The 70,051-nt window shown below is 52.3% G+C and overlaps 1 protein-coding gene and 1 long non-coding RNA gene across 2 annotated transcripts; one reads left to right on the plus strand and one right to left on the minus strand.

Annotated features, from left to right (window-relative positions):
• Window positions 1–9,060: 9,060 nt before the first annotated feature.
• Window positions 9,061–53,003, plus strand: TBC1D10A (TBC1 domain family member 10A). The gene is made up of 9 exons (XM_038373539.2): window positions 9,061–9,279; window positions 24,038–24,137; window positions 36,159–36,266; window positions 40,640–40,746; window positions 42,287–42,401; window positions 44,512–44,577; window positions 46,513–46,702; window positions 49,552–49,706; window positions 50,958–53,003. Exons 1-9 carry the CDS (start codon window positions 9,095–9,097, stop codon window positions 51,333–51,335), a joined length of 1,404 nt encoding a protein of 467 aa, XP_038229467.1. The 5' UTR covers window positions 9,061–9,094; the 3' UTR covers window positions 51,336–53,003.
• On the minus strand, window positions 43,073–54,775 carry LOC122456824. Its single transcript, XR_006275910.1, has 3 exons — window positions 54,761–54,775; window positions 44,859–44,862; window positions 43,073–43,207 (listed from the first exon to the last, which is right to left on the minus strand). It is a non-coding gene; the product is annotated as an uncharacterized LOC122456824 (long non-coding RNA).
• Window positions 54,776–70,051: the final 15,276 nt, after the last annotated feature.

The raw sequence follows: 70,051 nt of genomic DNA on the forward strand, positions 1-70,051 counted from the left end.
GAGCCAAGGCCAGATCAGGCCACGACTGAATTATTTGTTTTGAAAAAGTCTGTATCCCAGAGAAACATGCACTATTTACTTAAGCTAATGATTGTTTGTTTGCCTGCTGACCTGTGGCAGCTTCACAGATTTAGTAACCAGTTATCTCGTGCCTGTGTTTGTGGAGTAGTTCTGTGCTTCGTAGGCTTGAGTGCTTGGCAGGGAGAGCTTGTTGATCCTCATCACCCTGGTGAGGGGGAGGGCTGGCCAAGTGATGACCAGTTCCATCCAGTTATAATCCTGTGAGCTCAGAGGAATGAGAGGTGCTCCTGCCTTCTGAAAGGCCTTTTATAAGAGGAGAGCTCAAAACTGTCCCCTGGGATGTGCTACACCCCAACTTTTAAACAGTATTGGAGGAACCCCTTCAGTGTGCCAGACCCCCAAGGAGCCCCCTGCACCTCCAGGGCAGGCCACGTGGCCTTAGCACCTCTAAGACAGCCTCTGGAATCCAGTCCTCCTCCTTCACAGAGTAAGCTCTGCCCAGGGAGTCTCACTGAGCCAGGTTCCTGGTGAGAGACCTGTAGACTCTTCAGGAACTAATGCACCTCAGCTAGTGTTTGCAGAGACACCAAACAACCTTTTCAAAACAGAGCTGGCTTTATTAGTCCAGTGGCCACAGTACGGGAAGCCCTCAGGTTAGCACAGAGGAATGAAGGTGAAATGTTGTCCATTCTGGCCAGGCCAACACAATTCACCATCCAAGCTGCAGTGAACTCAATTTCAGGTTCTCTCTCTGACTCCCTAGTCAAACCTAGATGAGACGAGCCAGACCACACCACCACACTTTTCCCCCTTCTGGTCGTGTCTCTGTCCTTTGTCCTTGAGCTGGAGTCTCTGTGAGGTGGGGAAACCTTCCCATGATGGGTGGTTTGCTAGAGGTGAATGTTCTGATGATTGGGGCTTTCTATTGTCTCTCTTAGATTCTGAAGTGATAGGAGTTGCCTTCAGTAGGTCACAGCTACTTCCTTAACTGGCCCAGACACCAAGATGACACTTCCACCTCAGGTCCTGTGCTGTCCCTAAGTGTAGGCTTAACCTTTCTTCCTTCACTGGGTAACAATGCAAAGTACAGAGGGAAACTGAGGCTCGGGTAGGATTCATAAAAAAAAATCATGCTTGGTCACATCTCCACCTTTACATTTTCAGCGTGGTCTGATCTTAGTCTCGATCTTCCCAGGGGCTGGAGCTAGGTTTACTGAAATGTAATTTTGTTCTGGTTACTTGGTTTAAATGCTGTTTGGTGGGGTGGTATGGATGGGTCAAGCCAAGCGTAAACCAGGTTTGGAAGCTGGGTGTAAGCCTATGGTCCTATCAAACTAGGGGGGAAACTGAGGCTAAATATCAGCAAAAGCTTCCTGACACCGATAGCTGCAAGGATATGAATTTCCCATTGGGGAAGGGATGGAAGCCAGAGACATGTGAGATCAGACCAAGCACTAGAAAATGGGCTAGAAGGACCAATCCTGCAATGGCAGATGGAGCAATTCTCAACCTTTAGCCTATGGAGCACTGGAGGCAGTACCTGACTTGCTGGTGGTCTGTGTGGAATAGGCATGTTACAAGGGGCAGGCTCCTTGTTTGTTGTCCCTCCTAGGGTTGCCCTCCTAGGCACTTCATTGCAAAGACAAACCTGGATCCTGGTTTAAAAAAAACGAAGAGGCAAAACCAGACTAGCTACCTCCACTAGTTGCTGCTAAATAGGAGAAGGAAACAGGAGCTGCCCTCGGGGACTGGAAGCAAGTGCATAAAACAATAAAATACCTTCCTTACATTCCTTTTCTAGGTAAGTAATGGTTGCAGTTCCCCAGAGATGGTGTCACCTGTGTGACCATGCTGCCTGGAGGGCCACACTGAGAGTGCTCATTCAGGGCCGCAAGGAATAGGGTAGACAATCCCCAAAACTGGGGGTTTATTCTATGATTAGATTCACCAAGCCAGTAACAATACAGCTTCTGTAATGCCTCACTGGTTACCAAGAAGCCAAACTACGCTCCCCTTTAAGCAATCTAGCCTTTGGCTACCATCCAGTCAGCAAAATCTAATATAGTGAGAGATTACTGAAAACGAAAGGTTTCAGAGTAGCAGCTGTGCTAGTCTGTATTCACAAAAAGAAAAGGAGGACTTGTGGCACCTTAGAGACTAACAAATTTATTTGAGCATAAGCTTTCAAGTGAGCTGTAGCTCACGAAAGCTTATGCTCAAATAAATTTGTTAGTCTCTAAGGTGCCACAAGTCCTCCTTTTCTTATTACTGAAAACCTTATTCACTGTATTTAAAATTCTACCAGTCCCAAAAGACTGAACGCATTGCTCACCAGATCAGTGAATATTTCAGATATTACCCAAACACGTGCTTATGGCTAATTCTTATTAACTAAATCTAAGATTTATTAATAAAAAGAAAAAGAAGAGGATTGCTGTGGTTAAAAGATCAATATACCTACAGATTGAGTAAAGTTCTTACCTCAATTTCATCGTAGAGAGGGTGAGGCTGCTGATTTGTAAAAGCCTTTCTGGAATTAATTTAAAAGGTTATAGTCCAATAAGCAGTCCAGGTGCAGAGTTTGTTCAGATTCTTCCATGAGAATTCCAGGGTGAACCCAGAGTAAACCTGGACACCTCAGTCTTGTGGCTTTGACTTTCTCTGTCAAAGTCTAAGCAGATCTGAGATTAAAAGGATCAGGCCTGAAGCTTCTTCTATAGTTGAAGCTAGGGGGGTGCTGACAGGTAATCTCACCTCAGGTGACTTTGATGGAAGTGAACAAAACAGTTTGTTCTATTCAGTGAGTCCTTCCTCAGACAATACAGTAACTCCTCGCTTAATGTTGTAGTTATGTTCCTGAAAAATGCGACTTTAAGTGAAACGATGTGAAGCGAATCCAATTTCCCCATAAGAATTAATGTAAATGGGGGGGGGGGGGGTTAGGTTCCAGGGAAATTTTTTTCACCAGACAAAAAACTATTTTATATATATACACAGTATAAGTTTTAAACAAACAATTTAATACTGTACACAGCAATGATGATTGTGAAGCTTGGTTGAGGTGGTGAAGTCAGAGGGTGGAAGAGGGTGGGATATTTCCCAGGGAATGCCTTACTGCTAAATGATGAACTAGCACTTAAGTGAGCCCTCAAGGGTTAACACCGTTGTTAATGTAGCCTCACACTCTACAAGGCAGCACGAATGGTGGGAGGGGAGACAGCCTGGCAGAGAGAGACAGAGACACACCCCGTGTCAGGTTTCAGAGTAGCAGCCGTGTTAGTCTGTATTCGCAAAAAGAAAAGGAGTACTTGTGGCACCTTAGAGACTAACAAATTTATTAGAGCATAAGCTTTCGTGAGCTACAGCTCACTTCATCGGATGCCTGTGTGTGTGTGTGAGAGAGAGAGAGAGAGAGAGATGTGCATTGCCCCTTTAAATACGTGGACCCCACTCTAAGTGCACTGCCTTTTAAAGTAGATCAGGAAGTTGAAAAAGCGGCTGCAGCCAGCAAGCTCCCTCCATCCTGTCCCCACCCTGCTCTAGATGCAGAACGGCTAAGCGGGGGGGGGGGGGGTAGGAGCAGGGGGAGGGGGACACCCTGACATTAGACCCCCGCACAGAAGGCAGGAGACTCTGGGAGCAGCTCCAGGGCAGAGGGCAGGAGCCGCACAGGGCAGTGGGGGGAGGGACAGCTGAACTGCTGGCAATTGATAGCCTGCTGGGAGCTGCTGCAAGGGAACTTAGGGGAGCTGATGGGGGCCCCCCCCAGCTCGCTCCAACAGGCTGCTCTTCCTGCAAGCAGTGGACAAAGCAGGCGGCTGCTAAACAACGTTATGGGGAGCATTGCGCAACTTTAAACGAGCATGTTCCCTAATTGATCAGCAATGGAACAACGTTAACCAGGACGACTTTAAGTGAGGAGTTACTGTACAGGAAGCCATTCAAATTATAAAAACAGCTCACAGGTAGTTTGCTATGTAGAATTTCAAGATTGGAGGAAAGATTAGGACAATAATATCATTACAGCACAAGTCCTATCTAAATGATAATATCCCCTTTTGATCTCTGAAGCAATAGAATACAGTAATGAAGCATTGTGAGACGAACAGAATTTTAGCATCTGCAAACTAATTACCTCACAGTGTTAACTTCTATCAAGATATAGGCAAAAACAGACAAATACAATAGCATGGTCAGGCTTGACAAAGCCCTGGCTGGGATGATTTAGTTGGGGATTGGTCCAGCTTTGAGCAGGGGGTTGGACTAGATGACCTCCTGAGGTCCCTTCCAACCCTGATATTCTATGATTCTATGAGCTACCCTTTGGTTCTCTAACAATACAGGCAAACATATTAAAGATTCTAGTCTACTTAACAGGGCTTTGATAGCTATCTGCAAGGAATGGCCTTGTTTATCATTTCAGGACCTCCTGTTAAATTGTTATGGGTCACACACAAGTTGACGAGTCTATCAGTGTCACACCAGGAATGAGAGGGGAGGTGGGTCATGAATGGGAGCAGAGGCGGTGGGGGGGGTGGTCTGTGCTATCACAAATAGGTGGGAAAGTTGGTGCAGGCAATTGCAAATGGGATGGGAGATGGGTCTAGGTGACAACAAATGGGCAGGGAGTGGAACACAGCAGTCACAAATGCAGGGGAGGATGTCTGGGGAGGAGAAGGTTGGTCTGCATGGTGGTGATAATGATGGTGAATGGGAATTGGAAAGGGAGATGGGGTCAACAAGACACTGTCTCTGGTAGGGCTATGTCTGTGTTACACAGCCTACACAGGAAAGGCCCTCCAGTGTAGACGCAGCCTACACCAACAGAAGGAGATTTTCTGTCAGCGTAGGAATGCCGCATCCTGAATGATGGCAGCTGTGCCAATAAAAGCCTTCTTCTGTCAACACAATGGCATCTACACTGGGGTTCGCAAAAAGAAAAGGAGTACTTGTGGCACCTTAGAGACTAAAAAATTTATTTGAGCATAAGCTTTTGTGAGCTACAGCTCACTTCATCGGTTGCATTCAGCCACAAGTCCTCCTTTTCTTTTTGCGAATACAGACTAACACGGCTGCTACTCTGAAACCTACACTGGGGTTGTTTTGGGATAGCTATGTCAGTCAGGAGTATGGTTCTTTCACACCATTGACCGTAGCTAGGTTGATATAACTTTCCAGGGTAGATAAGCCTTAGATGTGGTCTGTGGTTTGAGAGCCGTTTGGATCAGCCCAGGCAAACCCGGTAAGTCTCTTCTAGTTGTGAGTTCAGTGACTATATTGTTAGGTTGGAGGGAGGCCATAGAAACCATTTCACTCCATTGGTTCCTAGCCACAGGTTCTCAGCCCAGTACTGACACGTCAATCTTTTATGGCTGCTGTTCTAGTCTCCTCCACTCTAATTCAATAGTAACCTGTGGGGATGGGCCCCAATGTGATACTGCCTCTCCCCATCCAAATGTACTGGCTCCTAACCCACAGTGCACTTAAGAATGTTCCAGATCTTAAACTATGTCTACACTACTGCGGTAAGTCGACCGATGCTATACAACTCCAGCTACGTGTATAATGTAGCTGGGGTTGACATACCTTAGGTTGAGTTACCGCGGGGCCTACACCGCGGGGGTCGATGGGAGAAACTCTGCGATTTAAAAAATAATAACTTTGGGGTATTTTCATTTGTCTTCTGGTGTCATAACCTTTAGATCCACATCTCCATATTTTTCTCTGCAACCATGGGAGCTAGAAATTTACCCTTTTATTAAATGACAGCTGAAATTCTCATGTAATCACATGAATCCTGGAATTGAGGCTTTAAGAAAACTTTCAGATATCACAAGACTTGCAGTAAAATCACATGGGTTGGCAACTCTGATTTCCTTATGGTTTACAGTCATTTTGCTGTCAGGTTCTGGTGCATTAACACAAAGCCGCAAAATGTTTGGCTTGCCTATACTCTGGGGGGGAATTTTTACTTGTTAATAGATGAAAAAGCCAATTTCCATTGGAATGTGAAGGGGGGGGGGGGGAACAGATGGAAACATTTCCAACTGGCTTCAGTTTTGTAAAAGCTTATTTTTAAGCAAAATTTGGGGCCAGATTTGAACTGCCATTGTGCTTTTAAAGCATCACAACTTTCAGAAACACACTTGTTAATATCAACCCTGTTTTGGGTCTGGCTGGGGACATGGAGTGTTTAGGATGGTGAGAAAGATTGAAGCTTGCTTCACACAGCTGCTTTGAACTTGACCTTCCACAGTGGGTTAGGGGAAAGAACCACATAAAGACTAATCTAACTTTGGGCTATAGAAATCCACATGCTCCCAATCACTGGAGTTGTAGTTTTGATTAAAGGACTGTTGTATGTATTAATTACAGCCAATGATTACAGACTGTCATTGCCCAAGGTTGGGGGGAGGGATGGGAAGGGATCCATGGTGGTGTTTTACTTATAGAGATTCCAAGACCAGAAGGGACCATTCTGGTCGTTTCTGACCTCCTGTATCGCACTGGTCAGAGACTTTCACTCTCTGATTCCTGCATTTAGTCTCGGAAATGGAAAGTTCCTTGAATTTGTAAGTTCCCTGTCCAGATCTGGCCCCAGACACTGATTCTCCACTGCCTGGCACCTTGTGAATCATTCACAGCAGTGTTTCGCAGCCAGCCCCAGCCGTGCCCCCTGAGCTGGCCACGTAACACCTACACCAGGGCATTGGGGAGCCTCTGCAGCCCCACACAGCTACCTCCCTGGCTGGCTCCCAGCCAGCCACTGTCGCTGGCCCCACTGAGAGGAGGGGAGCGGCCTGACTCAAATTCTGGGAGCAGTAAGAGGACACTTCTGCCCCAGCCATCGCATCCCCTGCTAGGTACTTGATTTATGGGTGGGAGGAGAGGGCACTAGCAGCTGGCTGCAGCTCTGATCTGTGCTTACAGGGCTCCACCTGCACCAGTCCCAGAGCAAGGAGGGTGTACATGGGAGCTCCAATATCAGGCAATCTGCCTCCCCTGGCCTGGGTGTGGGGGAATGAGAGCACCCAACGCTGTCCTCCCCCTTGCCTGACTTGGGAGCTGTGAGAAAGAGGGGAGCTGTGTAATAGGCCTGGGCCTATGGGAATGGAAAGATGGACACCCCCAGTGGATACTAATTAGCAGTTGGGTGGTCTCAGAAGATTAAAAGTTCATAGACATTGAACTGACTTCTCATATGCAGGGGTAGTCCCTGGAGACCAGGGTGTGGCAGCGTAGAGGAGGGACTTGCTCTGCTGCATGACTCTGGGGGCTCCAGGGCTGGTACCAAAAAACTCAACTTCATAGACTGACCTGAATTCATCTAAGCCATTAGTTTGCAGCCTTTTCCTTGGAGGCACTCAGGCTGGCATCCAATGAGATCACATGGTACATAGCCACTCCCTGCTCATTTGTGTGTATCTTTTTAATCAGCCCTAGAAGAACTGCTCTAGAGGAGGATACTCTGAACACAAACAAGGACTTTATTCTCTATCCAGGACTGTAAAACTTTAAAGGACCCGCTGAACTTTGATCCTAGCCAGGAGTGAATCTTTGTCCGGCAGTTCTCACAAGAGGCCTGGCCTCCAGGCAGCAAGGAATCCGTCGGGGAGGACCAGGATTCCAGAGGCTTCTTGGGGTGGGCAAGTTGAGCTTTCCTTACTTGGGACGAGGAGGTATTGAGGACTCAGGGACAAGACGTGAGTCCACTGGGGATAAGGTGAAAGGAAGAGTCTCTCCAGAATGCCATAAGATTTTGGATCTGGGCCTTGTTTCCCCTTAACACGTCCCTGCTTCCATCCCTTTCCTTCCCTGCCCTACTTTGACTATGTAGTTGTTGGAACTTCTGCTATTTTGGGGGAGAAATAGGAATTCCTCTGGCCCCACCCCCTGATTTCCCTTGTACTACCTTCACTCCTCAGTGTTCAGACAGCAGTAAATCCTGCCAGTTTAGGAGGCTGGGCTGTGAATGGCATTTCTGAACTGATTAAAGGGGTTGCCACAAGATGAGGTATTGTCTCTCAACCCCTCAAAGGCTAAAACTGCAGATAGGGAAATCTCAAGTTCCCCTTCGCAGACTGATGTTTTATGTTCCAACTGGAGTGCTGAATTAGCCTCAAATCTTCACCTGCCAAGGTGGCTGCTCAGGCTGCTTAGAGATAACAACATCATGTCAGGTTTCAGAGGAGCAGCCGTTTTACTCTGTATCCGCAAAAAGAAGAGGAGGACTTGTGGCACCTTAGAGATGAACAGGGCCTTTCCTCCGAGTATTTCACAGCATGTTCCAAACCCAAATACTCATTTAGCCTCACAAGAGTCTGGCCAGGTGAACAGGTATGAGCACTAGTTTACTTGTAGGAACACATGGCACAGTTAGTGGTGAAGGGCAGCATCCGGATATCCTGACTCCTAGTCATTTCCCCATCACCATTCATGGCAGAGTGCAAGTCAGATCCTGGAATTCAGGGCTCAGCTACTAAGCGGAGGGTGGGGCTGATTTCCAGGGCTTTCCTTTTCAGAACGGATCTGCTTGTAAAATGCTACTTCTGAGACGTCAGGAGCGACGCCACGGGTCTGACCCAAGGAATCACCTTCTCCCCCTTGCCGCCTCCAGCTCTCTCCCCCGCTGTCCCATCCCCCGCTCTCGAACCGCCGCCACGTCCCACCCCAGAGGTGGCTGCATGTCAGCGGGCGATGAGGGCAGGTTTTCGGCAGCCGCTCCAGCCCACGTGCCTGCTCTCGCCCCACCCCTCGCTGCGAGCCGCTCCAGCCCTGCGAGGCCGCGGCTTGACGGAGAGGGGAGGGAGCTTTGTTGATTGACACCCCAGCCAGTGAGTGATTGGTACGGGTCCCTCCGAGAGCCGCCAATCAGAGTCCGGCGGAGGCGAGCCTTGCTCGCCTACTGGCTGGTAGCGGCTGAGGAGGCGGGTGCAGAGCGCTCAGGCGAACCCGCCCCCCACGTGCCAGCGGGGTGGGGCTGCGGCTCCTCCCCTCCCCTCCCCGTCAACCGCCGGGGCTGGCGGCGGCGGCGGCCTCTCGCGGGCCGCGCAGGGCCGGAGCCGGCGGCGGGATGGCGAAGAGCCGCGGGGCGAACGGGCGGGGCGCGCCCGGGAGCCTGGCCGGGGCCCCGGGTGCGGCGGGCGCCGGGGACGAGCTGAGCTCGCTGGGCTCCGACTCCGAGACCAACGGCGGCGGCGGGGAACGGCGCGTGGACAAGTTCGGCTTCATCGTGGGCAGCCAGAGCGCCGAGGGGCCGTGAGTGCCGGGACCCCTCCCTGCCCCCCGGGGCCGGGACCGCCGGGACCCCTCCCTGCCCCCCCCGGGACCGCCGGGACCCCTCCCTGCCCCCCGGGGCCGGGACCCCCTCCCTGCCCCCCCCGGGACCCCCTCCCCCTCCCTCCCGGGGCCGGGACCCCTCCCTGCCCCCCCCCGGGACCCCCTCCCCCTCCCTCCCGGGGCCGGGACCCCCCTGCCCCCCCCCGGGACCCCCTCCCCCTCCCTCCCGGGGCCGGGACCCCTCCCTGCCCCCCCCCCGGGACCCCCTCCCCCTCCCTCCCGGGGCCGGGACCCCTCCCTGTCCCCCCCCCGGGGCCCCCTCCCCCTCCCTCCCGGGGCCGGGACCCCTCCGGATGTCATTTGCGGGAGGTTTCAGAGCAGGAGCCGGGTTAGCCTGTACCCGCAAAAAACCAGGCGGACTCGTGGCACCTTGGAGACCAACACATTTAGTTGGGCATAAGCTTTTGTGGGCTACAGGCCACTCCCTCGGATGCGTCCCCCCAAACTGGAAGCATTGGTGGGCGAGGAGCAGCCGCGGAAGAGCCCCACCTCCGGTTCTGGCGTGCCCCCCCCCCACGCTGCCTAATGCTGCGGAGCCGTGAGTGCTGGCCCGGGGAGAGACCCCGTTCTGCCCCACCTCGGGGACCCCTACACCCTGCTCAGCCTCTGCCCTGCGGGAGACTCCTGTGGGGAACCCCTTCCTGGACCCCAATAGGACCTGCACGCGGCCCTCAGCATTGTCCTGGGGTGGCTCTGGATGAGCCTTGCTGCTTCCACACAGGGACCTCTTCCTTTCTTGATCACCCCAAGCCTGCCCACACCCCCAGGAAACTGCAGTGCATACTGCCTGCGTGGCCCTGTGGCCAGTGTCCCTCCTGAGCCTGTTCCCCTTTGGTCAGTAGGGAGAAGCCCCCTCCTGGCGGGGTCTGGCGCTGGCCTGGGTTTGGGAAACTGAGGTTCCCTCTGTTCCTGCTCGTGATGGACAAGGGGGAGGGTGTTGCCCACTCTTGGCAGAGGCTGATGCTGTTGTGAGGGTGTAACTGTGAGGGCTTCTTAGGAAGGGGGTGACCCATTTGGGGGTGGGGAGCTCATGTCTGACTGGAGGCCATGTAACCCTGGGAAGTCTGAGGGGGGTAAGTAGCCAGGAGGAAGTTGGGGGGATGGGGACATGTAACTGAAGAGTGGGAGGGTGGCTTATGACTGGCAGGGTCTGACCTCGGAAGGGCCTGGGTGCAAGGCTGGCACAGGCTCCAGGGGAAGGGGCAGAAGGGGCTTGGCACCAAGGTTTGTGGGAAGCTTTCTCTGGGTGATGAAAGCACATACAAATGTCTGCAAAGAAAAGAGTCTGGAGCACATAACAGGAGATAAGCGAGAGCCAGGGGAATAAACAACCACTTCTGGTATTTGGGGAGGAGTGGAGGAGAGTGAACCCCACCCGTCAGCTTCCTTGCCAACAGAGTGGAGTTGGGAGCTCCTGCGCTCTGGGTAGCGGAGAGGGTTTGGGCTGTCTTGTTTCTCAAAGATTGTCCTGGCTTTATTGGAGATGGGGAGGGCTCTCAGGAGCTTGTCTCAAATCAGAGCACAATCCCAGGACCAACTGGGTGCAAACCTGCTAACTTTCTTGCCTTGCTTCATCATATCCTGGTCCAGAGGGAGAGTGGGACACAAAAGGTGTGTGGGGCAGACAGCCCTTGGTTGCCATGATCGCAGCTTCACAGCCAGCAAGCGGTTCTTGGCAGCCCTGGCTTATAAAATAGGGAAGTAAAACATCAGTGAAGAGTGCATTGGAGGAAGCATTGATCCTATTAACTCTGCAGTGTGCATCTGCAGAGCTTTTCTAGGTTCCCTGCTACAGTGTCTGTACTTTGAGCATGTGTCTTCAATCTATGGCATCATGTCCCCGAGCAGGAAGGGGACAGCCCTTCTGCACAGTTCGAGCCCAGCAGCTCTTGGATAATTATTTGCTTCTAAGCACATTGTTTCCAGAAAAGGGACTGATGAACTGAAGGGAGTTTGGGAAGCACTAAAAAAAAGATCAGGGGGCTGAATGAGCTTGGCTGATTGCCCAAAGGAAGGGGTGGAAGCCCCAGCTGTTGGGATGTTTTAAAACTGTACGGGACAAAGCACTAACTTATGGAGAAATGTGCTGTAGGGATGAATCCGGCACTGATCTTGTGGTGGTGTAATAGGTGCTTTCCATCTCCAATCCGGGTGCTGGGATTGAAAGAGGCTGATTGTGGGTACCTGATTGAGCTCTGTACTGGAGAGTTTGAGTGGTCAGAGCATGGCCCTGCAGTTCTACTATGCAGCCCCCCTTAGACCTCTAATAGAGAGCTTGAATCAAACCTGACAGTCATGCACTAAGGCAAGCAGTCTCCATGAGCTGTGCCTTGTATCGGTGCAGCCCCTCATTCAGGGGAAATTCAGTGCAATTCCCAGTCTATGGGAGCCTCCCAGGACCTGCCTTGGGAGAGAGCATGCCTAACACACAGATGCCATGAAACCAGCCTGCTGTGACCCGCATGTTGTGTACTTAGAAGTTGTATGTTAGGGGCACTACCTTTAGGGGGTCTGGAGTTGGCTTGTACTTGGCCTTTCAGGGCAGCTCCTTCAGTCAAAAGATCCTGCTCACAATGGATGCAAGTCACTTCCTCTGTCTTGGAGCTGGCACTCCTGCATGGATAGTTGCACTGTGAGGGTCAGTTCCTACCCACAACATCTTGGCAGTGGTTTCCTGAGAATCACTCGACTAGCGTTTCCTTGGCTATATTCCTTACTACTTGGGTCTGGGTAACTAGCTGCTTTACTTGCCTTAAAAGGACTGAGTGGATCGCTCCATCTTGCTGAAGGAGCCCACATGTTACCCTGCTGTTTTCCAGGAGGGGACAATCTCTCATTTCTGACATAGCAGAAATAACTAATAATACTTTCCCCTTTTGTAGCACCTTTCACCTACTCTGCAAACACGACTGGTGCCTTGACACTCCTATAGGGCTGGTCGAATCACATGCATCACATGAGCAGTGTTTTGCTGGCTTTTGTGACACTTTGTGTTTTTCTTAAATCCCCTGCTTCTGGGGTCAGGTGATCACCTGAGAATCTCAGCTTTTGTTTTTTTTAAAAGTCTCTAGGCCGGGGTTTCCAACTCAATTTATCTTAGGGCCAGTGCCAGTCCTCAAATCCTCCCAGCAAGCCAGTAATGTCACTCAAGCTGCCCAGAACCTACCCCCTCCCCCCCAACTCCATCTTCCACCTTCCTAAGGCTCTGGGAGGGAGTTTGGGTGGGGGAGGTAGTCTGGGGTAGGGGATTGGGGTGCAGGCTCTGGGAGGGAGTTTGGGTGCAGAAGGGGTGAGAAATTGGGCTCTGGGATGGAGTTTGGGTGGGGGAGGGAGTCTGGGGTGCAGGCTTTGGGAGGGAGTTTGGGTGCTGGGTGCAGGCCCTGGAAGGGGAGGGGGGGCAGGTGCGGGGTCTGGGAGGGAGTTTAGGAGCAGGAGGGTGTGTGGGAAGGGGGTGCAGGCTCTGGAAGGATGCAGTGCTTACCTGGGGCTCCAAGACTGGGGGGAGCGGGGGGGGGTCTCCGTGTGCTGCTGCTCCCAGGCACTGCCCCTGCAGCTTCCCATTGGCAACAGGGGCATTTGAGGCTGGGGCAGTGCACAGAAACACAGCCCTGCGCTGGGCTGCAGGGAGGGGCTAGCAACCAGTGGAGCGAGCAGTGGGGGCGGCAGGTGGGGCCAAGGGAAAGACCCGGCCCCAAAACTGCTGGAGCCCCATGGGCCACACTGGGGAGTTTTGTGAGCCGCAGATGGCCCACGGGCCGCGAGTTTGAGACCCCTACTCTAGGCCTTGTGGTTGCGGGGAAACTTCAAAAGCAGAAGAGACACAAACCCCACAAACGAGCTATTTTTAAAATCTCCTGACTTTTGAGTGCTTAAGGCTGGCAGTGCTGCATGAGGGTTGTGGAGAGCTAGGGCACAGACATTAAGTGTCTTGCCTGAAGTCACACAAGCGAGTCAGTAGGAGTTGGGAATTAGAATCCAGGTCCCTGAATGCTTTCTCTGATGCAGTGGGGTCGTGTCACTAACGTCCTTCAACAAAGACTGAAAGATATTGCGTCCGGCATTGTGTAGGGGTGTGTGGATGCAGTTGGGCTAGCTGGGAGAGTACACAGCTGTGCACTGACTTCTAGGAATCAATAGCTCAGTCACCTGTTAGCTCACTCACTACCAGTGCCATCCAGTGGATTGATGTTTAACATTTATGGTCAACATTTAAAGCATCCAGGAGGCTCTACCTTTCCTAAAGGCTAGCTGCTGTTGCTTGCTGGCATAAAGGTGTAACACGGTGGCCCCTGTGGTGTGATGGAGTGAGCTTTAGGGTGATGGTAACCACATCTCAACTAAAAGAAAAGGTGTACTTGTGGCACCTTAGAGACTAACAAATTTATTAGAGCATAAGCTTTCGTGAGCTACAGCTCACTTCATTGGATGCATTTGGTGGGGAAAAAAAAAAGTTTTTTTTTCCCCACCAAATGCATCCAATGAAGTGAGCTGTAGCTCACGAAAGCTTATGCTCTAATAAATTTGTTAGTCTCTAAGGTGCCACAAGTACTCCTTTTCTTTTTGCGAATACAGACTAACACGGCTGCTACTCTGAAACCTGTCACATCTCAACTGAATTTTTAGATCTAGCAATGTTGTGCTTGTCTTTGCACCTAATAATGCTTTGCCCAGTTCCGTCAGTCTGTGGAATTCCAAGCCTCTTTATAAACACTGATGGACTAAGCCACACGATGCCCCTGTGCGGTTGTATTCCTTCTGACAACTGTGCAAACGGATAGTTTAACATGCCCAAGATTACAGAACCAGGCATACACCTTAGGCATCTGACCCCAGACCTGTGCTTTAACCATTAGATCCCATCCTTCCTTGCAAGTGCTTTAAGGGATATGTGAGACTTAGTGAAGCTTCAGTGGTAGCTCTGTTGTGGCTGGTATCATTGTGCGGACAGTGCTCCTAAGTTGCAGTGTAAAGAAGGGCCGAGCCTTGAAAAGATGGAGAGGGAGAAGCTGGGAGATCTTCACAGGCTGTGAAGGAGAAGGCGTTCTTGGGGGTGGGACTCTGCAGGAACAGAGGAGGTGGCCCCTACATGTGAAGATGAAGCGAGCTTGGGGAGAGTCTTAACAGTAAAGTATTGGCCCTGTGGGAGGAAGCTGAGAACAGAGGAGGCTTCTGTTAAATTTGTAAATTTCAAGACCTGAGTGTTCCCCTTCCATCCAGTGATGGCAACTTCTGGTTACCTTGAGGCCTGTTTTGAATTCCGAGCACTAGATGGCTGTGCATTTTTGGCCATAGTGTAATCGGGGAAACTGTCTATCATCTGGTTCCTGTGGATGCTGGCTTCCTATGAGGGGAACGGAACAACCTCAGGCTCTTACAACAGCTACAAATATCTGAAGTGATCCAGAAGGGCTGCAGGAATGGGGAAGCGGACGTCAGGACTCCCACTTGCAGAAGAAAGATTCCGTGAGCCGGCTCCCTGTCTGAACCACCCTCCTCCCCACCCCCAACTCGTGCAGTTGATCTACCACTAGGAAGTCTGGCTGCTTAACTCTGACTCTGCTTTCTTCAGGAGCTGCTCAAACTTTGCCCGGCTGAGGGGCAGCATTGACAGCTTGCTGGGAGCCCAAAGGCTGCACTGAGTTTGTATAGAACAGGCTGGATTCTCTCCCGTTTAGCAGAGATGCACACCGTATGCCAGCATGCACTGTGACCTCCGCTCATGGCGGAGTGTTGCAGGCTGTGGGCCGCACCTCTTGTAGAGATGGAATGGCCCTGACTGGGCTGCAGAACTGTAAGGAATGTGCTCTGCCTCCCCCACTCTAATTGGAATCCGGTTTTGCAGCGTGGTTGCTTCCAGAGTCATTTTTATGGCGACACCCAGAGAAAGTGAGCCAGGCTGAATCTGTTACCTGTGACCTCATTTGGGGCAGGAGTGGAAATTACAGCAAGTTCCTCTAGCTGGCCACGTAGCTACCTGTGATCGGCACCCTTGTAATTTGTGGGCATGAGATAAGCTGCTAGCAGCCCATTTGTTTTGTTCTGCTGCGCCATTGCTGTGGATGGGGTTGATGGTGGGTCAGCGAGAGGGCCGGTCTAGTTTGGCACAGTCAGCAGCTCAGGTGTCTCGTAAGGTGGTTTCATCCCTTTGTGTGAGTGTATCCTTAGAACTCTGAACATGAGTGTAAAGTTCTCTAAAATGCCAGGCAGTGCAGTCTAGTAGGTAGAGCTGGGACCCTCAGGTTCTCGTCCATGTTCTGCCATAGATTCACTATGGCTTCTGAAAATCACTGCTGTATGCCTGTTTCCCCATCTGTAAAGTGGAGGTATAGGTGTCCTCTTGAGCAGTAAAGGCATGCCTAATACCCACACATCGGCCTCAATGTAGTAATGGGGGGGGGGAAAAGGTGTCTCATGGCTTTTTTTTTAATAGAAGCCCATTCGATCCTTTTCCTCTTGTAAAGGGAATCCTGGTGCAATGCTGCTGCGATTGTGTGCCTGTAGGAGGATGTTAACTCATTGTTTAAAACAGTCCTTGAGCCTGGCCTCTGGCCATCAGTGTGCTCAGCACTGTACCAGCTGCACCAAAGATCTTTTGGTCTGAGACCGTGATCGAGGCTGCTGAGTTGTATGAACCCGCATCAGAATCAGCCAGCCGTCAAGGAGTGCCTTTGCAGATGGCTGTGACATACCTGGAAGGTGCATGGGCAGTTCCAATAGCTCTGCTAGCTGGAGCTAAGGGAATTGGAAGTGCCTTGTGCTGGATCAGGCAGTGTGAGGCATCACCTCTTCGGGGAGATACTACAGCCAGGATTTTGAGTTCCCTTACCCTCACCAGGACCCATAGGAACTGGCATGCCTAACGCAGGGGGGCAGGAGATTTGTCACTGGCTCTGGGCTATACAATTCCCCCTCCAGGCGACCTGATCAGCGACACTCCTGCTGAGAACAGTCATAGGGCTCTTGTGACTCTCGTGCATCCCCTGCTAATGACTGATGGCATTCTCGCATGCAGTTCCTGTTTCCATACAGGGAGCTTTCTCTGCTTGTGGCATGTGGTTGAATTCCAATAACTGTTTTCTGTTTCTGTTAATCCGCTTCAGCTAATGCTCTGTTTTCCTGGTCCTTCGCCCTCCCTTTGTCGCAGCCTTGGCCCTGAGTTTCTGACTTGCTAGTCCTGACTTGCTGGGATTGTGGGTGTGAAAGGACTGATGCAGTCCAAAGCTATTTGTGTTAGTATCCGGGGCTAGGATGCAGTAATCCAAATAGTTGGGAACAACTTACAGGGTCTTTGCTTTTTGGGGTGGGGGATATTTGGGCTTCATCACGTCCTCCCCTTCAGATCCCCGCCTGCAGCCTTTAGGACCTCTGGAAATGCTTCCCTCCTATCCTTAGTGCTGCTCCTTCAGTCAGTGTCATTTGTGGGGGGGTCAGGGGCTCACTCCTCAGGGAAGGAGCTGCTGCCTCTGCGACATGCTGTGGGAGCAGCAAAACGGGACCCTGGGCTGGTGCATGGCAGCATTTTATGGACAGCGCATAGGTGCTGGGGTGAGAGGGGATTGCCCTGTCTTGCAAAGGGAAGCTTGGCTCTGGGTAGTGTAATCCCTCTTGGAGGCGGGGGGAATCCTTGTGCGGGTGCTGGCACAGAGTCAGGGCAAAGGCTGATTCTTAAATCCATCCAACCAACCAGCTGCCAGGTTACACTGACCTGTCCCTTCTCATGTGCCCATCTCCATGGAGTCAGGGCTGTGCAAGGACCCTTAATTCTTTCCAGGAACAAAGCTCCCCTCCCCCACAAATTAATGCTTTTTAAGAGAATTCTAATCGAGGTGGCTCACTTCCTCCTGTGTGGCTCCCATGTTGCGGGGGGGCTGCCATTATGCCTGGTAAGGAGCACTCGCAGGCCAGTTAGCCTGGCTCAGAGGCTAGTGGTTTAGCTGGAGGGGCTCTTCTGTAGGGGGGTTCCAAAGCTGCTGTCCTGTAATCTAGGCTTCCCTCTGCTGCATCCATGCACAGGGTAGCTTCTAGAGCAGAGGGGTGGCGACTTCGCTGGAGGGTGATGGCTCTCGATAGTCCCTGAACGTCAGCTGGTATCAGAATGGGCTGTGTGGGGAACTTTGGATCCCCTAGGCTGGTGACTTGGGCAGCATGTGCTATATCGTCCTGATCCAGCACAATATTGATGCACATGTGGAACTTTAAACCTGTGGCCCTGTCCCATCGGGGTGGTTCCGCATGGTTCAAGTGCCATGTGCCGATGTTGAGGAGTCAGGCAGTGCGGTTGGCCGTGGAAAAGCAGATGCAAAGACAGGAACCCCTGAGTGCACACAGCTGTGCCAGCTGCCTTTGGGGGACACCTGAGCCTTCCAAGGGGCCCAGCCTACAGAGCGTTCAGCAGCAGCTGCCGACCCTGCCCGCTGTCCTGACCTTGTATGGTGGGTTCCTCATCATGTTAGATGGATCTGGACCCTGCACCCCCTTATTTGAGCTTGTTCCAGCTCAACAGACAGGGCCTAACCTCCTGAGCACACTCCTCACCCCTGGACTTCATTGGGTGCTGGGGGCCAGCTGATCTGGATAGCTGGGTTGAATCCCCAAACTGGGCCAGGTGGACTCTAATGGCAGCTGGGAGCAAAGGTCACCTGCCATCTCTGGGGTTGACCCTTCATCTCCCATAGATGCCCCACTCGGATCAGAGATGCCATCTGCTGCTGTTTCAGGGGCCCATCAGCAGGGCCCTGGGCTGGGTCGTGGTCACAGCGCCCCCCTCAGGATGGATGGCTGAAGTCACAGAGCTCATGGAATGAAGCTCTATGCTCATTAGCTGAGCAGAGCTCCCAGCTGTGTGCAGCATGAGCTGAAACAGCCAAGCTCCCCCGTTGCTGTGCCCCAATGTGGACTGAACAGCCCTTTGTGTACCTCTGAGACAGGTTAGCCAGTCACCTGGCGCCAAGGGGGAGCGACCCAGGAGCTGCTGCACAATGCCTCTTTGTTCTGCCAGGCTTGAGGTGGGTTCAGGGTTGCAAAGCGATACAGGGGCCCTGCTGTGCCTGCCCCAGAAGCAGTGCTGATCTGCTGGGTTAGGGAGCTGTCTCTCCCTGCTTTGGGCCATATGTCTTCTGGTGGTGTCATATTGGGTATGCAGTCAGCATCAGCAAAGAGCAGTGAGGTGCAGGGGTGTTCTGAAGTGCCAGTCTGATTGCAAAGAGTCAAGGGTCTAGCCTTTGCTCTGCCCTGGTCCTCATGCCTGTCTTGCAGAGCTTTTCCAGAGTAGATTTAGTGTTGGTGAAAGGTGCTACGCTGAATGCTGTTTATCCCTCTGCGCTGTCCCCCATAACGGGAATGTTGTCTCATTGCTTGTATTCCGATAGTACCTAGGGCGCCCCCCAAGATCAGGACCATGTGCTTGGCGTTGTACACACCCAATGCAAGACACAGCCCCTGCCCCAGAGAGCTTGTGGAGCCAAAGGGAACAGTGGAGAAGGGGGCCAGTATGTTTTTCTAGCTTGTAGTTGGGGAAGCAATGCGGAGCAATGACTTGTCCCAGCTCATGCAAAGCAAAGAATTGAACCCAGTCTCCGGAATCCCCGTCTGGGCCCTAGGCTGTCCTTCCACCCGCTCCTTCCTAGTCTCTGCTGAGCCTGCCAACTCCTGATTGTGGGAGGGAAGCCTTGTGATTCCTCTCACTAGGAACTGGACTGAGATGCAGCAAAAGTCAATTCATGCAGGCTGCCAAACAACCATCAGATGGCAATGATTTCCAGCCTGTGCTCTCTTGGGCCCAGTGGGCTAGAGCACAGGCTCTGTTTCCAGTGACCAATCCCCGGCACCTCCCGTTCCTTGACTCCTCGCTCCTGCAGAAAGCCTGGCGTGTGCTCAGCGTGGCGCTGGCATGCTCTTCACAGGCCTGTTGCATAGTGATACTGGGCACTTGGAGGAGCGTGCCATAATACAGCGTTCCAAACATTGGACCGAAGGTGAGGCAGCTAATGCCATTAACTACCTGGCAGAAGGGAGCAGTAACTGGGCTTGAGGGGGGGAGAGAGAATAAGGGAACATCCTGTGCAGCTGTGTGTGTGGGGGGGGTGTTGGGGGGGAACTTGTTTTGTTCAAGGGAAGCAGAGTTTTGGAACAAGTTTGCATAATTATTTTAAAACCATGACTTTGGCCTGGAGTGACCTTCCCTGCTATTGTCTGACACTGCAGCATGGGAGGCTGCAGAGGGGAGCTGCTTGGACTGTGGGTTTCAGGAGAGGGGATGGGTGCTCTGTCCCCCTGCTGACCTAGTAAAATATCTCCTGCTCCTCTGAAGGGAGCCCCGGACTCATGCTCCTAGCCAGCTGGAGTCACAGCAGCTGACCCCTCTCTAAGAACTGTAGACTTTGGGTATGTCACACTGCAATTAAATGCCAGCGTCTGGCTTGTGATAACTGACTCAGGCTTGCGGGGCGGGCTGGGGAGCTGTTTAATTGCAGTTCTGGGACCCTTCCACTTCACAGGGTCCTGGAGTCTGGCCTCAGCCTGAACATCTGCACTGCGATTAAACAGTCCCTTAGCCAGAGTCAGCTGGCATGGGCCAGTTGCTGGTTTTGCACTGCCCTGGTGGCCTGGAGAGCTGAATCCTGCAAGTGTGGGGCACACCGCCCATGAGGAGCCAGCCTTGCTGGCCTCAGGGGCTGTAGACTAACAAGTGCTGCTTGCCAGGGTAACTGCCTCTGGGCTGTGCCAGCGAATGAAGTCCATTGCCCAAGGCAGCTGCAGTGTGAATTGGTATCGGCTCACTAGAGTGCTAGGGGCTGAAGTGTCCTCCTGTCCCTGCAGTGCTGGCTTCTCTGCTGTGGCCGTGTTACTTTCCTGCCATGGGAAAGGAGGTGATGTGCCCCTGGGGTGGAGGTGTGGGGAGGAGGTGATGTGCCCCTGCATGCACAGTGTGATGGCTGGTAACAGCGGCTGGCTTGCTGGGTCACCCTGCATGGATAGCTGTGACCGCAGGGTGGTGGGTAGTTAACTATGCATTCTGTACTAAGAAACCACCCCATCTCCCTGGGACAGATGTGCTGACATGGTCCCCACATGCCCTACTTCCCCCGTTACCTCTTCTGCATGGGACCCTTCCAGCCCCCAGCTCACTCGAGCATTGGAGTCTCCTTTTTGGGGACAGCCTTGCCCAGCCTCCCTTCCAGGAGCTGGCCAGTCAGCCTGCGTCTCCCCTTTGGGGGCATTCCTGCTTCCTGACCCTGGTACCCAGTAATGCCTCCACTGACTCCCATGGCGCTGCCTGCTGGACACATGTGCCCTTGTCCTATGCCCCGGGGTGTGGTGGGGAGGCTCGGAGGCCCCGAGCAGGCCTTGGGTAGGGATGGCTAGCTCAGCTAGTGCAGGCTTTGTCTCTCCCCATGCGGTGGGAGCTACTGATCTTGCTGAGCGCAGGTGGTGAAGAGCCCAAAGGGTCCAGCCAAGCCCTCCTGCTCCCCAGTCATTCCCAAAGCTGCTGGCTATGCGCTCTGGGCACGTGAAATCAGAGGAGGGCAGTGGGACAGCTGGCAACTGCCTCTTCAGCTTGTCATGTGACTGGACCAAACTGAAACCCCCACTCCTGCAGTCGCTGCGGCACTGAGCCCCTCTGCTGGGAGGACAGGCCCTTTGGAAGCTGGCGAGTCCTGGGTCAGTCAGATTGGGAACTTGCATTTGGGAGCAGGGCCTGGCCATCACCCCATGGGCTGCACCAAACTTCCTGCTGTGCTCTGTGCTATGCCTGGTGCAGCTGCACTGTGGGAGCTGTGTTGGTGTAGGGCTGCCCCTGCCCTCTCACCCAGCTCAGGGCATGCCTGAAACCCTGCTGCCCTGCAGTCGGATAGATGCCTGTGGAGGCCTGGGTTCAAATGCTGCTCTGTCATGGACATCCTGTGTAATCTCAAGCTAGTCCCTTAGAGTCCCAGTGTGTAACTGGAGGTAATTCTACCTCCTGTGGGAGGAATAGGTGGCTGGTTGTGAGGCCCTCACTCAGACTATGGTGAGGAGGGCTGTGTAACAGAGGTGGGTGGGCGCCCAGGCTAATGGGGGAGAGCTGGAGTCAAATCGCTCTAGTATAGGCAAAGCCAGTAAATGCAGAGCCAGGGCCTGTGCGGCACGAGGCAGAGGCGCAGCCTGGTCATGATGATTCTGCACTGAAAGCAGAAGTGAGGGTTTGACTGCGGCGAGTGTGGTTCTTGCAGAAGGTTAATGGGGGACATGCTTATTCCACACGTCCTGTGACTATAGCTGCTCGCTCTGCGCAGTGACCAAACTGCCTCCCTTCTGCCTGAGCTTATGTAGTACAAGGGCAAAATCAGACCTGAGCTAAACTGACCATGCTGGTTTGAGGTTTCCAGTCTCTGGTTTGTAGCTCAGCGCTATTGGGGTGACGCAGGCACTAGCATTTCAAGTGTCAGTACCATGCTGTCGCTTGTAGGAAGCCATGTACAGTAATACTTGGTGATGGGGGAAGGCTGTGTTACAGACTGTCACTTTCTTGATGTGCATTAAAAATCTCCCCCAGGGTATCTGAATTGAATCGAGTTTCTCATGACATGCTGCTTGTTCCCAGCCCAGCACCTGCTGGGCTCCATCTTTTCTGGGTTGGCGGAGGTGCGCACAGCTGTTAAAGGATGGTGCACGAGTGGCAAGGAGCCCGTGTGAAAGGCCTGACTCCCTTCCATTGCAGGTGCCATCCAAGTTGCATGTGGATTACTCCTGTGGGCACAGCACAGGCTATTCCTGGATGCAGGATCTAACTCAATTTCTTGCCCCTTTGCGCAGTGGGTTGGTGCCAATTCTTTAGCTTCCCTAGTTCAGGGCTTGTGCCATGCTGTGTTGTGCTGGCTGGCTGATCTCCTTTGGACAGGGGCTGGTCTCGGAGGAAGAGGGCTGTGGCTTTGCTTTACACCCAGTAAAAGTCTTAATACCGGTGGAGATAGTAATACTGCTGCCAAGTTCATGAGCTCTCAAATCCATCCTGTCCTGAGCGCGTCCCTCTGAGCCAGGGCTGATCTGCCATTGGATCCCCAGGCCTGAGCCCAGGTGTTGCTGTTGCTCTGTAGGACGGTCTGGGGCTGGTGGGAGGTAGATCTCTGCTAGACCTGGACCCTGACTTTGAATCATCCCCTTGGCAGTACTTGACGCTGTTAAAAGGGGGTTGAAGCGATGTCTGGTAGCTGGCTTTGACTCCAGCCCAGGCTCTCCAAATCCATCCCCCAAATGCAGGGAGCAGAGGCAGTGCAGAAAATGACTGGTAGGAATTGCAGAGGAGCTGGAAGGCCTCCTGGGCTGCCGAGGTCAGGATCGGGCTAGTGGATACCCGTGAGTAATGCCCAGCTCTGGTAGACATGTTAGCATGTGCTAACTTGGATCCAGCTAGTGCACTAAAACCAGCAATGTGACTACAGCGGTATGGGTGATGGCTCAGGCTAACCACCCAATTCCAGTCCCTAATGGATGGCTAGCCTGGGCCACCATGGCCACACAGCTGGTTTTAGAACACGGGCACAATCAAAACTAGTGCATATTCCTCTACCTGAGCTGGGAATTGCATCTCCCTATTGCAGCGTAGGTGCACCCTAAGAAACTGGTGCTGTCAGTCGTCACTGACAGCCAGTCCAGAGTCTGCTAGTGGAGCACCCTGCCATGTCTTGATCTTCAGAGCTCTGAAGAATGCTCCTGTCCAGCAGAGCAGGGCAAGGGCTGCTGCTTGTTTCTGTGTGCAGAGTGGCCCACATGCTCCAGGGTTCTGGAGTAGCTTATTGGCGCCTGTATCCTGTTATTTCTCCTGCTTATGGCTCAGGAACCAGATACTGACTTACATTGCTGCTGTTAAAGGTTTAGTATTTGGGGCCTAATCAGGCCTGGGCCCCCATTGTGTTAGCTTCTGTACAAACCTATCCAGACGCAGTGCCTGCCTTGCTTAGCTTACAATCTGACTAGTGGCAGCTGTCCCCTCCCCTTCAGGCCATTGCTGTCCAGTGTCTGACAGGAAGAGACGTGGGGAGCTGGCTGGGTGTGGGTCAGGAAGGGTGAAAGGAGAGGAATGGGCAGGCGAGGCTGGTGTCATTGCTGGTGCAGTGGAGGTGGGGGTTGGCAAGATGCAAGGCTAGGTAGAGAAGGGGTACTGGGGAGGGTTCTCGAAGATGGGACCAAGGCGCTGGCATCTCCGGTGGTGAAAGGGTGGGAGCCAGTGGAGGTGGCAGAGCAGCAGGCCGGGAAGAGGAATCTGCATGCAGACTAGAAGAACAAGGTGGAGCACCAGGGGCTAGGACAGAGCAGCCTGGATTGTAGGAATGCAGCAAGGTATGATGCTGCCTGGATGTTCAAGGAGAAGCGTTGGGGGAGTCGAAGCTGAGGCCCAGGTTAGAGGTCTGTGTCACGAGCATGGGGAGTGTGAAGGTTGTATGCAAGGGGGATTCTTAAGCAAGCACTTGTCCAGACCCCATTGTCCTAGAGAGTCTGGGTCGGTTAGAGCAGTTCCCTGGGTGCTCCAGGGAGCAGCACAGGGGGATGGGGCACATGGAGCAGGCGCTCTTGGAGGTGAAATCCTTGAAAGGGCTGCAGACTCCCAATTCCACTTGCTGTGACTGGAGCAATACTAAATCCTGACTTGGCGGCTTTGCCCTGTGTGACATTTTCTCTTCTCTCCCCTGTCCCCAAGGCTGGAGGAGGTGCCGCTGGAGGTGCTGAGGCAGAGGGAGTCCAAATGGCTGGATATGCTCAATAACTGGGACAAATGGATGGCCAAGAAGCATAAGAAGGTAAGTGCACCTGCGAGCATCAGTGCTCTTCTCCCAGCTGTCCCGTAACCCTGGCTCTGGTAGTTCTCACTTTGGGGTGTTGGGACCCAGAGGGTCTGTGTAAAAGCCCCCAGGGCTAGGGGTTTCCTTCCTTGGTGTGAGTTCCCTCTGCCTAACCCTCTCCGGACTCCTCAGCTGTGGTCATCCAAGCAGGGCGCTTGGAGGACTGATCATGGGCTGACTCATCCTGGGAGTTGAGTAGGGAGCTTTTCTGACAGGCCTCTCATCCAGGGAGAGAACAGCAGGGTTGGATGGTGCCCTCTCCTGCCTTTCTGGGAGCTGTTTGGCTTTAGTTGCTGTAGTGTCACAGTACTGGAGCAGCTAGTAGTGTGGCAGCTTGGCCTTAACACAGCCTCCTTTTCCCCCACTGGGAGGTGCCCTAATGTGAAGGGGAGAGGGGCCTGGCCCGCTTTGTTCCCATCTCCCCAGGGTCTTCAAAAGCAGTGTCCCATGTTCAGACATCAGCTCTGGGGAGCTGAGCCACAGCCCAGTCTTAGCATGGGGTGGGGGGAGAGGAGCTTAAAGGTTAAACAAAATTTCTTCCAAGTCTAACACCTGACTTAACCCTGAATGTTTGAAATCCACATTTCCTCAGTGATGCCCTTTGCTCTGCTCAGACAATGTAAATGTGCTAGTCAGTTTCACTTCTGGCTCTTTGTTCCCTATGCCTGTGCTGAAGTGTCTGCATTGCAAGTACAGAGCAACGGGAGCTCAAACGGCGTTTTCATTGGCACCTTTAATTTCATTGGCATCATGGGAATCTCAAACTCTGAGCTTTTGTCTAACTTTTCCTTTTTGGACCTGAATGGACGTGGCTAAGGGCTTGGTGGCAGTATAGCCACTTGCTGGCTGAACCCCTCTGAGGAGCCATTTTCTCTTGTGCCAGGGTCTGTTTTGTCATTACTGGGAGGGGATTGAACTTTTTAAAAATGAAGAACAGAACTGCAGAGCTCAGTGCAGTGTCTTAGCTAGGTCTAAACAAATTTATTAGAGCATAAGCTTTCGTGAGCTACAGCTCACTTCATCGGATGCATTTAGTGGAAAATACAGAGGGGAGATTGATATTTTCCACCAAATGCATCCGATGAAGTGAGCTGTAGCTCACGAAAGCTTATGCTCTAATAAATTTGTTAGTCTCAAAGGTGCCACAAGTCCTCCTTTTCTTTTTGCGAATACAGACTAACACGGCTGCTACTCTGAAACTTAGCTAGGTCTGTGTTCGTATTGCTGCAGTGCCCAAAGGCTCGGTGACCACTGGAGCCCACTGAGCAGCACCCGGCTCAAACGCAGACTGGCACTCTGCTCTGAAGTTAGATTCCTACGTCCTCTCTATTTAGGTCAGTGAGGTTTCCCATAGATTGCCAATCTGCATCCATCCCTGTCGCTGGGATCTGAGAGATGGACCCTGCTGTTACTCGTGGGTCCTTGGTACAGGGGCAAACAAGGTTCTTGTTCTTCTTTTGTCCTTGGCAGCACAGTTTTGTCTGGAGTGCAGAGCCCATCTGGCTCCTGCTTGTTTCTCAATTACTGTCCCTAAAAAAACCAAATGCAGCTGAGGATGCTTCTGGTAGCATCTTTCCTAACTCTTGTGCTGTTTCTTTGAGCAGAGCAATCACTTATTCTACTCATTCTGTGAGTCAAGTCCACAGAGCTCCCAGGAGAAGGCAGGTGAGCAGGCCAGGCAAGCTCCTGGGCAATCAAACTGCTTTTGCCAAGGCCTCTTGCTAGTAATGCCGGCTCCAGCCTTGCAGTGATGCCCCACCTGCATGCTCGCAAGCCTGAGAGACTTCCTCCTTGCAGCTAGGACTGATCCCTGCGCAGATCTCTGCAGTATTGCGCCCAGGGTCTGACTGAAAGTGCCGAGCAGCCTCCTAGTGCTGCACCTGGGGGCTGAATGTCCAGGGCTAGCTGTCAGGAGCAAAAGAGTCCCAGCTTGGTTTCAAGCTGGAGTGATTCTTTGGCGGGACCACAGCTGTCCAGTCTGTGCAAGGCTGTTTTGGGATAACTCCCTTCATGCAGACCTCCCTACCCTGAAGCATCAAGACTGAATGTCCCTTATCTTTAGCTGCCGATGTCAATGGTCCCTTATCCTGGCCTGTTGAAATCCAGCTGTGAGCACGCTATGCTGTGTGCGCCTTGGGCTTCAGCATTCCATTTTAGTGTCACCTCATTCTCACCTTGTGGGACTGGTTAAAGGGAAACATGATCATGCACTGCACATGTGCATTTGTGGTAAGGGTCCCCTCAAATCTTTCCAGACTCACCAATCAGCTCGGGCATTGTATGTGAGCCATTCATGCATCTTTTCACTGCCTTCCTGTGCACTTTTTCAGGGTGGGACAGCCTGAAATGGACATGTCCTACTGGAGAGCAAGTCCCATTGCTTTAGTCCAAAGCCTGCCCTCCCTTCTCGTTCCAGATCTTTCTGCTGCATTTGGAGAAAACAGGCTGCTCAGTCTCTACACCATTCCCAAGCACCGAACTCTCCAAATCCTCCCTTCCCTTTTGGAGCTGGGCAAAGGCAGTTGCACAGGCAGGTCTGAACTGAGCTCCCATTCCTTGCTTCTACCTGACCTGTCCGTTCCACTGTTCCTCTGTACAGAGCAATGCATGAAAGGGGAACTTCTAATGCTAAAGCCATGAGATGATTGAATGGAGCCAGAGCATGAAGCCAACAACCAGGCTCAGCATTTCTGGCTCTGCCACAGCCCAGCGGAGTCGCATGTCTCTGTGGAGCAAACACTTGTCCAGATCCCATTGCAAAGGGCTGGTAGACGATTGATAAACCCAGGGTCTCTGCTGGGGAGGGCTTGCTGGGCTTAGGCAGAAGTCAGTTCTCATCTGCACTGCCCCAGAATGTGACTGTTCTTCTCAAGCCAATCAGAGGCTCTGGCCTGTGTTCCATGAGTAACAGAGGGCTGCCAGTGCCTCTTGCTGAACTTTGGTGGCAAGGCTAAGGCTGTGGGGAGGCAAGTCTATTCCCGGAGTTGGGGGTTCCCTGTAAAATCTCAGCACTGAGGCTCCTCACTGCTCTGCTTCTGGGTTTGCAGCCTTCTGTCAGGTATGTGTAGAGTTGGGGGTTGGGGAGTGCGAGTCTCTGTAACCAAGACTTAACCAGGATTCTCTGTCTCCTGGCATGCCGAGACTCCCTCCTGAGCCTGTTCTCGTTCAGCCCTTCTCAAGCACTCTGGAGAATCTGCTCAAGCAATACATCCCAGGTGCCTGCACCCCTCACTTCTGCTTCTCCCTGCTCTTCCTTCCTGGTGCGCCCTCCAGACACATAGCTTTGGCACGTTGCTCCAGCTTCACCGTCTCCCTGCTGTGCATCGCTTCCTATCTTGTCAGTCTTTGTCTACCAGGCATTTGATCCAGAGCCCCTTCCTGTCTCTCACTGCCCCCAGAAAGGATCAGGGTGGGAGACCTGGGGGGAGGTTCTCATTCAAGCGGTATCCCCAAAACACTAGAGTTAAAGTAACAAGTGAAACTGGCAAGACTTAATCAGCAGCAACCCTGAAAAGGGAGGTCAGGCAGGTGCTGCGGAGAAGGTGCTCTCCACCAGCAGGCACGGGGGTTGCTGGTGCCTGACTGGCTGAGCGGGCAGGAAGGAGAGGGGAGCTGAGGCCTGCTGAGCAATCCTGGCAGGGGGTGATTCTGAACTGGCTCCTGATCCAAATGGGGAAGCTGTGGGGCTGCAAGTGGGGAAGAGGATGGCTGGCAGAGCTGTGCACAGGCTGGAGTCGAGAGCTGGGACCCAGAGAATCCTTGCTGTGGGAGGTGGGCTGAGGTGAGAGGAGGTGAAGGCCGAGCTTTGAGCAGGCAGCGCTATTGCAGGATGGCGCAAGCAGACAGTGCTGGTGCTGGGAGATGTGGGAGGACAGTGCAGAGTTAGTGGCTGCCCACCAGCATAGGACCCAGTGTGGTATGGAAACAGCAGGACTCTGGATGTTGCTTGTGCTTAAAATCCTGCCTACCAAAATCGGTTCAGCCCTTGAGCCTGAGGCCCAGTATCTGTGAAGCTGGGATGCTGCAGCTCTGGCCTCGGCTCTTCCCAGCCCTGGCCAAAAGGGCTGCAGTGAGTGAGCTTCCAGGTGAGTTTTCGCAGCCTAAAAATCTCGGGTGCTGTGGCTGGGCTGCCATCTCCTCCTGGCCGTGTTCAGCTCCCAGATTTGCATCCTCGTTCCCTGCACTGCAGGGCTTGCACCCGGTCCTTACTCCCACTGTCCCTGTGTGCAGCCTCGTGCATAGGTGGAGGGAGCGGAGCTTGGCAGTGACTGTACAGCTAAACAGGCGCTACCGAGCTGAGTAGAGGCAAGTGCATGGGTCATCCCTCAGCCTCCGCTGTCTGTGCAGGGCCTGGCTCGGGTGCCACTTCACCTTTGGGTCAGCTATCCTGCTGGATTTCTTGCTCCCAGCTCTGCTTCCTCCTTGCCTGTGAAACCAGTGGGAAGGGGACTGTGGCTTTAAAAGAAGCTGTCAGCGTTTCAGAGATGCCTGCCGCTCTGGGCACTGTGCACAGTGCTTCCTGTTAGTGTGAAGGCCCTGCACTGCCCAGGGCCTTGCTCTGCTCGGGAGCTGTTTGTTCAGGCTGATTGTGTTGGAAGCTGCCCTGGCGCGTAGACCAGGAAGTGCTGTGTTTCCAGGAACGCGGTCCTCACCTGGGGTGGGGGCTAGCATGTGCTGTTACTGCCCATTGTTGAGGAATCTCAGCCATGCTGTCTTAAGCCAAAGCAGCTTCTGCTAAGCCAGATCTGACTGGCCAGTAGCTCAGCGGCGAAACAGAACGTGGCTGCTGTGCAGTGGCAGAGGGGCTGAAAGGAGTCCAGGAGAGCTGGCTGTATTTTAAAGAATCCTTATTGAAGTTGCAGGAACAAACCATCGTGATGTGTAGAAAGAATAGTAAATATGGCAGGCGACCAGCTTGGATTAACAGTGAAATCCTTGCTGATCTTAAACACAAAAAAGAAGCTTACAAGAAGTGGAAGCTTGGACAAATGACTAGAAAGGAGTATAAAAATATTGCTCAGGTGTGCAGGAGTGAAATCAGGAAGGCCAAATCACACCTGGAGTTGCAGCTAGTAAGGGATGTTAAGAGTAACAAGCAGGGTTTCTACAGGTATGTTCGCAACAAGATGATCAGGGAAAGTGTGGGCCCCTTACTGAATGGGGGAGGCAGCCTAGTGACAGAGGATGTGGAAAAAGCTAATGTACTCAATGCTTTTTTGCATCTATCTTCATGAACAAGGTCAGCTCCCAGACTACTGCACTGGGCAGCACGGCATGGGGAGGAGGTGAGCAGCCCTCAGTGGAGAAAGAAGTGATTCAGGACTATTTAGAAAAGCTGGCCGAGCACAAGTCCATGGGGCCGGATGCACTGCATCCGAGGGTGCTAAAGGAGTTGGTGGATGTGATTGCAGAGCCATTGGCCATTATCTTTGAAAACTCATGGTGATCGGGGGAGGTCCTGGACACTGGAAAAAGGCTAATGTAGTGCCCATTTTTAAAGAAGGGAAGGAGGAGGATTCAGGGAACTACAGGCCAGTCAACCTCACCTCAGTCCCTGGAAAAATCATGGAGCAGGTCCTCAAGGAATCCATTTTGAAGCACTTAGAGGAGAGGAAAGTGATCAGGAACAGTCAGCATGGATTCACCAAGGGCAAGTCATGCCTGACTAATCTAATTGCCTTCTATGGTGAGATAACTGGCTCTGTGGATGAGAGCAAAGCAGTGGATGTGTTGTTCCTTGAATTTAGCAAAGCTTTTGATAAGGTCTCCCACAGTATTCTTGCCAGCAAGTTAAAGTAGTATGGTCTGGATAAATGGACACTAGGGTGGATAGAAAGTTGGCTAGATTGTCAGGCTCAACGGGTAGTGATCAATGGCTCCATGTCTAGTTGGCAGGTGGTATCAAGCAGAGTGCCCCAAAGGTCGATCCTGGGGCCAGTTTTGTTCAAATCTTCACTAATTATCTGGAGGATGGTGTGGATTGCACCCTCAGCAAGTTTGCAGATGACACTAACATGGCAGGAGTGGTAGATATGCTGGAGGTAGAGGTAGGATACAGAGAGACCTAGACAAATTAGAGGATTGGGACAAAAGAAATCTGATGAGGTTCTACAAGGACAAGTGCAGAATTCCATGCACTGCTACAGAGTAGGGACCGAATGGCTAAGCAGCAGTTGTGCAGAAAAGGATCTGGGGGTTACAGTGGACAAGAAGCTGGATATGAGTCAACAGTGTGCCCTTGTTGCCAAGAAGGCTAATGGCATTTTGGGCTGTATAAGTAGGGGCATTGCAGCAGATCGAGGGACGTGATCCTTCCCCTCTATTCAGCATTGGTGAGGCCTCATTTGGAGTACTGTCCAGTTTTGGGCCCCACACCACAAGAAGGATGTGGAAAAATTGGAGAGAGTCCAGTGGAGGGCAAATACAATGATTAGGGGGCTGGAGCACATGACTTATGAGGAGAGGCTGAGTGAACTGGCATTATTTAGTCTGCAGAATTGAAGAATGAGGGGGGATTTGATAGCTGCTTTCAACTACCTGAAAGGGGGCTCCAAAGAGGATGGATGTAGGCTGTTCTCAGTGGTACCAGATGGCAGAGCCAAGTAGTAATGGTCTCAAGTTGTAGTGGGGGAGGTTTAGGTTGGCTATTAGGAAACACTTTTTCACTAGGAGGGTGGTGAAACGCTGGAATGGGTTACCTAGGGAGGTGGTGGAATCTCCTTCCTTAGAGGTTTTTAAGGTCAGGCTTGACAAAGCCCTGGCTGGGAGGATTTAGTTGGGGTTGGTCCTGCTTTGAGCAGGGATTGGACTAGATGACCTCCTGAGGTCCCTTTCAACCCGGATATTCTATGAAAGGTGCAGGACCTCACGTTCTGACTGGTGGCACTGAGTACATGCAAGAGAAATCTTCTCTGCCCCATAACTAAGGGGTGCTGTGTGCCATAGCAGTGAAGTGGGTCATGGACGGGGCTTCTGGAGTTGCACCTGCCCTCCCCTCAGATCTGTGTCTTGATTTCCTGGCTTCCCTTGGAGATCAGGTGTCCTCCTTACTGGGCTCTGAAAAGCAAGAGAAGTCTGAGATCTGGGGCTCTCTGTTGGCTTGCGCTCCCTTCTGTATTCCGTCTGTCTCTGGTGCTTCCCTGGATGCCTGGTGGACGGATCACCGCAGTTCTTGGAGCAAGAGCAAACAAGCCCAGTTCCAGCTCGTTCTGGTGATGATCTGCCTCCAGAGGCTTCCTGACAACTGCTCAGAGTTTGACCCATTAGGGAGTAGAAGCAGATCCGATAGGAATGCAGCTGGAGCACAGCCAGCTGAGGATTGCAGGGCTGTGCTTTCCTCCTGTCTGGGATCTGGGCAGCCTGCTGGATAATGTCCAATAGAGCATCTCTCCGAATTCTCCAAGGGGTCACTGGTCAACTTCTGTGCCTCAGTTTCCCTACTTGTACTGACTTGCCCAAGGTCATGCAAAGTCAATGGCAAAGCAGGGTCTAGAACCCTGTATGGGATGAGAGGTTTCTAATTATACAATGGGGTCACTGGATTCGGATTCATCCTCTCACATAGCTGCCTGCACCCCTCCAGTCCCCCCAGTACCAGTGGGGCTGTGGGGGGTGCTGCGATTCCAGCTTTATCTGCTTTCCCCCTACTGGAGATATCCCCCTGCCTGGCCAGTGGGGCATCAGGATCTTTGGTAGAGAAGGTGTCTGCTGGGCTGATCAGCGCAGTCTCAGACAGCTGGACTCCTGATGGAAGCAGCTGCTACAAAATGACTGGACCATGCTGAGAGGTTCCCCTAAATCTACCCTCTGCCCCCTGGCTGGACCATAGCCCTGGCCTGTGCTCCCCCTGCTGCCACCCCCATCTCCTCCTAATGTCGCTGTTGTATACAGAGAAGCTGTTTCTAGCATCGTTAAGTTACAAGATCTGAGTGGCAGCTCAGGGCTTTGGTGGGTAATTCCTGGCTGGGGGCCTCGAGTGCTTCTAGGGCACTGGGGAGGCTGACAGGTTGGCTTTGGTAGCCCTAGAGGCAGATGAGTGGCAGGTTCCCAGCCAGACCATGTACTGTGGGAGGGCTGCATAAGGAAACCTCAGGGCGCCTTCCTGCGTTCCCAGAGCCGCCTCTATGTAGTGCATCTTGGGTGGGGCAACTGGATCAGCCCCGCTGCAATCCACTGATGGCCACTTCCTTGATCTGAAGGGACCCCTGGGACCCTCCAGTCTGACCTAACACATGCCGAGAACTGCCCTGAATGAATTCCTGTCTGAACTGGAGTGGCTGTCGGAGGTGCTTCTGACACTGGTTAAAATCTCCCCATGATGGAGAATTCACCACGCCTGTTGGTGGATCGTTCCAGTGGTTAACTGCTCTTGCTGTTTTAAAAACTTGTGCCTTATTTTCCCGTCTGAATTTGTCTTGCTTCAGCTTCCAGCCATTAGATTGTGTTATACCTTTCTCTGCTAGCCTGCAGAGCACACTGTCCAATATCTGTTCCCCATGTGGGTACTCAGACTGATCACATCACCCCTTATCCTTCTCTAAGCTAAACATGGAGCTCTGGAATCTGTTGCTCTGAGGCGTCTTCTAACCCTGCAATCATTCTCAGGCTCTAAATTCATCTGGCTGAATAGCCCATTGGGCAGCTGTCTCTGTGCCTCAGCCTGTTTCCTGGTAGCCAGAGAATCTACTGATTCTCCCCTTTGTGGGGAAGCAGCCAGCTGCCTTGTGATTTGGACTTTGGTCCCAACTGAACACGTGCATCCAAAAACTACTGCAGGTTGTGGACGTTTGACACAGATGGCAGCTGTGGTGGTGCTGCTGCCCCTCAGGCCTGGCCTGGCATGTGGGTAGCAGGGGGTGTTGCAGCTGGTTAGATGGGAATGCACTGACAGTGCTGGCATGGGAAGGTCTCTGTCACTGCTCCTGCCTGGCTCCAGCCACTGCCATTATGCTGCAGCCTTAATTAATGGATGCTGCTTAGCCAAAGGATGTTCTGACGGACATGCTCCCTTGTTTCTCTTGCACAGAGCTACTGAAGGTTGGCTGGCTCCTACAAGACAGTCTGGCTCAGCGGAGTCCTTTTTGATACACCATGCCCAGTTAACCTGTGGAACTCACTGCCACAAGATGTGGGCAGTAGCTTAGTAGATTCAGACAAGGACTAGACGCTTGCCGCAATGAGTATCTAACTATTGCAGTACACAGGGTAAGGGAGAAACCCTCATGCCAACTACTAACTGATGGAGGTTGGGAACAAACTTCCTGGGGAGACAAGTTATTCCTGAACTGCCAGCTGGTGGGTTTTTTGCACTTGGATCTGAAGTAGCCAGAGCTAGCTGCTGTCTGACAGGGTATTGGCCTAGATGGGTCTAAGGTTTGATGTGCTGTGGCAATTCCTAGGCTCCTAAAAAAGGGTCACTGGCACCCTCCACCTCCCAGCTCTGTCTCTGCGAAGGTGGGCATTGTGGTGGAAGCCAGCTGGCACTGCTGTCATGGGGGGAGTGGGGCTGATCATTTGAGCTCCCCCAAACGATATGTTGGTGTCAGAATTTAAAGGGAAGGGGTTAAAAAGCTCTGATACAGTACTATAAAATCTTCTTACCTGTAAAGGGTTAAGAAGCTCAAGTAACCTGGCTGGCACCTGACCAAAATGACCAATAAGGAGATAAGATGCTTTCAAATCTGGGTGTGGGGGGGGGAGGTTTTTGTCTGTCTGTGTGATGCCCCTGCCCGGGGACAGATCAAGAAAGCATGCAATTCAACTCCTATAGAATTAGTAAGTAATCTAGCTAGAAAATGAATTAGATTTTGCGTTTGTTTTTGACTTGTGAAATTTGCTGTGTTTGAGGGAATGTGTATTCCTGATTTTGTCTTTTTGTAAATTAAGGTTTTGCCGAGAGGGATTCTCTGTTTTGAATCTGACTGCCTGTGAGATTATCTTCCGTTCTAATTTCACAGAGATGCTGCTTTTACCTTTTTTTTCTTTCTAATAAAGTTCTGTTTCTTCTAAGAGCCTGATGATTTCTCTGTGATCCTAAGACCCAGTGGTTTGGCCTGTGATCACTTTGTAACCATTTGGTTAGGATTATTCTCCAGCCTCCCCAGGAAAGGGGGTGTATGGCTTGGGGGAATATTTTGGGGGAATAGGAACTCCAACTTGTCCTTTCCCTTATTCTTTGTTAAATCACTTGGTGGTGGCAGCATACCTCCCAAAGGGTAAAAAGTTTGTGTCTTGGGGAAATTTTACCCTAAGCTGGTAGAAATAAGCTTAGGGTGTCTTTCATGCAGGTCCCCACATCTGTATCCTAGAGTTCAGAGTGGGGAGGGAACTCTGACAGTTGGCTTGGTACACCAAAGCTATAGTAGAGTCAAGCTTCCCCTTCCCTAGTGGGGAGACCCCTCCTGCAGCACTGCTGCCTCTCCTCCCTGGAGCGTGCCACCTCGTTCCCATCAGCCCTAGCCCTGGCTCAGCACCCGGGCTGCAAGAAGGAAGCAGTAGCTTCCATATGCCTGGCTGCCTTCCACTCTTCCTCTGTGTGCAGGCACTCAGCTGCTCTCTGGCATTGCAGAGCTTGTGTGCAGGCTGGGAGGGTCATTGTGCCCCAGGAGCTGTTTTGTTTCATAATACAAAGCGCTAGCCTAGTGTGTATTGTGGCTGAGTCTTGCTGGCTGGCTGAGTCCTGGGGAGGGCTGATCCTGATCTAGACGCTGCTTTGTTTTGCTGCTGACATGGACTGTGAAACTGCAGCCATCCCCAGCCCCAGCTGCTGTCTCTGAAGCTTTAAACTTTCCCCATGCTGCTCTGGGCAGCTACCCTTCCCTGCAGCTGCAGGGAGCCATTGAGGCTGAGGGGTTTGCATAGTAGCATGATTCTCTTGAAATCATTAATGAAGCCATGGTGGCCTGAATTGAATTCCTGGGATTTCCTGTTAGCTTTGCTTGGGGAGCAGGGAAGTGGCTTGTTCTCTGCCCTGATGCCCCCAGAATGCAGATTCCAGAGCCCCATGTCCTGGGCGAAGAGGGTTCGAGCGGCTCTTTGGCCACTGCTCAGCTGACTGCAAAACCAAAACCCTGTCCCTCTGGCTCTTGGCGTGAAATGGCAGCTCCCTCGGATAGGCTGGGCTTTGCAGCAGCCAGGTCCCTCTCCCAAAGCTGAGGCCGCATTCAGGAGCAGAGCTGCGGGGGTGGAAGAGCCATCGAAGCAGTTGCAAGCCCTCAGCCCCTGCAGGCAGCCTGGCATCTCTGCTGGCATGCTGGGGCTGCTGCCTCAAAGATCCCAGAGTGTGTTGGAGCTGGGCTGATCATTCCCACAATGTCAGGGTTCCTAATGTGAACTGGTTCCTGGTGCTGCGGGAATTTTCTCCTGAGCTTCCCGAACAACTCGAAGCCTTGACTGCGGCTGCCCCAAATTGTGAGTTTGATCCCCAATCTGAGTGCTGGTGCAGGAGGGCAGGAGTGGTCTGGTTCTCTGTGTGCCTGAGGGTCACTCCATAGCGTTCTCTGAACTGTACAGGGCCAGTGTTGACAAGATGCCGTAGCATTGGCCAGCATTGTGTCCAGTCTGTCGCCTGCGTTGCTGGTCTGGGATCCCGGCTGCCAGCCCCATTCATCCCACTGCCGGCCTAGATGGCCGGGACCCCAGACTGGCTGAGCGGGGCTGGTGGCTGGGACCCCAGACCGGCTGAGCGCGCTGAGGGGTTCTGTCCGCTGGCAGCTGGGGTCTCAGCCGCTGGCCCTGCTCAGCCCTCTGCCGTCCCGGGGTTCCGTCCATCTAGGCCGGGACCCTGGCTGGCAGCAGAGTGCCACCAAAAATCAGCTTGTGTGCCGCCTTTGGCCGCAGGTTGCCGACTGGGCTAGTGAATCACTCTGGGGTGCCAGTTGCTGGATGCCTGTTAGATTGCTGCTCTTCTCTCTGTGGTTAGCCCCTGTGTTCATATCGGGCCCTGCCTGGTCTCAGTGCCTGTCCTCCTTTGCCTTTCAGATCCGGCTGCGCTGCCAGAAGGGGATCCCACCCTCCCTGCGGGGCCGGGCCTGGCAGTACCTTTCGGGGGGCAAGGTCAAGCTGGAACAGAATGCTGGCAGGTTTGATGTAAGCTGTTCTCGTTTTCTCCTCTTCCGGTCTGGTCTGCAGATCCCCGGGGTTAGTGGTGCTGGCTGCAAAAAGCCCAAAGGATGTACCCATGTGGGACGCTGCTGGCATCTAGGGAGGCCACCCAAATTAGGATGACCTGCCCATCGCCTGCAGCAGCAAGTCATGGCAGCTCTTGCTTTCACATTGCCCTTCGCACCACTGGGACTGGATCTCCCTCCAGCAGCCGAAGGGCCCACATGTGCTGCCCAGAGTGTTAGCAATTCAAGGTACAAACTACCCCCTCTGGGCCTTTGCATGGGTTTCCCTGACCATCTGAGCTTTCGTTACAAGACCAAAACGGTCCCAGTCTGTCTGGTGTTGGCACTGTCCCTGAGGCTGAGGTGAGGGCTTGGGGGCCAGTCTGAGTGGTGATATTTTGACTGGCTTGGTCTCCCTGGCTCCAATCCTGCCCTCTTGGTATCCTCCATCTCCGCTTGCCCAGCTGCTACTGTGCAGGGCTGAGAAGCTGTCAATCTCCTTTTTAAACTCTTGGTGACCGTGATCCAGTATCCGGCAGACACTAACCCCACCAGCTGCAGTGCGAGGTTGTATTGGTGCAGTGGTCGGTCTCCCCTTCTCTGCTAACGCTCTCAAGTAAGGATGCAGAATGCACATGCCTGATCTCACCGAGGTTGAAGGGCTCTGTGGTAGCTCCATAGCTCAGTATTAAACGTTGGGCATAGACACGTATGGCTACAGTTGAGGCAGGTACTGCAGCTAGTGCCAATACAGCAGTAGCAATGGGGTAGATGATGTAGGATAGTGTCTGTTTCTGATCACGTGGCCAGCTGCCCCTCTTCTCCCAGAGCTTTCTGCACTTCTCCCCCCATGGCCTGAAACACAAAGGGACAACCCCAAAATCAGGGCTTCGTAGTGCTAGCGTCTTGTGGCCATCACCCCAGTCCCATCCCACTGCCCCAGCCTTCGCCAGATATAATGTCCTACTGGCACCTCCAGCAACTGCTGCTCCAGCAGCAGTAAAGTTAGGGGTTGCTTAGCATGCACAGCTGGAAATGAGGAGAGCCAGCGCTACCTAGATCTGTTTTTAGTACCCTCACCCATAGCAGTCCCAGTTGTGGCCCAGGATTGTGCCAGGTGCTGTACAGACACAGCCCCGAGGGGCCCTGCCCCAAAGAACTCAGTGTGACTAGCCACCCACAAGTGCTTTCCAGGCACTCCCTCTATGCAGTGAATTTTGCTCAGGAGAAGGAGCTAACTAGCAAACAAGTAGCCTCCCCCCTGGGCTACTGCAGCAAAACTGAAAGCCAGGGCTCTTCACCCGCCTCCCACCCCATAATGCCAGCTGTCCTTCAGCTGAGCTATGCTAATCCCTGGGTATGGATCACTTAACCCTGACCAGCTGGTGATAAACACATTCCAGGAGATTTAACACAGAAACCTGAATTGAATGGAGTGAAACAAAAGTCAGAGTTGCTCTAAATGAAACATAAGCCTCTGTACTCCACACTGCAGCCCCATGGGCTCCAGAGACTACCTGTTGCTGGCAGGGGGCACCTGAGCTTGTTCAGCTGCCAGCCTGTGCTGGGTGACTCTTGGTGCATGGACAAGTGGGTGCTGCTGTAGATGAGACTGATCCCTCTAGGTCAAGGCTGAGGCCCATATTTAAGGCTGGGGGGCAGGAGGGGGCACTTGCTGTGTGCTGTACTTGGGCTGAGGTTAGCTGGGGCTCCATTTTCCCCCCATTCACCAGCTTAGGAGAGCAAGTGCTGGGTCTAGGTCAGGGCCCTCAAACTCAAATGACCACAAGGGCCACATGAGGACTAGTACTTTGGCCCGAGGGCCGCACCACTGACCATCCCTGCTGCCCTGTCCCCATTCCACCCCTTCCATGAGGCCCTACCCCTGCCCCGCCTCTTCCTGCCCCCAGTGTGCCCTTGTTGCCAAGAAGGCCAATGGCATTTTGGGATGTATAAGTAGGGGCATAGCGAGCAGATCGAGGGACGTGATCGTTCCCCTCTATTCGACACTGGTGAGGCCTCATCTGGAGTACTGTGTCCAGTTTTGGGCCCCACACTACAAGAAGGATGTGGATAAATTGGAAAGAGTACAGCGAAGGGCAACAAAAATGATTAGGGGTCTAGAGCACATGACTTATGAGGAGAGGCTGAGGGAGCTGGGATTGTTTAGTCTGCAGAAGAGAAGAATGAGGGGGGATTTGATAGCTGCTTTCAACTACCTGAAAGGGGGTTTCAAAGAGGATGGCTCTAGACTGTTCTCAATGGTAGCAGATGACAGAACGAGGAGTAATGGTCTCAAGTTGCAATGGGGGAGGTTTAGATTGGACATTAGGAAAAACTTTTTCACTAAGAGGGTGGTGAAACACTGGAATGCCTTACCTAGGGAGGTGGTAGAATCTCCTTCCTTAGAGGTTTTTAAGGTCAGGCTTGACAAAGCCCTAGCTGGGATGATTTAACTGGGACTTGGTCCTGCTTTGAGCAGGGGGTTGGACTAGATGACCTTCTGGGGTCCCTTCCAACCCTGATATTCTATGATTCTATGATTCTAAGGGGTGTGAGGTGCAGCAGGGGGCTCAGGGCAGGGGATCTGGCTGCAGGAGTGATTCGGGGGCGGGTTCGGTCTGGTGTGCATGGGGAGGAGCAGGAATGGGAAACCATGGCCAATGGGAGCTTCGGGGGAGGTACCTGGAGGAGCGGCCAGGGCAACATGCAGACCCATATGCTCCCCCTCCCCCCAGGTCCTGGCTGCTTCCCGGTGGGGGGGGCAGGGCAGGCAGGGAGGGATCCCGCCCTGCGCCTGGTGCGTGCCGGGCCGAAGCCGCTCTCGGTAAATGCTGGAGGGGCAGGGGTGCCGCGGGGAGCTGGCGGGCCAGAAAATAACCCCGTGGGCCATGTGTTTGAGACCCCTGGTCTAGGTGCAGCCGGGGCTCCTGTGGCGACCTGCTTTGACAGGGCAGATGAGCTCCAGCCAGCCTTGTGCAGAGGCCTTCTCAAGTTTCCCACTGCTGGTCTCCTCCAGTTCACCGGATTGGTGGCTCTGTGGGGGAATCCCTCGCCCATCACTAGGGAGTGGCGGCTGATCTGATGACAAGGGGAGAAGTGTGGCAATAGTGGGGATGCTGGTAGTGGGGGCCCAGGGGCTGACGAGTGCAGGGGAGCTCCAAAGTGGAGTGGATGCAGCCTGAGCTGGCTGTCCCAGACTGGCCACACAGGGTGGCTCTTGTTTGTGGCTCACCTGCTTGGAGCCATTCCCACAGCCCTTGAACTCACAGCCCCTTGACCTGCCAGGGCCTACATGTGGGACATGGCCCAAAGGAAGAGCTGACACCACAGCTGGGAGTGAGAAATGCCAAACCTCACCTCCTCGTGGATTCAGGTTTCCGTAGCCTCCATCTGACTTGGCCGCTGTCACCCACCCGTAGGGGCTGCGCAGAGGGACCCAGGTGTCTAGGATGTGAGGTGTGGGGGGAATGAATGTGGATCTGAAACATTGTCCCATCTCAGCTGATGAGGGCTAGGGGAGCCCTCAGATTGTGCAGCTGGAATCTCTTCTCTCGTGGTTCCCCACACAGGTGCAGGGCAAGGCACTTGGGCCTTGAGATTCTTATCCTCCAACCCCATTTTGGGATGATCTAGGGAGACGGAAGCTGCTTCACCGTAAGTTGGAGCTCATTCAGGCCATGCTGTGGGCATTGACTGCAGGGCGCCAGTAGCCTCTCCCTGCTGGGGCTGCACTCGGGAAGTTTTAGGACAGGCGGCCACCAAGGAATGTGGTATTGGTGGCTGGCGCTGAGATGAGCCATTGACCATGGGTCCTGGTGCACGCTGGCGGGTCGTAGCTGCACTAGGATTAGGGCTGGCAGGATTGAGATTTTTAACACTGATTTTGATGGATATTGGTGTTTGGTTTTGAGCATCTTTTTCAATGTTCGTTTTTTAAATTTCACAGTTGCAGGGAATTATGGGAGCATTAGACATTATTTAGTGACTGGCACTGAGATTCAGGAAGCTAAATTTTATAAACTGTTAAAACGCACATTTGTCAACATCACACGTCAAAATATACAAAGTAAATACCCTTGATCAACAGATCACACCTGTTTGTACTATACAGTTGCGAGTCCATTTGTAACAAGCCTCATTCAAAAGTTAAGATCGCTGGGTTTTTACTCTGTTCTCAAACGGCGTTTTTCTTACTTGCCTACCTGTAAATTTCATCATTCATGGAAATGTTTTTCATCCTTCCAAGCCAAACGATGACCTCGCTGAGAGGTGAACATGAGGTTTGAGGCCAGTGGGTGGTGAGCTTCCCCAGGATACTGTGGTTACTCATGTGCTCGCTCTCCTTCCTAGGACCTGGATCTCTCGCTGGGTGACCCCAAGTGGCTGGATGTGATTGAGCGGGATCTCCACAGGCAGTTCCCATTCCACGAAATGTTTGTGTCTCGGGGAGGACATGGGTAAGTGCTTCCAGTCTCTGGCATGTGACTTGGTTGTTTGCAGCATCCATAGGGCCTGGTAGCCGAGGCTCTGGGCTGACCGCAGCTGAGCCAGGTTACCTGCAGATCAGCTCAGTAAAGTCTTGTTTAGTCCCTCTCCAATGTTGCATCTGCCTCTCCCGCAGCCAGCCCACCCTGGTGCTCAGACCCAGCAGTAATGGGCGTGGTCAGAGTTTAGGTGGGCCGGGCTTCCTCTGTTGTTCATCATCTGTTGCTGGTTGTCTGGCTCTTTGTTGGCATTCAGTCTTTGTGCAAGTCATGCTAAAGCCCCTTGATGGGCCTGGTGAAGAGCTTTGCAAGAGGGACACTACGGGGTGGGGGGATGTGGACATGTGATCAAACAAAGGCAGGGCAAGCTCGCTATTCACATGAAGTGTGGAATGAAAGGGAGATGTGTACGTAGCAATGGGAGAGGCCTCTCCGGGTGACCTGGTAACCAGGCATGTCCTGAGCTGTGTCCCTCTGTGCGGAGAACTACAGGACTGGGCACGTCAGCCAATAGAGCATGACTGAGTAGCTCCATCCCAGGTCTCCATCACACCAGTGCCAGGCTCCCAGGGCAAGACAGGCTCTCCTTCTCCCATCTGGAGAGGCACGTGAGTCAGATGCTGAGTCAGCATCTCCAGCCAGATCAGCAAGGGCGGGAGTCAGAGGCTGGTTGTCAGTCCCTTGATGAAACATGATTAACCTTGTTGAAGGGCTTCAGGTCTGAGAGGATGACGGGGCTAACTACCTTGTACACACCCAGTGAGAACAAGACACCAGAGCTCCCCATGGACTGTTGCTGATGAGATCAGAGCCTCAGTCTGGTTATGTGCATTGCAGTAGTGCCTGCATGGCCTAAGAGCCCCGGCCAAAGAGTTTAATCTTGGTGGGGAAATGCCAGGTCCCGGTGAGGTGACTGCCATAAGCAGCAGTCCTTGCATTCCAGCTGCCTGTCTGGTGCAGGGCGTTGCAGGTATCAGGGCTTAGGCGGGTTCTGAGAAGAGTGGTGGAGCAGAACCCAGTGGAAAGCCTCGTTGGGCTGCAATCTGCTGTGCCTGGAAGGCCCTCCATGCCACAGCCAACTTGGACTGCATTTGGCCCGTGTCCTGCCCTCCTGGTACAGGAACAGAGCTGAGATGGACTGGAGTCATCTGGCTGGGCGAACTCCAGTCCTCAGCAGCATGGAATTGCTAGACTAGTGCCTGGCGTTCAACTGAAAGAAAAGTGATTTTGTGCTGAAGTCTGCATCTATTTGATTTGCTGCTGTGGATTGGGAGGTGTCCCCATGCAGGGCCCCAACCAAACAGTGTTTGTCTCTGGCTCCTGGGACTGTAGTGATGAGGTGCGAAGTAAATCTTTTTGTTCCTGGTACTGTGTGATTACCCACCTACGGATGCTGGGTCAAGGTGCCCTTCCTGGGCTCCAGAGCCTAAAGGTGGGAGATCAGACACCACCCCCAGTGCCTCCTGTCTGTGTCCCTGCTGCCCGTTGCTCAGTGGATGCTGTTTCTCTGCAGGCAGCAAGACTTGTTCCGGGTGCTGAAGGCCTACACGCTGTACCGGCCAGAGGAGGGCTACTGCCAGGCCCAGGCTCCTGTCGCAGCAGTGCTGCTCATGCACATGCCTGCAGAGGTACTGACTGCACACTGCCTCGGCCAGGGCCAGGGGAGGGCTCTGATGCACACAGCCCGTCCTGGGACTCTGGCCCAGTGTGGCCCGTCACCCTGCCCTGTCTGTATCAGTTCCACCTGGGTTGGCCCTTGCACTGGAAGGAGCCCAGTTAGCTCCCTGGAGGTGGTTGAGGAGGCTGGGGGTGAAGCAGCTGTGAGGGAGTAAGGAGTGCCTCCCTATTTCCTTTCTGCCCCAGACATGATCTGCTCCTGCCTGCAGTGATCTTGGATCCCAGAGAGGGCATCTTCTAGCACGCCAGCCTTCTTTGCATGCTCCCTGCACAGATTGGCCCGAGGGCTGGTTTGGGCTGCTGTCTGGTGTAATGGCAGGTAGTGATGCTCTGGCGGGATCTGACCCGTGCTAAGGAGAGGGAATCTCTAGTCCTCTTGGGAGGCTCCCTGTCTTCCAGCTAGGGGGCTGGGAAGGGACCCAGGACTCACAACTGTGTTTGGAGACTATATGGCTGACACTCCCCTCCCTGCGCCCACAAGGAGGAGAGGCAGGGCAAGGGGTTGTGGCAGCAAAACCCCAGTGAGTAGGGCCTTCCCTGGGTTGTGCCTAAAAGTAGGAGTTTCAGGGGAAAGGAGCTCTCCCAGTGGGGGGGTTAACCTCGTGTTCAGCCCAAAGGGTGGAGTAGCCGACTAGGAAGTGGCCTAGGAGCTGTTTGCCAGGGACTGCAGGACCCTGTGCCCACAGGGGATGGGCTGTTGGGTCTCCCCAAGTTTTTATAATGGTGGAGGAGCTGCTGCAGCTGCCTTGTCTCAGTTCTCAGGGGGTGGAAACTCAAACATGTCTGGCCCCTGCATACAGCCTTGCATGCGTGTGGATTGGCCTGCAGCCACCCAGTCAGGGCACCAGCGAGCGACAGCTCTCACTGGGCGCTCGCTGCAGAACCTCTCCTCTCTCCAGCAATGTGACACAGGGCTGGCTGGTGCCTGCTCAGGCTGCGCTAAGGAGGCGGCTTGTAGGACTCATTCCTTTCTCCCCAGAAAGGACCTCCCACTCCATTCCTCCTGCTTGTTGAGCGGGCAGCCTGGGTAGTGCTCCGTCGGACGGGCAGAGACAGCCACCTGCCCCTTGCACTGGGCTGCCGCACCCCCCAGCAGTATTGGAAGTGCTCTAGGCCCTGGAGGGTATGGAGTCAGCCTAGGGAAACACTAAAGCAGGCATCCCACAGGCATTGGTTCTGGCTTCTGCTCTGTCACCTCTTCCCCCATCCTGAGAATGCCAGGGGCTTTGTCTGCCTTCTGGGGGATGGGGCTTCCCAGCGCCCAAGACTCTGTAACTGGCAGGGCTGCCAGCCTCGGATTCCTCTCCCCGTTCTGGGTTATGGCAGTGTGGCATAATGGCTAATGTGCTGGCCTGGGATTCGGAGACCTGGGTTCCATGCCTAGCTCTGCTGCTGGGTGACCTTGGGCAAGTCCTTTCCCCTCCCTGTGCCTGTTTTCCCCATCTGTAGAATGGGGATAGTGAGCCTGGCCTCCGTGAGGCGCTGGGAATGGCTGGTGACTAGCTCTAGTGGAGAGCTGGGATTAATAAACTTCTCCTGGAGTGCAGCCGCGTTACAGCATGTTACAGCACGGCCTCGAATTCCCTGGGGCTCCGTCCCCTGAGCCCTTCCCATCTCAGACACGTGTCCCTGCCACCAGCACTAACCAGCCTGGCTTTCTGGTGTGCTCAACCTGGGCTCCCACTGATGGGTAGGAGCTGGGTTCCCAGCCCTCTGAAAATCAGGAATGAGGTGCCTCTGGGCAGGCTGGGGAGAGGGATGGCGAGGGCCCAGGGTGACTTGTGCCATGGGGGGAAGCTTGCTGCATGGTCACAGGGAAGGGAGCAGGCCCTTTGGGCACAGGCTGGCCCTGCTTTTAGGCACAGCAATACCGCTACATAGAAGCAAGGTGTCCATAGGGCTGTGTTTCCCCTTGCTGGGCCCCGTGGCTTGGGAGGAGCAGCGCTGGCAAGCGGGGGGCCGGGGGCTGCATTGACAGCAGCGAGCGTGTGGAGGGCATTTCCAGGAGGACTGCAGCGCGATCTGCCCTGTCCTGCACTGATGACCCGTTCCCTCCTGCAGCAAGCCTTCTGGTGCCTGGTGCAGATCTGCGAGAAGTACCTTCCCGGCTACTACAGTGAGAAGCTGGTGAGTGAGGGTGGGCGGGAGGGAGGGGTCCCTCTGACACCCCTGAGCCTGCCCTGCAGAAAGCAGCTGGTAGTCACCTGGGTCAGCAGCAGGAGGCCAGTTGGCTTCCTCTGCCTGCGATAGTCACCAAGGGCTGCGGGTAGACCTGGTTCACCAGAGCAGAGCCCAGAGAGGGTCGATTGCAGAGGGTCTGTAGCAAAGGGCCTGTTGGGCCACCTGCTCCAGAGGGAGGGTGGCCACAGGGTTAGGCCCTGGGCTAGGAGACAGGAGTTCAGCCCCACTCCGCTGGACTGTGTGGCCCTGGGCCTCAGTTCCTCCCCTGTACCTTGGGGATGCTACTTCCTTGGCCCTGCCTCGCTAGGCTGGAGGCAAAGGCTGTTCTGCATCTGGCCCAGTGGGTTCCTGACCTCATGGGTGCCTCAGGTGCTACTGAGCTACACGTCGGGTTAGGCCTGTCCTGGATGGATCCGAGAGGCAGGTGGATGCTCCAGCCTTCCCAAAGCAGCTCTGTGGCTAGGCTGGGATGTCTAGAGCGCCCATAGGGAGTTGCTTTTGGTTTGCTTCCATGGCCCATCAGGAGCCTGTGGCTTACAATGGCCAGCCTGGGGCAGTGACTGCGCACTGGGGAGGTGGCTGAGGGGGGAGCTGGGTCCTGTGCGCTGCCCCTGCGCTTGCAGTAGCTAATCTGCGTGCAGCCGCAGTGGAGCGTGAATCCTGCTCTCACATACTGAGATCTTTATCTGACACAGCAAGAGGCTCTGTTCACAGGCTATATTTCTCCCCCTCCCCAAACAGGAGTCCTGCCAGTCCCCTCCATGCCCACGTGGCCCTGGGCACCTCACTTAGACTGTGGGCAGGCCATGGGCTTGCCCCAGACCCTCCTAGCGAGGACTGGCTTGTCCGCTGGAGTCCAAACCACTTCTCCGCTCCCCCTTCCCATTCTGCAGTATCTGCTTCCAACAGGAGGGCAGTGTGTTCCCATAATGCATTGGGAGTGGGTCACTCCAAGGTGGGAGAGGAGAGTCGCAGTGGGACTGGCGTTTACCAGCATGTTTCTGCACTGGTAGGACATGCCTCTGGCTGGGCAGCCCTGGAGACCGAGCTCCAGCAGCTGCACAGAGCGGAGACGAAGGACGGCTGTGGACTGTGGCTCTGGGTCCAATTCCTGGCTCTGCCAGATGCCCGCTGACCTTAGCAAGTCGCTCCCCCCCCGCCGCCTCCGTTCCCTCCTGTACAATGGGGGTGATGCTGACCCAGCTGTGGGGCACACTTGGAGACTGCACTGGTGGGGCGCTTGTGAACCTAGACCTGTGGTTCTCTAATGTCTTGGCAGCCCCTTTCACACAGCAAGCCTGAGTGTGACCACCTCCCCTTCTAAATTAAAAATACATTTTTATATTTAACACTATTTTACATGCTAAACTTATAACCTTGTTTAAACTGAATTTTACCTTTTCTCACCACTTTTAAATTAAGACTAAAATACATTTTTATTGAATTGTTATAAGCAAAAATTATTTTTTTAACTAGTTACTGTTTAATACTGGGGGGACGTGAAGAAACTTTGTCAGTATCACTTTTCCCAGCAGACTTAACACCCTTACTTCTGTGCTGCTGCTGGTGGCACCTGGTGGCTAGCTTCACAGCTGTTGACACCTTCCTCTTGGCACCTGGGGTCAGCCTCAAATACCCAGTCTCTTCCTCAGCAGCCTGTCAGGGTCCCAGCTGGAGAGAATGAGAAATGCAAAGCCCAGTAACTTGGAGCATGGTAGCACCACTGTGGCCAGCTGGGAGCTCTGCCTCTCCAGTTGGGCTGCTGCTGGCAGACGGCAGCTGTCTGGCTATGTTATGGTGGCCATAAGTGTGTGGATGGCGGGTGGGCACCGTTTGGAGGAGTGGCCTCTCCCCTCCTGTAACCTGCTGCTCTCCCTGCAGGAGGCCATCCAGCTGGATGGGGAGATCCTCTTCTCACTGCTGCAAAGGTTCGCACCTGTGGCTTACAAGCACTTGAGCAAGCAGAAGATCGACCCCATCCTGTACATGACGGAGTGGTTCATGTGCGCCTTCTCCAGGACCCTGCCGTGGAGCTCCGTGCTGCGTGTCTGGGACATGTTCTTCTGTGAAGGTAGCGCCTGGGTCCCCTGGGCTGCTCCATTGTCCTGGGGCAGAGCCTTCCAGTCTGGGACCCAGCTTAGGGGCGTCTGGGGGACTTGCCAGCCTGGCCGCCAGTTCAGCTGTCTGCACCGAGGGGAGCCATGTTCCCATGGTCCCAATGTAGCATTCTAACCCAGGGTTCTATACCTGCCTTTGCCACTGGCTGCCTCTCTGTGCCTCACTTTCCCCATTTGTCACCAAGTTCTCAGATCTTTGGCTGCAGAAGTGGAAATGATCAAATCAATACTAAGCCTTGCCTGGGATGACTTAGTTCAGGGGTCTCAAACACGTGGCCTGTGGGCTTCATGCAGTTATTTCCTGCGGCCGCCAAGCTCTCCCCCCCCCCCCCACTCCTCTGCCTACTTCTAGGTGCTTCCTGCCACCAAACAGCTGTTTGGTGGTGCTTAGCGCTTTCCAGGAGGGAGGGGGGAGGAGTGATGAGGCATGTGCTCGGGGAGGAGGTGGGGCAGGGTGGGGATTTGGGGAAGGGGTTGGAATAGGGGCAGGGAGAGGGCGGAGTTGGAGTGGGGACTTTGGGGAAGGGGTTGGAATGGGGGCAGGGAAGGGGTGGGAAGAGGTGGGGCAGGAATGGAGCCTCATGAAAGGAGTGGAGTGGGGATGGGGGCTGAGGGGGAGGCTTTTGTATCTTCATATGAAAAGGTGTCAGTGATGCAGTCCTTGGCCAATGTGTACTAGTCCTCATGTGGCCCTCATGGTGATTTGAGTTTGAGATCCCTGATTTAGTGGGGGATTGGTCCTGCTTTGAGCAGGGGGTTGGACTAGATGACCTCCTGAGGTCCCTTCCAACCTTGATATTCTGTGATTCTAAGTCTCCATCTCCCTCCCTCTGCCGGGGTCTCCAGCTTCTCACCCACCTCCAGAGAGGGCTCTGAATATGCCCCCTTTGCCTCCACGCTGCTGCTAAGCTGTGCCCCTGGGCTAGGCTTGGGGGGGCCTCCGACCCTCCTTCGCCTGCATTGGGGAGACATCAGTGGAGAGACCCCTGTTAGGACGGGAGAGTGGGGCATTCACACCTGAGCTGAGTCGTAACTACACGTCCAGTCTGGCTGGCAAACATCACCTGCGATGGCAGATCTGCCCCAGCCCTGGATGAGTCGTGCTGGTTCAGTATCCTCACTGGGTACTTAAAAAATCTGCCTTATTGCCAGGGAAAGCGCCAGGGCTGCCCCTGTTCAAGGGCATTGGTGCTGCAGGAGTGTTCTGAGTCTCGGAGCCCAGGAAAAGAACCAGCTCTTAGCACCTGCTGGTGCTTTCTGTCTGAGTGGTGAGAGCTGGGCAGAGGTGCTGCAGCTTGCCTGCTCATTTCTGAAAGGGGTGTTCAGCAAGACCAGACTGTAGCCTAGGGTTGGTAGGGAAGTGGGGGGCCATGCTGGCTGGGGGGTGGCTGGGATGGATTGGATCTGAAAGGCAGGCTCCAGCACAGAGGCTGTGTCTGAGCTGTGGTAGAAGCAGAAGATGGGGTTAGTCTGAGCTGTAGTTAACCAGCCCTGAGTCTGCCATGAGAGTTACCAGGACACGATTTTGCCTTGCTCCCCAGGCAGGCTGTGTTCTGGCTGTGTGTTTCTGTAGGGGGTGGATGTGTCTTGGGGAGGCAGTATGGTGCAGTGGATAGAGCACTGGATTGCAAGTAGCGAGGTGGTTTCTGCTCCTGCCCTGCTGTGACCTTGGGCAAGTCAGTTCTCCTCACTGTCTCTGGTTCCCCTGGATCCTCTGCCTGCCTCCCCTGTTCAGATCATTAGTTCTCCAGGGCAGAGATTGTCTCTGGCCATGTCTCATGCCCAGCGCTGTGGGGCCTTGATCTCCGCTGGGGTCTCTGTGCAGGCTAGTTTCAGACTGTGCCCAAAGGAGCTACCAGGAGGAGGGCGCTGGCAGGTGTAGAAGAGGTAGCCAAGGAGCCAGCTTTGCGATGAACAGCATTTCAAAGCACACCACTGGGTGCCTACTTCAAGCTGGAGCCAAGTTTGGGGGCAGCTCCAGTGTAACCTCAGCTGGACCCCAGGGGTGCTTGTCTCTTGTGCCTCTGCAGATCAAGGTGCTGAGAAGAGACTGTTTTCCTGGCAGCACTGACAGGGAAGATGTCGGGCACTGGGCTCCAGGCTGCCAAGTAATCTGGTTGATACTTGGCTAATGTAGCACAGGGCAGGGGAGCACTGGAAGGACAGTGCTGATCCCGGTGCTGCCTTGCAGCCTGCTCTCAGGGGATTGTGTCCATGAAGCAGGTGCTGGTATGGTAATTCCTTGTCTCCAGCTGGGACCAGACTGGTGTCTGGTCACGAGCAAGACATTGGTTTGGGACTAAAGGGCCACACGTTGCCCCTGTGGCAAATGGGGCAGCAGGCCAGGTAAATTTCAGGTTTGGGAGTTAGTGGGTATATGTGGGTTGGGAAGGGGAGCAGTCATTGGATCATCCCCTCCTATATGAGCCTTTGTTTCTCTGGCTCTGAGAAACCTCCCATCAGCTGTTAACCCCAAACTGCCATTGGAGAACATGGGAGCAGCTCTGAGGGTCACTGCCCTAAACTGTCACTGCTGCACCCACTGTCATCTTCAGAGCATCACGTTCCAGCATGCCATACTGCGGCCCGTTGAGTCTATTACATCTCCCAGCTGGCCCAGGCGGGGGTGGGGATCCCTGTTGTAGGTCACATACCTTAAACCGATGGGGAAAAGCAGGGCAAAGAACGTTTCCAGCTCCTATGGCTGGCGTGGGGCAGGCTGGTATGCAGCCTTCCTCTGGCTGCTGGGTGGCCAAGCCCTGGGGCTGCACGGGCACTAACCAGCTGGTGGCTCTGCTTCTAGGGGTGAAGATCCTGTTCCGGGCTGGCCTGGTGCTGCTGAAACACACGCTCGGCTCCTCCGAGAAGCTCAAATCCTGCCAGGGACAATACGAGACCATGGAGAGGCTGAGGGCGCTGAACCCCAAAATGATGCAAGAAGCCTTCCTGGTGCAGGAGGTGAGGAGACGGGGGTGGGATCCCAAGCTGCCCTGGCACGTGCATATCCACAGCTGGGAGCTCACCAGCCCTCTCCCCCCACAGCATGGCCTGAACCTTTCATCCAGTGATCAAAGCCCGGCACTCATGTTCCCTCTAATGGATGTGGGCTGGGGTGTGGAGAAGGCCTAGGGATTGATGCGGGGCCCTGGTTGCTCCCAGTGCACTTTGCTGCTGCTCTCTCCTCAGGCTACTGCTCCAGCAGGCGAGGGAGCTCCCTAATGGGGGCAAACGCCCACATCCCACCCTGGCAGACAGGCAGCTCCTGGCTTGGGGGATCTACCAGGTCCTGGGGACTGTGACGAAGCTGCTGCCCCACGCTGCTCTGCAGCATTTCCCAGGAGGAGCTGTAAATAGCTTAAATGCTCCCTGTGGTGGCACTTGGCTCAAATCCCCCAGCCCTGGGAAAGTAGCTTTGGGGGCGAGATCATAAGCTTCCCACAGAGCCCCTTCTGGAGGGTCCCTGGGATGGAAGCGGGTGCCTGCTCAGCGTGGGAGAGCCCTGGCTGGGGGAGGGGCCCTGGGCTCTGTTGTGAAGGGCTTTCAGGAGCCCCAGGCTTAAAGCAAGTTCAAATCCAAGGGCTCCCCCCTCGGGCACTGAGTGAAGCAGGTGTGTGCAGTGCTGCCCTCTGCTGGTGAAGGCTTGGATAACAAGCGGGTCTTCTCCATCAGGGTACTTGCAGGCCTTTCAGGGAAACCATGAACTATGTGGATGCTGGTCCAGGAGCAGCACAAGGTCCCTAAAAGTGGAGGGCCACCAGTGCCTGAACCGTGCCCTTGCCCTTGTGCTGCCCTTCTCCCGGAGGCCCCGTCCCACCCCCCCCATCACTTGCCCTTATGGCCAGTAAAAGGTTGGAGGGCCATGGCCCCCTGCTCACCCCTGTTCCAGTTCCCTTGTGCTGGTCCCTAGGAGGAAAACCCCACAACGAATAGGGAGGAGACTAGGGGGCCCAGGAGGGGTCACATTTTCTTAGGCTCGTGTACTGATCGCCTGTTAGATCACAGGGACCAAATCTCTTAAACTGTACAGCATGGGTGGCTGAAAATCCAATCGGAAGGTCTGAGTTTCTGTTGGGTTTCTCATGTGGCTGTGACTGCTCCCTGGGGAAACAGCTGTGCTGGCAGCCCCCAGTTCTGGCCTGGCCTGGCCTGGTCTGGGGTCTGTGCTGTTTGGGTGGGCAGGGGCCTGATGAGCATGTGCTGTCCCCACAGATCATAGAGCTGCCAGTGACGGAGCGGCACATCGAGCGGGAGCACTTGATCCAGTTGAAGAAGTGGAAGGAGACCCATGGGGAGCTGCAGTGCAGGTCCCCCCCACGCCTACATGGCGCCAAAGCCATCAGCAACTCGGAGCCACATTCCCTCAAGGCGTTGGACCCTTCGCCCTCCATCATCCTTCCCCCCAGGCAGGCGCTCCCACCCAAGGGCCACAAGAAGGAGAAGAAACAAGACCAAGGGAAAGGCAGGCCAGCCAATGGCCCCATCCCTGAGGAGAACGGAGCCCAGGCCTTCATCGAGCCTGGGGCCTCCCTGCATCACCAGTCCAAGGAGAGCCTGAGCTCCCGCGAGAGTGAGGACACCTACTTGTAATGGGGTTGCAGCACATTCCAGCTCCGCAGTGGCTGAGCGCCCAGGGTTGCCACCTCTGCGCCTGAGGGGCCAGCCAGCTGGGCCTAGACTCAGGACTGATTCCCTGTTGCAGCCAAAGTGGGGAGCAGGGTGGGTCTGGGGGCCTCTCTCCTGCCACTCTGGGTGCTGGGGGAGGAGCCTTATCTGTGGGAGCAAAGTTTTTATTTATTGTTTGGCTGCAATTGACTTGCAGAGCGGAGATCAAGGGAGCTGGGCTGTGCCTGGGGCAGCCATTCAGATCCATAGGCAAAGGGCTGTGAACCTGTGTCTGCCTGAGGGCTGAATGCGTCTCTTCCTTCCATTGGCAGGCTCAAAGCCCGTTCCCAGGAAAGGTCTGGGGTCTGGCTGGCTGCTCTAGTGGGGGCGGGCTGACTGTTTGAAATAAGCTAATGAATTGACCTCAGGCAGAGCAGGGGGCAGAATTGATCTCCCAGCCTAGGGCTGAGCAGTCCATGTGGCTTCTCTCTGCTGAAATTCCCTCTAAGGATCCCAGCTGCTATCTTGGCTGGGCCAGTCCTCCATCACTGAGTGGGCTGGAGCAGTGTGGACCCAGTGTCCAGGAGGAGAATCTAGGCTCAGCTGTTGCACATGCTCAGCCTGAGCTGCAGAGGAAGAGTTGAGCTGGTCTCTCCTGCCCCAGCCCATGCTGCAGGAGTGTCTCTATTGCCCAAGGGGGGTGGCTCTCCAGGCCTGCACGTGGCGGATTCCAAACTCATGCTGTGTCTGGCAGGGGGGCTGTTAGGGAGGAAATGATCTGAGCATTTATTACCGACTTTCTCTACTGCAGCGAGCCTATTTATTTGTCTGTGTAGCATAACTGTTCAAAAGGAGCCTTGCCAATATATAGGGAAAGGTCAGATCCGCCCCGATGGGTGCCTGCAAATTCTGGGCAGGATGCAAGGGGCTGGGGACAAGGTCTGCATGAGGCAGGGCTTGCACTGGCTGCTCAAGACCTGGGTGAAAGCCCTGCTTGCAGGGGACTGACTTGAGCCTGCTGCTTTGGGTTTGCAGCGGCAGCCCTTCCTGAGATCACCTGCAGGTGGTGGTATGGCAAGATAAATGAGGCCACCGGGAGCATGTGCTGTGCTGATTAAAGCTGGTGCTAGGCCTGGCAGCTCAGCCCCAAATGCTGATAGAGAACAAGTGTATTCAAGGGTTAATCCAGATGTGGAAGGGCAACAACTACCTCCTCAATAGGGGTGCAGCCTGCAGATCCCAGACTGCAGAGCTCTCATATCTGGGAAGTCTCTGGCATATTGCATTAGTTACTGCAGGTTGCATTTCCACACTAAGGGGCACAGCATTAGCTGGTTGTGGTGCAGCCTAGGGTGGCCTGAAGTTGGGGAGCCCCAGATATTGATAGTGAAGGTGAAAAGGAAGGAGGGTCTATTTTCCAGCTTGCAGCATTAATGAGTCCCAGGGCGAGTCTCTTAGGAATCCTCTGGACACTTCTTCACTCAGTCTTGGCCTTTCTGCAGACTGCCTCCTGAGGGTGGAAGGGATCTGATCTCCTTGCCCACCTCAACTATGCTGGACACTGGGCCTGTGTGGGTGAGACTGTGTAAAACAAATCCGTGAATGAAGTTGCAATGTTTTTGTACAGAGAATCAATAAAGCAGATTGTGTAAAGAAGCGTGTGCTGCTGGGAGTGGGGTTCTGTCTCCTTTGAGTGAGGAGCCCAGGGTGCAGTCTAGCCCCCGCCTTGGCATCCAGGGGTGTTAATTCACCTGACCCAGCGACTGCTTTCACTTCAGCTTTGTAAGAGCCTAAACAATGGCTACGACTTCTCTGCATAAAGCCCTTCCTTAAGCCCCACTAGGACAAGTTTGTTGCAAGTCTTGGGTACTTATACACTAGTTAATTGTTCAACCAGGGAGTGTCAGAGCCCTGCAGGGACATGGGCCTAGCCAGGACTCCCCAGCTATTCCATGGTTGGATCTTGTTTCAAATGCTCCAGATCAACTGATTGCCCTAGAGGTCACTTGTCCCCATCATCTTCCATTTGTTAAAGCTTCACGTCCCACTTGAACGTGGCTGCCTCTGGGGCTGTGCAAGGCAGGAGCAATGTTACGGGAGAGCATCCAGGACCAGAAGGGTAGTGGGTTGGAGACATGCTGGGGCACCATCACTTCGAGGGCAATTCCCGCATCTTTCAGACACGGTGGGAGGGGGCTGATCTGGGAACAGGGTTGCTCAGAGCTTTGTGTCCCTTCCTTGCTGCTCTCTGACTGAAGGCTTTAAAGACTGGGGGGGGGGTTGATTATTTTCCTCGTTACTCTAGACATCACTCTCCCTCTGTCCTTTCCCTGGTGAGGCTGGTCACTGCTGGCTTGCTGATACAGCTGGGCCATGATGCGGAGACTGATTCAGCCAGGGCCCTCAGCAAGGCAGTGGAGACTCGGGTACCAGTTCCTGTTCTACCAAAGGTCTAGGCTAGTGCCCTAACCACTGGGCCATCCTTCCTCCTCAGCAGGGCAGTTCTAACCAGCCTGTCCTGGGCAGAGTAGGCAGCTTGCCTCTGGAGTGCGTGCTGCAAATCTGGCTGCGCTGCGCTCTTCAACCAGCTGGTTCCCCAAGTGCTTTCTGGAGGCTTCTTAAATTCCGGTGGCTGCAGTACTGGCTTTGGCCACCACAGGCCTCCACTTTACTGCTTCAGCAAGCAGGATCTAGTGCTGCCTGTAGAATCATAGAATATCAGGGTTGGAAGGGACCTCAGGGGGTCATCTAGTCCAACCCCCTGCTCAAAGCAGGACCAATCCCCAATTTTTGCCCCAGATCCCTAAATGGCCCCCTCAAGGATTGAACTCGCAATGCTGGGTTTAGCAGGCCAATGCTCAAACCACTGAGCTATCCCTTCCCCCGAGTAGCTCCTGGCCCTTGGGCCCCCAGCTGCTCAGGGTGAAGGCAGGAGGGGAGTCCCAGGAGCAGCCACCAGCCAGGTGTCAGCAAAAGCAGGGTGGTCCTGTAGCCTGGCTGCTGCTTGGGAGGCTGGGGGTGCAGGGGGCAGGAGCATGTGCGTTTCTGCTGCAGAGCTCAGTCAGCAGCCCAGCTCCTGTGAGGGTGGTTTCTGGGCCTTGTTTGTGCTTCTGAACTAGAGGCTGGTAGGACTGGGCTAGGGGTTGGCAGGGATCCGGCACTGAAGAGGCTAAACTGTAACGTGGGCCAGGGCCCCTACTCTGTAAACCAGCTCCTGCCCTGGATGGGAACAGCTTTGCCCTGCGTGACCCTAGGCTAAAGCCCTACCTGGGTGCTGGCTAATGTGCCACAGTGAGGCCAGGGCTATGATCGTATGCAGCGAGCGGTATAGGAGCTAGGCTCAGAGACCCAGACAGAGCCACCATGGGTGTTTTTCCTAGAGCTATGCTGGAACAACTCGCAAGCTTCACCCCACTGAGAACTGACCCACAGGGTGGGGGTAAACCTACAGCAGAAGTGAAAAAGCCAACAGGACAGTTGGGGAGATCCTGGGTCAGGAGGGCAGAAGCTGGTGCTTCTACGTATCCAGCTCTGTTATGGGAGGTGGCGTTCCTACGCAGCAATACTCCAGGCAGGGCCGGCTGCCTCAAGGGAGCAGCTTATGAGCAATTCAACAATATTAGTTCTGTACTGTGTGAATACAGTCCCTCTTTTCCTCCAACTCCTGCTCCTTACATTTAACAAAGTACTTCAACCATACTTTCCACCTTCATCCAATAGAGCGTAAGGGATAACTTGGCTTCGGCGGGCAGCCTGTATCTCTGTGCTCCTTTATTTCCAGACACAGGCTTGCAGCTATTTGAGGAGGGAATTCCTGACCTGCTGTGAGCAAGACGTACTTGCTTCTGGTAAAAAGAAAAGGAGTACTTGTGGCACCTTAGAGACTAACAAATTTATTAGAGCATAAGCTTTCGTGAGCTACAGCTCACTTCATCGGATGCATTTGGTGGAAAAAACAGAGGAGAGATTTATATACACACACACAGAGAACATGAAACAATGGGTTTATCATACACACTGTAAGGAGAGTGATCACTTAAGATAAGCCATCACCAACAGCAGGGGGGGAAGGAGGAAAACCTTTCATGGTGACAAGCAGGTAGGCTAATTCCAGCAGTTAACAAGAATATCAGAGGAACAGTGGGGGGTGGGGTGGGAGGGAGAAATACCATGGGGAAATAAGAAAAGGAGTACCGGTGGCACCTTAGAGACTAACAAATTTATTAGAGCATAAGCTTTCGTGAGCTACAGCTCACTTCATCGGATGCATTTGGTGGAAAAAACAGAGGAGAGATTTATATACACACACACAGAGAACATGAAACAATGGGTTTATCATACACACTGTAAGGAGAGTGATCACTTAAGATAAGCCATCACCAGCAGCAGGGGGGGGAAAGGAGGAAAACCTTACTTTGTGTAATGACTCATCCATTCCCAGTCTCTATTCAAGCCTAAGTTAATTGTATCCAGTTTGCAAATTAATTCCAATTCAGCAGTCTCTCGTTGGAGTCTGTTTTTGAAGCTTTTTTGTTGAAGTATAGCCACTCTTAGGTCTGTGAGCAAGTGACCAGAGAGATTGAAGTGTTCTCCAACTGGTTTTTGAATGTTATAATTCTTGACGTCTGATTTGTGTCCATTCATTCTTTTACGTATTTCATTCTTTCACTTTCTACAAGCCATGACCCTCTGATCCCACTGAGAGTTACCAAAAGAAACTACAGCATTTGCTCAAGAAACTCCCTGAAAAAGCACAAGAACAAATCTGCACAGACACACCCCTAAAACCCCGACCTGGGGTATTCTATCTGCTACCCAAGATCCATAAACCTGGAAATCCTGGACGCCCCATCATCTCAGGCATTGGCACCCTGACAGCAGGATTGTCTGGCTATGTAGACTCCCTCCTCAGGCCCTTCGTTACCAGCACTCCCAGCTATCTTCGAGACACCACCGATTTCCTGAGGAAACTACAGTCCATTGGTGATCTTCCTAAAAACACCATCCTAGCCACTATGGATGTAGAAGCCCTCTACACCAACATTCCACACAAAGATGGACTACAAGCCGTCAGGAACAGTATCCCCGATAATGTCACGGCTAACCTGGTGGCTGAACTTTGTGACTTTGTCCTGACCCATAACTATTTCACATTTGGTGACAATGTATACCTTCAAATCAGCGGCACTGCGATGGGTACCCGCATGGCCCCACAGTATGCCAACATTTTTATGGCTGACTTAGAACAACGCTTCCTCAGCTCTCGTCCCCTAATGCCCCTACTCTACTTGCGCTACATTGATGACATCTTCATCATCTGGACCCATGGAAAAGAAGCTCTTGAGGAATTCCACCATGATTTCAACAATTTCCATCCCACCATCAACCTCAGCCTGGACCAGTCCACACAAGAGATCCACTTCCTGGACACTACGGTGCTAATAAGCGATGGTCACATAAACACCACCCTATATCGGAAACCTACTGACCGCTATTCCTACCTACATGCCTCTAGCTTTCATCCAGATCATACCACTCGATCCATTGTCTACAGCCAAGCGCTACGATATAACCGCATTTGCTCCAACCCCTCAGACAGAGACAAACACCTACAAGATCTCTATCATGCATTCCTACAACTACAATACCCACCTGCTGAAGTGAAGAAACAGATTGACAGAGCCAGAAGAGTACCCAGAAGTCACCTACTACAGGACAGGCCCAACAAAGAAAACAACAGAACGCCACTAGCCATCACCTTCAGCCCCCAACTAAAACCTCTCCAACGCATCATCAAGGATCTACAACCTATCCTGAAGGACGAGCCATCGCTCTCTCAGATCTTGGGAGACAGACCAGTCCTTGCTTACAGACAGCCCCCCAATCTGAAGCAAATACTCACCAGCAACCACACACCACACAACAGAACCACTAACCCAGGAACCTATCCTTGCAACAAAGCCCGTTGCCAACTCTGTCCACATATCTATTCAGGGGATACCATCATAGGGCCTAATCACATCAGCCACACTATCAGAGGCTCGTTCACCTGCGCATCTACCAATGTGATATATGCCATCATGTGCCAGCAATGCCCCTCTGCCATGTACATTGGCCAAACTGGACAATCTCTACATAAAAGAATGAATGGACACAAATCAGACGTCAAGAATTATAACATTCAAAAACCAGTTGGAGAACACTTCAATCTCTCTGGTCACTCGATCACAGACCTAAGAGTGGCTATACTTCAACAAAAAAGCTTCAAAAACAGACTCCAGCGAGAGACTGCTGAATTGGAATTAATTTGCAAACTGGATACAATTAACTTAGGCTTGAATAGAGACTGGGAATGGATGAGTCATTACACAAAGTAAAACTATTTCCCCATGGTATTTCTCCCTCCCACCCCACCCCCCACTGTTCCTCTGATATTCTTGTTAACTGCTGGAAATAGCCTACCTGCTTGTCACCATGAAAGGTTTTCCTCCTTCCCCCCCCCCTGCTGTTGGTGATGGCTTATCTTAAGTGATCACTCTCCTTACAGTGTGTATGATAAACCCATTGTTTCATGTTCTCTGTGTGTGTGTATATAAATCTCTCCTCTGTTTTTTCCACCAAATGCATCCGATGAAGTGAGCTGTAGCTCACGAAAGCTTATGCTCTAATAAATTTGTTAGTCTCTAAGGTGCCACAAGTACTCCTTTTCTTTTTGCGAATACAGACTAACACGGCTGCTACTCTGAAACTTGCTTCTGGTAGAGTATCTTTGAGGCCCTCAGCACAGTGCTCCCCCTCTTTTGGGTTTGGTTCCAAAAGCCCCTTTACACAGGAAAAGATCTGTCCCCTCTCATGAGATTTCTAATGATGTCTTTTTCCCAGGCTTTTCCAACACACAATACAGCTTTGGTTGAAGACAGCTGTGCATGGTGATTTTACTGCAACAGACTTGTTCTCCTGCTCAGCAATGGCAGGCCTGGCTCACCCTTCCATCAATGTTGTCTTGACATGTTGAGTTTTGCTGGTCTGTAGAACATCTCCATGGGTACTATCCTGTTCTACCAAAAATGCTGAGACACTTGGCCTTCTGGGATCTCTCCTCACCGTGTAGCCTTGCTGGACCTTTCCAGTGTTGGTACAAGATGTAGTTTCATGTAAAATGGTAAAAGTTCTCTTTTCCAATCTTTATTTCTAGGAGAGCTAAGTGTTTTGAGAGGTATCCTGTTCTGATGTTCAACCTCCCTGGTGGCGTGAGGCTGGTCTGGGGTCGTTGTCTTTGCGGAACATTATTCTCCAGTAAAAAGGCCTGAAGAGGTGGGGGTTTTACCCCCGAAAGTTACTCACGAAGCTTATGCTCAAATCTTAGCCTTTAAGACTAACACGGCTACCCCCTGATACTTGAAGGTCCTTGAGCGCAATTGAAGAGCCATTGTCACGTACACAGAGTTTATGGCACTTACGTGCCACACATGTTTGCCCAAGGTGGTTGTTAATGGCAGCAGAAGTAGCCTTGCTCCCAGAGACAGTCCCTGCCCCTGTGACTAATAGCCAATTGGACCAGTAAATGAGCCTCCATGGGAATGCCCCAGAGATCAAAAGAGAGCTCCTCCCAGGAGGCTAGTAGCATTTCTTTTGGTTCTGGTTCTGGTTCTGGCCCAGGCCTACGGCCTATGAAATGATGTGATGGACTATGGTGCTATTGGCTATGTTCTGGTCCCTTTGCAACCCGTTGAAACCCATTGAATGACTGGCTGATACGCTTGTGGAGCCAAGGATATCCCAAACTTGTATGAGTGCGGGTCACAGAGGTGGTCATCTTGTTGACCTGGGGTGATAGCTTAACCCAGCAGAAACCCCATTTTAAATCAAGCTTATTAAAAATATTTGGCCCATTTCTGTTCTGCAGGATGTCTTCAGTTCTGAAAACTGAGCGTGTTCCCCTGCTTATGGTTTCATTAGCCTCCAGGCATGTCAACACTAAGACTGACCCCTCAGCCTATTGACACTACTGTGAGTGATAATAGACAGGTTAAAAGAACAAGGAGCACTTGTGGCATCTTAAAGACTGCTTGTTCTTTTTGCTGATACAAACTAATAGGCTACCACTCTGAAACCTGATAGCCAAGTTGTTGGTCCTTCTACCCATTTAATGATGTTTCTTTTCCAGGTTAATTTGTCCTCAGCAGCTTCCCTTTAAGCTGTAGTAAAGCCTGCATGTGCTCTGTGCTACCATTTCATACTGGGTCCATGTACTATCCCTGACCTCACAAAACACTCCTTAAATTCCTCTGCTATAGCCCTCGAATTTCCATCCCAGATATGGATTTGGCTCTAGTTTTCCAGCTCAGCAGAGCAATTCCTTTCCCTTGCAGTCCAACGAATTCTGTCTGGTGTGGAATTTTTTTTCTCAGACTTGATGCGTGTTTGGAATTTCCTAATGATAGGCAAAGCTTTCTTGGGGCCCTACAGCTCCATTTATTCTGATCTGTCTCAGTTGTGGTTGTTTCTCTGTCACCTTTTCAGGTCTTCCCTGGCTGCTAGTCTAATAATATTACAGGCAGGGCCTCGATCAGTAAGTATGTGCAACTGTGTAGACCTCACTGAAACGTTTTCTGCCTCAGCATCTCTCTTGTCTCTATATTCATTCATCAGCTGATGACTCCACCATCGTGTACACATGCACTTTTCCCAGTTTTATTTCAGTAGAGAACTGCAGTGTCCTGTCTTTCCACAGAGGTGGCAGATTTTTCCCTTGGCCAGTTTTGGCTCGTGGGCTCTTTTCTGCCACATGTGCAATAATTGTGTCATTCTGGAATAGCCAGATCCTGCTGTGATGCTTCCTGGGGGTGTCCAGGGTTGTGAGGCACCTCGCTGCCATCTCCCCTGAGCATGAGGAAACCTTGTCTGTGCCTGGGGGACAGCTCCCTGACTCCTCCAGCCATGGGCAGCAAAGCACTCCCCTCCCAGCCCATACAGCGCCCCCGGCCTACTGCAGGCGAGAGGCGCACCTAGAGTCCGCAGGGCATCCTCCTAGGATCCAGCTCTGTTCCACTGGACACTGACAGAATTCTCCAATCGGCTCTTCCCAAAGAGACGGCACAGCTGAGCTGACCAGTTTCCACCTCCGATCACTGCTCTGCTTAACTCACAGGACTTGTGCTTGTTTCACTGTCCCCAAATCTAATCTTGCTGAAGCTGTTCTTTGTTAAACAGCAAGTGGGTAGAAATATGAGAAACAATTGGGTCCATCTAAAACCAAATCACAACATACCAGCTAGAGCCTAGACTTAACAAGCAAGACGCTCTCCTGTCTCAAAAAGGTTAGCTCAACCAAAGTCATTTCTTCCAGTGCAGGCTGGCTGTGACCCTTGGTTCATTAGACAAGCCGGCTGGCAGCTTGTCCCCGAGGTAAAGGCTCCTGGGTGCCTCGTTGCATTCTCCTGATATACCAGACTAATTCTTTGATCTTAACCATAAACAAAACACCCTCCTGTGTGTTCTTTCCTGTCGACTTTGTGATCTCATGTCAACTTATGTCTACGCTACGAAATTAGGTCGAATTTATAGAAGTCGGTTTTGTAGAAAGTGTTTTTATACAGTCAATTGTGTGTGTCTCCACACAAATGCTCTAAGTGCATGTAGTCGGTGGGCTGTGTCCACAGTACCGAGGTAACCATCGACTTCCGGAGCGTTGCACTGTGGGTAGCTATCCCACAGTTCCCGCAGTCTCCACCGCCCATTTGAATTCTGGGTAGAAATCCTAGTGCCTCATGGGGCTAAAACATTGTTGTGGGTGGTTCTGGGTACATATCGTCAAGCCCCCGTTCCCTCCCTCTGTGAAAGCAAGGGGAGACAATCGTTTTGCGCCTTTTTTTCTTGAGTTACCTGTGCAGACGCCATACCACGGCAAGCATGGAGCCCGCTCAGCTAACCGTCACCGTATGTCTCCTGGGTGCTGGTGGATGTGGTACTGCATTGCTACACAGCAGCAGTTTATTGCCTTTTGGCAGCAGTCGGTGCAGTATGACTGGTAGCCGTCGTCGACGTAGTCCTGGGTGCTCTTTTAACCAGGTGCCTGGGCAAACATGGGAGTGACTCAGCCAGGTCATTTCCCTTGTTTCGTCTCATGGTGATTGGGTCCTACCGGCAGTGCACTGTCTTTTAATCTGCAGCTAGCAGTTTCTGCTGAGCACCCAGGAGGTGACGATGGCTAGCGGTCGTACTGCACAGTCTGCTGCCAGCAAGGCCCAGAAACCACCCTCACAGGAGCCGGGCTGCTGACTGAGCTCTGCAGCAGAAAAGCACATGCTCCTGCCCCCTGCACCCCCAGCCTCCCAAGCAGCAGCCAGGCTACAGGACCACCCTGCTTTTGCTGACACCTGGCTGGTGGCTGCTCCTGGGACTCCCCTCCTGCCTTCACCCTGAGCAGCTGGGGGCCCAAGGGCCAGGAGCTACAGGCAGCACTAGATCCTGCTTGCTGAAGCAGTGAAGTAGAGGCCTGTGGTGGCCAAAGCCAGTACTGCAGCCAGCAAGATCTATAAAAATAGATGAAGTGGTTCAAAACAAGAAATAGACCAGATTTGTTTTGTATTCATTTTCTCCTCCCTCCCTCTGTGAAATCAATGGCCTGCTAAACCCAGTTTTGAGTTCTATCTTTGAGAGGGCCATTTATTTTCTCGCAAAGCCAGCCCCCCCTTAGTTGATTTTAATTTCCTGTAAGCCAACCCTGTAAGCCATGTCGTCAGTCGCCCCTCCCTCCGTCAGGGCAACAGCAGACAATCGTTCCGCGCCTTTTTTCTGTGCAGACGCCATACCATGGTAAGCATGGAGCCCGCTCAGATCACTTGGGCAATTAGGAACACAGTAAACACCACACGCATTATCCAGCAGTATATGCAGCACCAGAACCTGGCAAAGCAATACCGGGTGAGTAGGCAACGTCAGCGCGGTGACGAGAGTGATGAGGACATGGACACAGACTTCTCTCAAAGCACGTGCCCTGGCAATGTGGGCATCATGTGGTGGAATGCCAATTCTGGGCCCGGGAAACAAGCACAGACTGATGGTACCGCATAGTGTTGCAGGTCTGGGACGATTCCCAGTGGCTGCGAAACTTTTGCATGAGTAAGGGCACTTTCATGGAACTTTGTGACTTGCTTTCCCCTGCCCTGAGGCGCAAGAATACCAAGATGAGAGCAGCCCTCACTGTTGAGAAGCGAGTGGCAATAGCCCTGTAGAAGCTTGCAACGCCAGACAGCTACCGGTCAGTCAGGAATCAATTTGGAGTGGGCAAATCTACTGAGGGGGCTGCTGTGATGAAAGTAGCCAATGCAATCAAAGATCTGCTGATATCAAGGGTAGTGACCCTGGGAAATGTACAGTCATAGTGGATGGCTTTGCTGCAATGGGATTCCCTAACTGTGGTGGGGCCATAGACGAACCCATATCTCTATCTTGGCACCAAAGCACCAAGCCGGCGAATACATAAACCGCAAGGGGTACTTTTCAATAGTGTTGCAAGCACTGGTGGATCACAAGGGACGTTTCACCAACATCAGCGTGGGATGGCCAGGAAAGGTACATGATGCTCGCATCTTCAGGAACTCTGGTCTGTTTCAAAAGCTGCAGGAAGGGACTTTCTTCCCAGACTAGAAAATAACCGTTGGGGATGTTGAAATGCCTATAGTTATCCTTGGGGACCCAGCCTACCCCTTAATGCCATGGCTCATGAAGCCGTACATAGGCAGCCTGGAGAGTAGTCGGGAGCTGTTCAACTACAGGCTGAGCAAGTGCCGAATGGTGGTAGAATGTGCATTTGGACGTTTAAAAGTGCGCTGGTGCAGTTTACTGACTACAGCAAAACCAATATTCCCACTGTTTTTACTGCTTGCTGTGCGCTCCATGATATCTTTGAGAGTAAGGGGGAGACGTTTATGGCGGGCTGGGACGTTGAGGCAAATTGCTTGGCTGCTGGTTAGGCACAGCCAGACACCAGGGTGGTTAGAAGAGCACAGGAGGGTGCGGTGCGCATCAGAGAAGCTTTGAAAACCAGTTTCATGACTGGCCAGGCTACGGTGTGAAAGTTCTGTTTGTTTCTCTTTGATGGAACCCCCCGCCCCTTGGTTCACTCTACTTCCCTGTAAGTGGTTACCCTCCCCACCTCCCTTCGATTACCGCTTGCAGAGGCAATAAAGTCATTGTTACTTCACATTCATGCATTCTTTATTAATTCATCACACAAATGGGGGATAATTACCAAGGTAGCCCAGGAGGAGTGGTAGAGGAGGGAAGGACAAGGCCACACAGCACTTTAAAATTTTAAAACTTATTGAATGCCAGGCTTCTGTTGCTTGGGCAATCCTCTGGGGTGGAGTGGCCAGGTTGCTGGAGGCCCCCCCACCCTGTTCTTGGGCGTCTGGGTGAGGAGGCTATGGAACTTGGGGAGGAGGGCGGTTGGTTACAAAGGGGCTGTAGCGACGGTCTGTGCTCCTGCTGCCTTTCCTGCAGCTCAACCATACGCTGGAGCATATTAGTTTGATCCTCCGGCAGCCTCAGCATTGAATCATGCTTCCTCTCATCACGCTGCTGCCACCTTTCAGTTTCAGCCCTCTCTTCAGCCCTCCACTTACTCTCTTCAGCCTGCCACCTCTCCTCCCGGTCATTTTGTGCTTTCCTGCACTCTGACATTGTCTGCCTCCGTGCATTCATCTGTGCTCCGTCAGTGTGGGAGGACAGCATGAGCTCAGAGAACATTTCATCGCGAGTGCATTTTTCCGCCTTCTAATCTTTGCTAGCCTCGGGGAAGGAGAAGATCCTTGAAACACATGCAGCTGGTGGAGGGAAAAAAAAGGGACAGTGGTATTTAAAAAGACACATTTTATAGAACAATGGGTACACTCTTTCATGGTAAACCTTGCTGTTAACATTACATACATAGCACATGTGCTTTTGTTACAAGGTTGCATTTTGCCTCCCCCCAGCGGGTGGTTAGCCCTTCCCCGTGGCTAATAGCGAGAAACATTTCTGTTCAGCCACAGGCAAACAGCCCAGCAGGAACGGGCACCTCTGAATGTCCCCTTAAGAAAAGCACCCTATTTCAACCAGGTGACCATGAATGATATCACTCTCCTGAGGATAACACAGAGAGATAAAGAACGGATGTTTGAACGCCAGCAAACATACACTGCAATGCTTTGTTCTACAATGATTCCTGAGTACGTGCTACTGGCCTGGAGTGGTAAAGGGTCCTATCATAGTGGATGGAATAAGGCTGCCCTCCCCAGAAACCTTTTGCAAAGGCTTTGGGAGTATATCCAGGAGAGCTACGAATGCCAGGGCAAATCAATCATTAAACATGCTGGCTTTTAAACCGTGTATAGTATTTTAAAAGGTACACTCACCAGAGGTCCCTTCTCTGCCTGGCGGGTCCGGGAGGCAGCCTTGGATGGGTTCAGGGGGTACTGGCGCCAGGTCCAGGGTGAGAAACAGTTCCTGGCTGTCGGGAAAACTGGTTTCTCCACTTGCTTGCTGTGAGCTATCTACAACCTCATCATCTTCCACATCCCCAAAACCTGCTTCCATGTTGCCTCCATCTCCATTGAAGGAGTCAAACAACATGGCTGGGATAGTGGTGGCTGAACCCCCTAAAATGGCATGCAGCTCATCATAGAAGTGGCATGTTTTGGGCTCTGACCTGGAGCAGCCCTTCGCCTCTCTGGTTTTCTGGTACGCTTGCCTCAGCTCCTTAAGTTTCACACGGCACTACTTTGGGTCCCTGTTATGGTCTCTGTCATGGCTGCTACTCTGAAACCTGTTATGGTCTCTGTCCTTCATGCCCTGGGAGATTTTCACAAATGTTTTGGCATTTCGAAAACTGGAACGTAGTTCTGATAGCATGGATTCCTCTCCCCATACAGTGATCAGATCCTGTACCTCCTGTTCTGTCCATGCTGGAGGTCTTTTGCGATTCTGGGACTCCATCATGGTCACCTCTGCTGATGAGCTCTGCATGGTCACCTGCAGCTTGCCCTGCTGGCCAAACAGGAAATTGAAATTCAAACGTTCGCAGGCCTTTTCCTGTCTATCCTTCCAGTGCATCTGAACTGAGAGTGCTGTCCAGAGCGGTCATAATGGAACACTCTGGGATAGCTCCTGGAGGCCAATACTATCTAATTGCATCCACGGTACCCCAAATTCGACCCAGCAAGGGCGATTTCAGCACTAATCCCCTTGTTGGGGGGTGGAGTAAGCAAATCAATTTTAAGAGCCCTTTAAGTTGAAAAAAAGGGCTTCGTCGTGTGGATGGGTGCTGGGTTAAATCGATTTAATGCTGCTAAATTCGACCTCACTTCCTAGTGTAGACCAGGGCTTAGTCATCTTGATCAGCTGGTGCCTCTGTATGCAAATAGACTTACAGTGTAAGGCACATAATGCACAGTGGTCAGCCAGGAGAGAACAGCGGCTCCTACTGCCTGCCTGAGCAGAACCTGTTTGCCACCTTCAGGGGACCTGTTTTAACTTAATGACAGGTTTTAGAGTAGCAGCCATGTTAGTCTGTATTCGCAAAAAGAAAAGGAGTACTTGTGGCACCTTAGAGACTAACAAATTTATTAGAGCATAAGCTTTCGTGAGCTACAGCTCACGAAAGCTTATGCTCTAATAAATTTGTTAGTCTCTAAGGTGCCACAAGTACTCCTTTTCTCACGAAAGCTTATGCTCTAATAAATTTGTTAGTCTCTAAGGTGCCACAAGTACTCCTTTTCTTTTTGTTTTAACTTACATACCTTAAGAATATAGCTTTACATATAGATCCATAACTCCTTAAATATCATCCCTGTGTACATCTAGCAAGGATTAGGATGAGCTGTGCATGATTGGCTGTTGGTAGGGACTTGACATGCCACCCTCTAGTGCACTAGAATGTACAGATCAGACCTAGGGATCCCAGTGAACCCCTGTGCACCCTTTATGCCCTTTGCTAGTTGGCACCACGGGGTCTTTGGGTCACATATGCCTATTGTTGCCCATAACTCCTGCAGTTTCTTTTGGCTCTTGAATCAAATTCCACTTTTATGCATTCACTGAGTACGCTTTCCTCCCAATGTGTGACCCCAGATGCTCAGCTGCCTCCATGGCACTTGCAATCTGGAAGGACTCACGTGTGTGTGCAGGTGTTTGTTTTTCTCTTAACTGCTGCCTTAACTGGAGTGATCTGTAATTAGCAATCCCCCTTCGTGTATATGTCCCTACGGGTGCTTCACCAATTATTTAGTCTGCCCTTATACCTTTTCCAAGGGTCCCACATTCACCCATTCTTACTAGATTTTTTTTAAAGTTGCCACTGATGTCTCTGTTGACTCCCCCTCTTTCTGTGTTGCCTGTCACATTCCTTTGTGATTGACAGTACATACTGATTTAGCCATGGCTGTAACATGCTCCATCAGTCCAGCCTTAAGTGGTATCCTGTACATCAGAACCAATCAAGTGCTGTAGGACAATATGTCTCTGTTCAAGTTTTTCCACTCCAGTGGCTGCAGTGTGAAATTGCAAGTATTTGGTCCAGCGCTAGGCAATACTGGTTCAGTCCCCAGACAAATCAGAGGGTCCAAGGGCAGGTAAACTAAGAGTGAGTTCCTCTTTGTCACAACTAACATGACTGTGCGCACACAGTCAGACCCCGAGCCGCTTGCTCCCTGTGTCTTCTGCTGGAAGTGGCTGGGAGGAGTCTTCTTCTGAGGGTACGTCTATACTGTTTCCCCCCCCCCCCCCCAAAAAAAGTTCCTAACCTGGGTTAAATAGTGAAGACACAACAATGCAGCTTTTAACTTGGGTTAGTAACTTGAGTTCAGTGCCAGGCTGCCCTATAGACTTTCACTCCAGCTGCTAAGCCAAGTTAAAAGCTTTGGTGCTGGGTCTTCACTGCTATGCTAACCTGAGTTAAGAGCACACCTGTTTTGGCATTCTAGACATATCCTAGGTTAGGACTCAATTACAAAACCCATAGTATACTGTTAACTATTCAGAATACCTACATGCACCTCTCTATTTGCTGTCACCACACAAATGTGCAATCTTAACTGACTGTAGGTGGTAAGAGTTAGTAATGAATGATTTCAAATATTTTGAAATGCTGGTGTTGAAGGCTCTTATGCAAAGTAAGTTGCCGCAGGATAAGAGGGAAAATGCTCTCATGGATTGGTAACTGGTTAACAGATAGGAAACAAAGGGTAGGAATAAAAGGTCAGTTTTCAGAATGGAGAGAGGTAAATAGTGGTGTCCCCCTGGGGTCTGCTCTGGGACCAGTCCTATTCAACATATTCATAAATGATCTGGAAAAAGGGTTAAACAGTGAGGTGGCAACATTTGCAGCCACCCCCAGCTGTGGCCAACTGGCCCCAGCCTGGGGCAGTGAGGGGTGCAGGCAGGGGCAAGGGGGGGGCGCAGCTCAGCACCCCCACCTTAAAAATTGTTCCAGCATGACTGGGATATTTTTAAGTCCTGATTTGCTGCTTATACCACACCATGTGGAACAGCGCACTGTGTTTGACATTGTGCGTGCAGTCTGTCGCGATTTTTTTTCCCCGCTGTGAGTTGAGGAGTACAAAGTTAGATGTCTGTTCATTTTAGCCTTCTTGGACAGACACATTTGGATTTATTCAAAAGAAGGACTTTGCTGTTTGCGCTTTCTGTTGTGAAAGTGGTGTTTATCACACATCAAGTGTTCAACATTTTGAAATGAAGCATGAGAAAACCTTTCTTGACAAAGCGGAAAAGACTGAATCGATCAAAAAGGCAGTAGCAATATATGAGAAGCAAAGCAGTGTTTTTAAATGCTTAAGTGTAAGTAAAAATCAAGCTACAGAAGGAAGTTACAAGATTGCACAGTGCACTGCAAAAAACGGAAAGATGAGGACTATATAAAAAGTTTTTCTCAGCAGTTCAGAGGTTTTGTTCAATGATTTGCCAAATAAAGATACGATCGTATCTAGAATAAAACAACTGCCTGTCTCTGCCAGAACAGTTGAGAGACGCATAAGCGAGATGGCAGAAAACATTAACAAAAAGCAGACGACTGCATTCAAAGACACAGCAGTGTTTAATGTTGCAGTTGATGAGAGCGTTGATATAAACGATGTTCCATGTTTGGCAGTTGTTGCATGATATTGTGCTTCCAATGAAATCCAAGAGGAACTTTGTTGCCTAAAACTCCTACATGGCAGAACAAAGGGGGAAGATACAGTAGAAAGTTTTGTAGACCATTTTGAAGAATGAGGAGTTGACACCAGAAAAATATTTTGGGTGACAACAGATGGTGCTCTTGCCATGGTCAGAAAACAGAAAGGCTTTGTAAAGTTATTTGAAGATCAAATTGGCCGCCCGACAGACAAATTTGACTGATCATCCACCAAGAAAACCTGTGTGCTAAAATTTCTAATTCAGAGCTTAATAATGTGATGAATACAGTGGCGCGAATTTTGAATTTCCTTGTTGCTCGACCTGCTTTGACTCGCAGACAGTTTCAAGCACTGCTAGAAGAGATGGACAGTGCTTTTAACTCCATTCCACTTCACAGCAACATTCGGTGGCTGAGTCGTGGACAGGTTTTGGTGCTCTTTGTAAACTGTTTTGATGCCATCAACGTCTCTTTGTCAGAAAAAGCACAAAACTACCTCAAACTGGATGTTGACAAATGGCTGTGTAAGCTCATGTTTCTAACTGACATCACCGCTCACCTAAACTCAGTCTGTGTCTCCAGGGTGCAGCGCAAACAGTTCTGGATCTTTATGTAGCCTGGAAGGCATTTGTTGTAAAACTAGCAGTTTTTTCTTGGGATATTCAAACTTCGACTTTCCGCTACTTCCAACACACAAAAGAGCTATCGACATGTTGCACTGTCAGTGCTGATGAGATTGGAACATACATGCAAGAACTGGAATCAGAATTTTCTGACAGATTTCAAGATTTCCAGTGATTTGGCCCAATGTTTGCTTTTCTAATTAAACCTGAAAAGTTCAATGAAAGTGACTCGGATTTGTCTGTATTTCAGTGGATGGGTGTTGAAAATTTTGAAATGCAGCTCATTCAGTTAAAAAGCTCAGAATTTTGGGCATCAAAGTTTGGAGATCTACGGAGTGAACTTGAAGCTACCGAGAGAGATCATGGGGCACCTATTCTGACCTGCTGGAGGTCCCTGCCAGTGAAATTTAAATGTTTGAAGAAAATTGTGTTTGCGATGCTTTCAGCATTTGGATCCACATACCTGTGTGAACAGGTATTTTCACACATGAAATCTGTCCTGTCCCTCTCGGAGCTGGTTAATAATTGATCACTCAGAAGCCTGTGTGCAGCTTAAAGTATCCAAATATGTGCCAGACATTGAAAAACTCAGCAAGGAAAAACAAGGGCAAGGATCACACCAAACTGATAACATCTGTATTTTAATTTAATTTTAAATGAAGTTTCTTAAATATTTTAAAAACCTTATTTACTTTACATACAACAATAGCTTAGCTATATAATATAGACTTAGAGAGAGACCTTCTAAAAACGTTAAAATGTATTACTGGCACACGAAACCTTAAATTACAGTGAATAAATGAAAGACTTGGCACACCACTTCTGAAAGGTTGCCGACCCCTCTTATAACTGATGGCAAACAAAGCAGATTACCTAGCAAATAAACAAAACTGCAAACTGATCTT

Source organism: Dermochelys coriacea, chromosome 15 (genome assembly GCF_009764565.3).
Source record: "Dermochelys coriacea isolate rDerCor1 chromosome 15, rDerCor1.pri.v4, whole genome shotgun sequence".
NCBI lineage: Eukaryota > Metazoa > Chordata > Testudines > Dermochelyidae > Dermochelys > Dermochelys coriacea.

Coding starts and splice junctions, on each gene's coding strand:
- TBC1D10A (XM_038373539.2), top strand. CDS start 9,095: ATGGCGAAGAGCCGCGGGGCGAACGGGCGGGGCGCGCCCGGGAGCCTG. Junction 24,138..36,158: donor TGGCCAAGAAGCATAAGAAG/GTAAGTGCACCT, acceptor TTTGCCTTTCAG/ATCCGGCTGCGCTGCCAGAA. Junction 36,267..40,639: donor AGAATGCTGGCAGGTTTGAT/GTAAGCTGTTCT, acceptor TCTCCTTCCTAG/GACCTGGATCTCTCGCTGGG.